This window comes from Phyllostomus discolor, chromosome X, assembly GCF_004126475.2.
Source record: "Phyllostomus discolor isolate MPI-MPIP mPhyDis1 chromosome X, mPhyDis1.pri.v3, whole genome shotgun sequence".
In the NCBI taxonomy this organism is placed as follows: domain Eukaryota; kingdom Metazoa; phylum Chordata; class Mammalia; order Chiroptera; family Phyllostomidae; genus Phyllostomus; species Phyllostomus discolor.
In genome coordinates, this window is record NC_050198.1 from 21,483,779 (window position 1) to 21,555,867 (window position 72,089).

General features: G+C 40.2%; 1 protein-coding gene, 1 long non-coding RNA gene and 1 pseudogene across 2 annotated transcripts in view; 2 read left to right on the plus strand and 1 right to left on the minus strand.

The window, feature by feature from the left end:
* Positions 1-37,821: 37,821 nt before the first annotated feature.
* On the minus strand, positions 37,822-39,876 carry LOC114504605 (putative protein FAM47D). The gene has a single exon (XM_028522327.2). It carries the CDS (start codon positions 39,874-39,876, stop codon positions 37,822-37,824), a length of 2,055 nt encoding a protein of 684 aa, XP_028378128.1.
* A 13,182-nt stretch (positions 39,877-53,058) lies between these two features.
* LOC114505665 lies at positions 53,059-54,017 on the plus strand (annotated as a pseudogene).
* A 17,262-nt stretch (positions 54,018-71,279) lies between these two features.
* The window catches only part of LOC118498410, a 10,008-nt gene continuing 9,198 nt past the window's right edge, over positions 71,280-72,089 (plus strand). Inside the window, exon 1 of the long non-coding RNA XR_004900897.1 lies at positions 71,280-71,318. This is a non-coding gene — a long non-coding RNA (uncharacterized LOC118498410). The remainder of the gene's footprint in view (positions 71,319-72,089) is intronic.

The window sequence follows — 72,089 nt, forward strand, 5'->3', positions numbered from 1 at the left end:
CAATATGTGCCAACTCAACCTGTTGTCTTTGAATGCTAACAAAAGAGACTAGAGACTGCAAGTTTAGTCCTGACTAAAAACTGATTGTTTATTTGGTGACTTCCCTAACTGGTGAAGGAGAGCAGACTTTTTCACCCCAATACGTGCCTCTTTGAGACATAGATTATTTTGAGATAAAAAAAGACTCAAGAAACACCTCCCACCTTCCTCCTACCTGCCTAAAAGAATTTAGGTAAAGAGCCTGCTCCAGGTAGGGAGTTGTCATCATGCAGTTTAACACGAACCAGTTGTGACAGGCAGAGAGGAACCTAGCAAGGCCTGTTTGATCTGAGTCCTCTCTGGGTCCCATTGTCAAAGTTGGCCCAGCAAGCACTTGCTTCCCGAACATTTGCTTTCCATCTTCTAGTGAATTGCTTTCAACACTTTGATGTCCCACCACTACTCTCCTTTCCCCTTAGGTCCAGAATGGCATATAAGCCTAAATGGCCCTATTTGTCCTTGGGCCCCATGTTCTCATGGAACCCCTGTAGTATTGAATACATGAATAATTAAATGTGATTGTTTTTCTCCTGTCAATCTGTCTCATGTCATTTGAATTATTCAACCAGACAGAAGAACTAAGAAGGGAAAGGGGAAATTTCCCCCTCCCCAACACTGGACTCAGCAGCATTTGTTACAAAGTCCTAATTAGTAAATGCAGAACCAGGAATCTATTATTAGTTTGTTAACAGTAGTATGATGTATGTCAGATATTGGTAAGCTTAGTTACTTTTTCTTAATCTGGACAAAGAAAAAGAACCAAGTTTTATAAATAACATGTTCCATAAATTCCCCATTCTATCATATGTGGATTTTCATGTTAAATTGAAATTATTCAAACTCTGTCTTTTTAAATTAATTTCCCAAAGTTGGAGTATAGTTTTTACACACTTAAGAGATGCATTAATTGAGATTGTCATTCTGTTTGCTTTACGCTGTCTAGTACACATTATTTCTTCTTCTCACATTTTTGTTCTCTGTAGTCACTTTGCCTCCCCCTCCCCACTGCCTAAAAATATGGTTATACTCCTAGGTGAAGTGCACACAGTGAGCGGTATTTCATGTAGCTGTGAATTTAGATTGAAATTGTCAGGCACAGATTCGGTCTTGTCATTTTGTTTACACCATGAAGAAAAATTCAGCCTATTAAACATTTCATAAAATGGCACCTAAGCTTTGCCAAGCAGGAAAGTTGGACCTTTTCTGTATAGAGTTTTTAATTCTAGTTTTCATAACCTAGAGATTAGTCTGTTGCTTTTATATGATGATATATTTCCTCATTGCAACACATTTTTAAAGCCAAAAAGAACAGAAGAGAGAGAGAGAGAGAGAGAGAGAGAGAGAGAGAGAGAGAGGAAGGAAGGAAGGAAGGAAGGAAGGAAGGAAACAGCAGTAACAACCAACACCAAGTTCACAAGTAAAAAAATCAAGAATGAAATAAGCTAAATGTTTAGTATTAAAGAATTGAAATTGTAAATTTATTTAACTTTATTTAATATTTCTAATTTTCTGTTATTTGAGTATATAACATTCCTAATGTTAAGAATATAAAATTATGGTAATAGCTGGAGCTGTTACCATATTTTTTGGACCATAAGACGCACGTAAGTTTTAGAGGAGGAAAATAGGAAAAATAATTTTGAAGCAAAAAATGTGGTAAAATATTTAATAGCATAAATAACATAATATTTCACCAGTGTAAATATAAGCAGAACTCAACAGCAGCATTAACAACCATTATTCCTCCCAAATTTGGGGGGGGGGTGCATCTTATAATTTGAAAAATATGGTAATTTGAAAAAAACATTAGAGAGCAAAGATTCATATTTTACTTTAAATGGTTACATAAATTTAATGATAGCTTTCACTGTCTATACATTTAGAAGTTATTTTGGGAAGTAATTTATAATATTTCCACTAGATATATTTTGATTTATACAATACATATGCATGGATATATAGATGTGTGTGTCTATATATATAGTGTGTATATGTGTCTATGTATAGGTCAAAAGTATTTACTGTCTATTTCATTGTATATAGTACTTTTAAATGTATAGTTACAAAGTGTAATAACAGATATAGAATCCTGCCTTCCTGGAGGCTGGAAAACTGTAAAGCAGTAAAGAGCTAAGAGAAATTTTCATACATGTTTTCCTGTGTTTTTTTTAATTAAAATATTTTATTTATTTATTTTTAGACAGAGGGGAAAGGAGGAACATAGAGAGGGAGAAACACACTGAGCTGCGACAGAAACATTGGTTGGTTGCCTCTTGTGTGCCACCAACTGGGGACCTGGCCTGCAACCCAGGCATGTGCCCTAACTGGGAATCTAACCCACGACTTTTCAGTGGCAGGCCGGTTCTCAATCCACTGACTCACACTAGTCCGGGCAAGTGGTTTAATAGGATTACAGGATATTTTGTGGCAGAGATGCCACAGTGTTAGCTAAATCATCAAATAATTTTTAGACAATATTACTAACATCAGTGTCTAGAGCTTATGTCTAAGAAGTTATACTTGTAATCCTGGGTTAACTCTGTGATTCCCTTAATCTTAACCACCCTAAACTCTTTGTTAGGTACAAGGTCTAGGGCCTTTACAAAATCTAGATAATATTGGTCTCAATCCCTTGTAGATAGTCCAGTTGAGGCAGGATGGTAAAAAGCTAGGAAGTTCCTGGGCAAGTGCACCGGGGAAACTGAGACACAAAAATCAAACAAGGCCAGTTTGAGCAGTTTATAGCCAGCTGTCGAATCACAAGAACTTATCTCCCCTAACCAAGGACACTCGAGAGCAAATGGTTTATACCTCTCCTCCCTAACCAGAGAATGAGTAGCTTAAATCTTCCTGGTCTGGGAGATGGAGAACAGAGACCCAATTAATGTCATTTGTGCCAGACAAACCAAGGACAGATGAAGTCAGGAACAAATAACACAACCCCATTAAAAGCCAGACAGACTCAAGATAAAAGCAAAACAACATAGCAGACCAAAGAATATTCCAAAACCCCTCTTATGTGCTCATTTTGACACATCAGCATATTAAAACTGAACCTGGAAGGTTGATGAATACTCTGCTAACCCCCACCCCCCCCCCAAGGTTCTCGCCCACAGAAAAAAGGTAAACAGCGCTCAGGACAAAGACTCAGTGTGGGCTCATTCTAGAGCTCACCCATGCCGCTTCCCTGGCGTGAACCTTTTATTTCCTCCTAAACTCTAAAGGTCCCTGAGAGAGTTGGAGCCAGCGAAGCAGTAGACAGCGGCAGCACTACCCAGGCTAACCCCTGGTCCTGTCTCCAGGGCCCCCTTTTTTTTTGACTTCCTAGTGAGCTGACAGCAGACCTTCCTTGGCTCACTCCTTTCTTATAACTGTTCTAGGGAGCCAAAGCAAAGCACTGCCTAGGCTCTCCTGTTACTTCTTCTACCCTAAGTCCTCCCTTTGTTTCACTGTTCCTCGCCTTAATAAACATACTGTCAAAAGCACCTGGACTCGTGTTGTGCAATCTTTCCTACATGAGGTCAAGAACCCACACTCACAGGCAGGCCTGAGGCAGACCCGCTCTGGGACCATGCCTGTCCAGTAACACAATGGCCCATCAATGATTATTGCAAATTCCTGGGAGAGGTGTCAAAGTAAAGAGGAATGCCGGGTCAGATTGCATGCCTTCAGTTAGTCCTTACTCTCTACTCTGTGTCTCAGTGTTGTTCCCTCCCCTCCACCCTAAGGGAAAACCTAATATGAGATTCATACCTCACTTCTTGAGGCCTCAAACCAAAAGTGAACAGGATATTATTTTAAGAATTATGTTGAGCCCTGGCTGGTGTGGCTCAGTAGTTTGGGTGTCATTCCGCAAAGCGAAGGGTCACCGGTTGACTCCTGGCCAGAGCACATGTGCGGGTTGCAGATTCAGTTTTCAGTCTGGGTGGGTACGAAAGGCAACCAATTGATGTTTCTCTCTTGCATTGCTGTTTTTCTCCCTCTCTTCCTCCGTTCCCTTCTCTCTAAAAATAAGTAAATAAAATTTAAAAAAAGAAATTATTGAATAATATATGAGCATGATATATCAAAGCAAATTGAAATTGCATATTCCATATGCTTATCCTTCAAATCCATTGATCATCTAGCTACAAGAGATTTCTTCTCAATTCCACTGTCCCAAATAGCACTCTCTCCTGTTGACATTTCCTGAATCCCTCTACTCATCAATTGAAACATATTCTCCCAATGATACTATAGAAGTTCCCTCTTATCCATGGAGGATATGTTGCAAGACCCCTTAGTGGATACCTGAAACCACAGATAACACAAAATCCTATATACATTATGTTTTTTCCTATACATATGGGAGTCTGTCCAAAAAAATCCAGCCATTATTAATATAATGAGAATGGTTTGCACATCAATGTAACCTGGCAGCCAAGGAGAGTGGACTGGAATGTGCATGTGTGAACAATGATAACTTCACTGTACTAGTCAGTGGAGGTGGTAGACATTGTTGGGTGAGCATGTGTACTGTGTGGCCATTACATTCAAAATGACTGAGCAAGTAGAGCAACAAATCTACATCAAATTTTGCATGAAGCTTGAACATTCCTCCATGGAAACTATTCAGATGATTCAGAAGGCCATAGCCTTGGGCAATTGGTGGTTGGCAGCTTCATCGCAACAATGTGCCCACTCATGCATCGCATCTCATGCAGATTTTTTGGCAAAACACCAAATCACCCAGTGATTCAGCCTCTCTACAGCCCAGATTTGGTGCCCTGCAAGTTCTGCCTTTCCCAAAACTCAAATCACCTTTGAAAGTAAAGAGATTTCAGACCATCAATAAGATTCAGGAAAACACAACAAGACAACTGATGACAATTGGGAGAACTGTGAGAGGTCTCATGGTGCCTACTTTGAAGGAGACTGAGGCGTCATTGTCCTATGTACAATGTATCTTGTATCTTCCTCAATAAATATCTCTATTTTTCATATTGCATGACTGAATACCTTCTGGAGAGACCTCATACATACCTATGATAAAGTTTAATTTATAATTTAAGCATAGTAGAAGATTAACAAGAATAATAAAACTGAACAGCTATAACAATAAAAGTTATAATAAATAAATAATGAAACTAAATAAAGGCTTGTCATAAAAATTATGTGCATGGCTTTGGGCCATTACTAAATAAAATAAAGGTGACTTGAACACAGGCCCTGCAATCCTGTGACAGGTGATCTGACAACCAAGATAACCACTAACTGACTAATAGGCAGGCAGCATGTACAGCACAGCTGTGTTGGACAAAGGGGTGGTCCATGAGATTCCATCAGACTACTCAGAATTGTGTATACTTTAAAAGTTCTGATTTGTTTATTTCTAAAGTATTCCATTTAATATTTTTAGACCATGGAACTGTAGGTAACTGAAACTGTGAAAAGCAAAACTGGATAGTGGGAGACTACTGTATTTTCTTACCCCATTTTTGAAAATAATTAAGAGCTTATTAGTATCTATTTCTATAACCACCACTTATAACCACCTAAATAAAAAATATCACAACAAAAGCCATATGAACAGGGGATCCTAGGAGGGGGACAAATTTATATTGATGTTTTATAGATCCATTGACTACATTTGTCCAGCCCATTTCAGGAGAGTTGAGGCAGCACTAATTCATGCGTTTTGAGAAATATTGGCAGTATGTGACCCTCCAAAGATACTATGTTGAATGAAACAGACAAAGCCTCTGCGCTTCCATAGCTTACTGTCTAGGGGAGACAGACAGACAAATTATCACACAACTAAGGCACAGTTCAGAACCATGATGAGTGCTGCATAAAGTGTAGGTTTGTTTTTGTTAAAGTGTGCAGGGAACCCAATTTCCACTGAAAACTCCAGGAGGGCCTCTCAGAGGTCGTCATGTACAGCATGCCCTCGGGGATGAGAACCAGGCATGGAAACCGCAAAGAGGAAGATGGACAAAAGCACTGTGGTAAGAACTTGGGTGTTGGAGGAAATGGCAGGAGTGAGTAGCATAGGGAGGGCATCAGCAGAGCTGTGGAGTGCAAAGATTTTGTAGAGAAAGGCAGAGGTCAGCTCTAAAAGATTCAAGATGTTATCGTTAGGTATAATGGGAAATCCTTGAAAAGGTTTTGGAAGGAAATGGCACAATCCAGTTGACATTTTAAGGTGATTACTCTGTAGTTTTGGAAGATTAGATCCAAGGACAATAATGGATGGCAATTATGTTTATAAATCTAGAAGAGGTTATAAAATTGAGGAGATATTAAACAAATTATATATAAGACAACACACTTTGTTTTTGGAAAGAGTTAGGTGTCAGGAAATACATCCAATTTGTCTAATGAGAGAAGAAGAGTCTATTAGGAGTGTTAGAATCCTAGAACAAAATTCCTGGTAGACACTACTTACAAAAACTTCCTCAGGTAGGTAAAAGTCTAAATTACTTGAAATGCTTTTTCCTATTTGATCATCAAATGGGACATCTGACTCTAATATTCCCCTGTATCAAAGCCATGTCAGAACATTCAGATACAGTTTCATGGGACAAAGCCAAAAATTGCAGGTCTAATTTCTATTGCCATTGCACTCACACGTCTCCATACAGCTAACTATGTGACTACTGCTACAGTGAAGAATGGGGCTCACTAAATTTAAAGCTATATCACTTAGAACACTTATTATTAATGTATGTCCTAGTCACTCTAGTAATTATATAAATCCATTGTACAAGGATTGCTGTGATGGCTGAGAGGCAATATACACAGCACTATCATCATGCAGTATAGGGTTGGTACCAAACACTTGGTGAATATGAGTAACAATATCATGGACTCAATAGGTGATTTTGTTAAAAAATATATTTTATTGATTATGCTATTACAGTTTTCCCATTCTGCCGCCCCCCTCTATTCCACTCTACCCTGCACAACCCCTCACATCCACATTTCCCAGCTTTATTTTTTTTGGAATTCTTGTTTCTTTATTCTGTTCTGGTTGAATGTTTCTTTCTTTATTCTGGCCTACACCATTGATTTGAATCCCAATTTCCCTCCTGTCACTGTTGGTTCCTTGTACATTTTCCTTTATTTCACTTAGCATAGCCTTCATTTTTTTTTTATCTAATTTGCGACCATACTCAACAAATTTTGTGAGCATCCTGATTACCGGTGTTCTGAACTGTGTATCTGACAGGTTGGCTATCTCTTCATTGCTTAGTTGTATTTTTCCTGGAGCTTTGATCTGTTCTTTCATTTGGGCCATTTTTTTGTCTTTTTTTTATTTTAATCATTGTTCAAATACAGTTTTCTCCTTTTTACTCCCAATCCAGTCCCCCCTTCCATCCTCCCCACTTCCCTCCCATTACCAACCTCCCCTTAGTTTATGACCATGTGTTCTTTAAGTTTGTTCCTGTGAACCCTTCCCAGTGTCTTCTTAAATTCCCTCTATTCTCCTCTCTGGTCACGGTCAGCCTGTCCTCTATTTCAGTGTCTTTGGTTATATTTTGCTTGTTTCTTTGTTTTGTTATTTAGGTTCCTGTTAAAGGTGAGATCATATGGTATTTGTCTTTCACTGCCTGGCTTGTTTCGCTAAGCATAAGGTTTTCCAGCTCCATCCATGCTGTTGCAAAGGGTAGGAGCTCCATCTTTCTTTCTGCTGCATAGAATTCCATTGTGTAAATGTACCATAGTTTTTTGATCCATTCACTTACTGATGGGCATCTTGGTTGCTTCCAGCACCTAGCTATTGTAAATTGTGCTGCTATGAACATTGGGATGCATAGGTTCTTTTGAATTGGTGTTTTAGTATTCTTAGGATAGAGTCCCAGCAGTGCAATTGCTGGGTCAAAAGGCAGATCCATTTTTAGTTTTCTGAGGAAGTTCCACACTGCTTTCCATAGTGATTGTACCAGACTGCAGTCCCACAAGCAATGCACTAGGGTCCCCTTTTCTCCACAACCTCTCCAACACTTGTTGTTTGTTGCTTTGTTTATGATGGCCATTCTGTCTGGTGTGAAGTGGTATCTCATTGTGGTTTTAATTTGCATCTCTCTGATAGCTAGCGATATTGAACATCGTTTCATGTGTCTTTGGGTTTTCTGTATGTCCTCTTGGAGAAGTGTCTGTTCAAGTCCTCTGACCATTTTTCAATTGGGTGCTTGTCTTCTTACAGTGGAGTTGTGTAAGTTCTTTATACATTTTGGAGATTAAACCCTTGTCTGAGGTATCATTGGCAAATATGTTTTCCCATACAGTTGGTTCTCTTTTAATTTTGGACTGTATTCTTTGGCTGTGCAGAAGCTTTTAGTTTTGATGAGGTCCCATTTGTTTATTCTTTCCTTTATGTCTCTTGCTCTAGGGGACACGTCAGTAAAGGAGTTTCTTCGTGAAATATCTGAGATTTTCCTCCATACGTTATCCTATAGGACTTTAATGGTGTCACATTTTATATTTAAGCTTTTTATCCACCTTGAAATTATTTTTGTGTATGGTGTAAGTTGGTGCTCAAGTTTCATTTTTTTGCACATAGCTGTCCAGTTCTCCCAACACCATTTGTTGAAGAGGCTATTTTTATTCCATTTAATGTTGCTGCTTCCTTTGTTACATATTAATTGACCATAGAGACTTGGGGTTATTTCTGGGCTCTCTGTTCTGTTCCATTGGTCTATGTGCCTGATTTTATGCCAGTACCAGGCTGTTTTGATTACAGTGGCCTTGTAGTATAGTTTAGTGTTGGGTAGTGTGATCCCTCCTACTTGACTCTTCTTTCTCAAAATTGCAGCAGCTGTTCGGGGTCGTTTATAATTCCATATAAATTTTTGAAGTGTTTGTTCTATGTCTGTGAAATAAGCCATTGGTACTTTAATAGGTATTGCATTGAATGTCTAAATTGCTTTGGGTAGTATGGACATTTTGATGATATTAATCCTTCCAATCCATGAACACGGTATATGTTTCCATTTGTTTGTGTCTTCTTTGATTTCTTTCTTCAGTGTTATGTAGTTTTCTGAATACAGGTCTTTTACCTCTTTGGTTAGGTTTATTCCTAGATATTTTATTTTTCTTTTTGCTGTTTCAAATGGGATATTTTCCTTGATTTCTGCTTCTGCTGTTTCATTGTTGGTGTACAGAAATGCCTTTGATTTTTGGATATTGACTTTGTATCCCGCTGTTTTGCCAAATTCATTTATTAGGTCAAGCAGTTTTTTGGTAGAGTCTATAGGATTTTCTATGTACACTATCATGTCATCTGCAAACAGTGACAGTTTTGTTTCCTCCTTTCCGATTTGAATGCCTTTTATTTCTTTTTCTTATCTGAGTGCTGTGGCTAAAACTTCCAGTACTATATTGAATAGAAGTGGTGAAAGTGGACAGCCTTGTCTTGGTCCTGATCTTAGTGGAAAAGATTTTAATTTTTGCCCATTGAGTATGATTTTGGCTGAGGGTCTCTCATACATGGCCTTTGTTATGTTGAGGAATGCTCCCTCTACTCCCACTTTGCTGAGTGTTTTTATCATAAATGGGTGTTGTACCTTATCACATGTTTTTTCTGTATCAATTGATATGATCATGTGGTTTTTGTCTTTGCTTTTGTTTATGTGATGTATTACATTTACTGACTTGCGAATATTGAACCATCCTTGCATCCCTGGAATGAATCCCACTTGGTCATGGTGTATGATCTTTTTAATGTATTGTTGGATGGTGTTTGCCAGTATTTTTGTTGAGGATTTTAGCATCAATGTTCATCAGCAATATTGGCCTGAAGTTTTCTTTCTTTCTTGTGTCTTTATCTGGTTTTGGAATTAGGATGGTGTTGGCCTCATAAAAAGAGTTTGGGAGACTCCCATTTTTTTGGATTTTTTGGAATAGTCTGTGAAGGACAGGAGTTAGCTCTTCCTTAAATGCTTTGTAGAATTCTCCTGTGAAACCATCTGGTCCCGGGCTTTTGTGTGTTGGGAGTTTTTTGATTACTGCTTCAATTTATGTTGTTTTTATTGATCGGTTCAGGCTTTCTGCTTCTTTTTCATTGAGTTTTGGAAGATTATATTTTTCTAGAAAGTTGTCCATTTCACCTAGGTTTTCAAATTTCTTGGCATACAGCTCTTTGTAGTAATTTCTTACAATCCTTCGTATTTTTGTGGTGTCAGTTGTAATCTCTCCTCTTTCATTTCTGATTGTGTTTATTTGGGTCTTCTCTCTTTTTTTCTTGATGAGTCTGTTTAAAGGCTTGTCGATTTTGTTTATGTTTTCAAAGAACCAGCTCTTGGATTCATTGACCCTTAGAATTGTGCTTTTAGTCTCTATGTCATTTAATTCTGCTATGATCTTGGTTATTTCCTTCCTTCTGCTTGCTCTGGACTGCTTTTGTTGTTGTTCCTCGAGTTCTTGTAGACGTAGGGTTAGGTTGTTTGTTTGGAATGTTTCTAACCTTTTTAGGTGGGCCTGTATCGCTATGAACTTCCCTCTCAGGACTGCCTTGGCTGTGTCCCATAAGTTTTGGGTTGTTGTGAGTTCGTTTTCATTTGTTTCTAGAAACCTTTTGAATTATTCCCTAATATCATTCTTGACCGATTCATTGTTTAATAGCATGCTATTTAATCTCCATGATTTTGAGTGTTTTTGTTTTTTTCCTTCGGGTTGGTTTCTAGCTTCAGTCCCTTGTGGTCTGAGAAAATGCTTGGTATGATTTCAATTTTCTTGAAATTGTTGAGGCTTGTTTTGTGTCCTATCATGTGGTCTACCTTTGAGAATGTTCCATGTACATTTGAAAAGAATGTATATTTAGCTTCTTTTGGGTGGAGGGCTCTGTATATATCAGCAAAGTCCATTTCATCAAGGGTATTGTTCAATGCCACAATATCTTTGTTGATATTTTGTTTAGAAGATCTGTCTATTTTTGAAAGTGGGGTGTTAAAATCTCCCACTATAATTGTGTTGCTGTCCATATCTTTCTTGAAGTCCTCTAAGATTTTCTTTATGTATTTTGGCACTCCTATGTTGGGTGCATATATATTTACAATATTTGTGTCTTCTTGATGTATTCTTCCCTTGAGTATTATGAAGTGACCTTCTAGGTCTCTCTTTATGGACCTTTTTTGGAAGTGTATTTTGTCTGATGTGAGTATTGCAACCCCAGCTTTTTTTTCCTGTCCATTTGCTTGGTAGATTTGTTTCCAGCCCTTCACTTTCAGCCTGTGTAAGTCTTTTATCCTGAGGTGGGTCTCTTGTAGACAGCAGGTATGTGGGTCATTTTTTCTTATCCAATCAGCTATTCTGTGTCTTTGATTGGAGCATTTAATCCATTTACGTTTAAGGTTATTATTGATAGGTACTTATTCATTGTCTTTTATGTACGTGTGTTCCTCTCTCTCTCTCTCTCTCTCTCTCTCTTCCCTCCCTTCCTTAAAGCAGTCCTTTTAGAATCTCTTGCAGAGCTGGTTTGGTGGAGGTATATTCTTTTAGACTTCTTTTGTCTGGGAAGCTTCTTATTTGGCCTTCTATCTTGATCGAGAGCCTTGCTGGATATAGTAGCCTTGGTTTCAGCCCTCTGGTTCTCATTACCTGGAGTATTTCTTGCCATTCTCTTCTGGCTTGGAATGTTTCCATTGAGAAGTCAGCTGTTAGCCTTATTGGGGCTCCCTTGTATGTTACTTCCTTTTTCTCCCTTGCTGCCTTTAAGATTTTCTCTTTGTCTTGAAATTTTGTCATTTTAATTACGATGTGCCTTGGGGTGGGTCTCTTTGGGTTCCTCTTTATTGGGACTCTCTGTGTTTCCTGGATTTGTGTGACTTTTTCTCTCATCAAATTAGGGAAGTTCTCCTTCATTATTTGTTCAACTAGGTTTTTGATCCCTTGCTTTTCTTCTTCTCCTTTTGGTATCCCTATTATATGGATATTATTACGTTTCATATTGTCTTGCATTTCTCTTAATCCCTCTTCATTCTTTATGAGCCTCTTTTCCTTTTCTTGCTCTTTCTGGATGCTATTTTCTACTTTGTCCTCCAGCTCGGTGATCCAATCTTCTGCTTCATCGATCCTGCTTTTCATTCCTTCTACTGTGTTCTTCAGTTCAGATATTGTATTCTTCATTTCCTCTTGACCTTTGTGAGAGTTTCTATTTCCTTTTTCATGTTTATATAGTTTGCAGTGAGATTGATGTAGTTCCCCTCTAATTTCTGAAAGCTCATTGTGAGTTCATTGAACTTCCTGGTAATCATTGTTTTGAACTCACTATCTAATAGTTGAGTTGCCTCTATTTCATTTAGCATTTTTCCTGAGGCTTCCTCGTTTCCCTTCAATTGGGAGTTGTTTCTTTGTTTTCTCATTGTTTGTGGGTTTCTTCTTTTTTCTTCTTGTTTGTTAATTTGATCTGTTCTATTTCCCTTTAATTATGGCGTGAACTTCTGTGGTAGAACATTTGTGAGATTCAGTGGTGCAATCTCCTTCATGTATCCTGGTGCTCACAGCTTCCCCCTATTCTTTTTTGTGATCAGTTGGAGGAGTAAGGCGAAATGGTTTAAAACAGCAAGACAGCATATTATGATATTTACTTTAGCAGCCAGTAGAGAAGAGATGGGTTATCCTTTGGCTTCTTATAGTGTGAACCGTGATCCTCCACCCCACTATCCACGTTTTAGAAAGGATGGAAAGAAGGTAAGACTTTTATTGGGGACGAGAGGATTGTTAGTTGGGTCTAGAAAGCTGTGAGGCTGTGGGAGGTCAGATTCTAAGGTTTGGTTGGACTAAAGATTAGTATATAGGAGTAGCGTGTAAAAGAATAGAGACAACCCCCACAATAGTATAGTTCAGAAAATTGCAAAGTGGGCTGAGATCAGGTAGGGGTATGGAGAAGCATTTACAACTGTATAGACTAGGTCTTACTAGCAGTAATAGTAAAGTGAGTCTTGTGGCAGAATCGATGAGGTCTAGATAACAAGAATAAAGAGTATAGAACCTTGAGAGGTGTATTAATGGAACACAGATGAAGGATAGTAACTTATCAACACCTTGTGACTGAGATACCAGGGGGAACCTATCAAATGACAGTATAACCAGCCAAGCAAAGAAGATTATACAGAAAGAAAAAGAATACCAAAATATTATTAAAAGAAAAAATGTTGGAAGCATGAGAAAAAGATAATACAAATTTACAGTAACTTGCAAGATTAAAAAAAAAGGAAAGAAAAGCAGAAGATGTAGTGCAGGAGAGATAAATTTGGAGTGGAAAGAATAATATTAGTATGAATGGAAGAGAAACATGAGAGATTGCGAGATAAAAATACTAAGAATTGAAAAATAAAATGTCACATAAAACACAAGATAAAAATCAATCAACCAACAACAGCCAGAGAAACCAAACAAAACCAAAAAAACAAACAAAAAAAAACCTCTTGTTGGTTTCTAACTGGCCAGACCAGTTTTTCTGATCTTGCTGGCTTCAGCTGGCTGAGGGACCTTTGAAATGCTTCTCTCTCTCCCAGCCAGACCTCAGCAGGTCTGTCATGTAGCCTGGGTGCTCCCGAACACACTGGCTCTTTGGATCTCACTTCCACGTTCTTCCAGACTCTGGGTTCCTGCAGGTTTCCAGCTCTATGATCTCAGGAGGCACCCGAGACATTTTGGGATTCACTGCGCCCTCCCTGGGGATCGTAAAAGGGAGTGCCCCTCCCCCAAACTTTTGTGATTCGGGGTCTAGGATCGCCCTAAGTGCCTCACCACGACCCTTCTGGGATCAAAACGTGCGAGAGAGAGTCAGTCATCCTTACGGTGCCTGAGCCAAGCCGTTTCCAGCTCCGTGTTCCCCACCGAACCACACTCTGTGTGGGCGTGGGCGCCTTTCCCTGCTCCCTGGGTCGGGCTGGCTGGAAATCTCTGAGCCACCACTGTAGGAACACACCAAGTGCCTCGTCCCTCCTGGGATGGCAGCGCACGATTCAGGCCTCCCTACAGGGCGCGAGCGGCCCGGTTCTGTACTCTCCACCGATCTGCACTTCCACCGGGCTTGGGGTGCAGGCGCCCTTCCAGGCTGCTCCTGGTCCTTCAGCTAGAGTCCCTCACTCCTCCCAGGCCTCTGGGCGGGTGTTCATAGTCCCTGGGCGATTTTTTTCCAGTCCAACTGGCCAATCTGTTCCTTTTAGCAACACGTTCTCCCCTGGAGTTGCTCACCCCCCCGTATTCAGGGGAGGGAGCAGCGACTTCTCTCTCCCGGGCGCCCTGGGGCAGACCCTGGAGCACCGGGCGGGCCTGGGGTCTGCACAGCCCTAGACCCCGCGCTGATCTCTGGGCTCCTTTTGTCCTGTAGCAGACTCCTTACTGTCTGATTTTCCAATGAGTGCAATAATTTTTGATGTCCTGCTTTCAAAAGTGATTCAGTAACCTAGCCCACTTGCTCTGTTTCTCCACTGATCCGCGAGTTTCCCCCCTCTTCACAGAAGCCGAGCAAAACGCTGCCTAGAGTAAAGCTGCCATCTTCCCTCCTCCCATTTTTTTGTCTTGGTGCACCTGTTACATAGTAAGGGGCAGAGCCTTAGGTGTTCACTAGAGTGGGGCAACCAATGTCGCCGGGTTGTGATGCTGTATGTGGGGCAGGGGTCTGAGAGGGAACAATGGTGCTTGCTCTGCTCTCTGCTGGTTTTCAGTCACTTCCCCCACTACCCACAATCAAATTGGGCCCTTGTGTTGCTGTTTCCTGGGTGGGTAGGCTTGTGTACGTTCTAGGACCCTGTTGGTCTCTCCAGTGAACTCTCCTGTGAGGCTGGGAGTTTCTCCTGCTGCTGTCTCAACCCCCACAGGTGTTTTCAATCAGTGGTTTGAGGCTTTATTTCCCCGCATTGAAACTCTGGGTTGTGATATCTGTCTCGCTCCCCAGTTGTTCCTCCCAGTTTATTTGCATACAAATGTGGGACCTGGTCCACCAGCTACCTTGCCGGCCCTGGTCCTCCAGTCATCACCTTGCTGTGAGCCCTCTCCACCCCAGCTGCCCATCTCCACCCCTCCCACCAGTCTGGAGGAATGCTTCTGCTTTAACTCTTTGGTTGTCAGACTCCCATACCATTTGATTTTCTGTCAGTTCTGGTTGGTTTTTTTTTGTTTTTAAATTTGTTGTTGTCCTTCTTTTGGTTGTTCAAGGAGGCACAGTGTGTCTACCTATGACTTCATCTTGGCCAGAAGTCCCCAATAGGTGATTTTTTAATTAAATGTATGCATATTAAGAAATTGGTTGCACACATATTATAATAAAGAGGCAATGATAGAGGCCACTATTAAACCCATTTTTTGTTAAAAATGGGTTCACACATTACAACAAAAGTACATCATACTAACCTCATGCTAATGTTCAGAAAATTCTCTACAGCCCTTGCTTCCCTTTTCCTACAGTTTTGCATTTTCCTATCAGTTTGGGAATGTATAAATTTAAATTTGGTGTAGGTTGGTCTATTCCCCCATATATTTCCTTCCTGAAAAACTGTCAGGGAACATTTTACATTTGAATTATCACAGTGATTCAGATGAAGTTTTGCTGCAACCAATCTCAGCTCTTAATAGCTTATTCACATGTGAAGATACATGAAGTAGGCTTTGTTTTGTATTTTAGGAAATTTAGCAGCACATTGTGTCCTTCTTTTCTGGAAGTGGAAAGTGTTAGCTACAAATGGCCCAAAGCATAAAAGAGATGAATGCAAAGCACAATTGGCCAGACCCCCTAGAGTTTTTCATAACGTCCATTTCTAATCTCCCTGGGGAAAAAAAAACCCTTCAACTTTGCTTTCTATGAAATAAAAAATTCTGCCCTTGATTATTAGCCATTTTCAACCATACTCTTAGTCCATTTAGACATACATTTAGTGAAACTTTCCCTGTAAATCAATAAAACAGGTCTCAATCTCAAAAGTGCTTCATGTTATTTGCGGAATTTCTTTTCAGAGGGTGCCACCAAGGGATTCCTATAATCCTAAACTGGTTCTTAGTTTTCTGTAATATATACAATTTGGGTTTTGCTTTCTACTGTCACATTGATGGAAATCTTAAATAAAAGGACTTAAAAGAGCCCAAGAAATCTTCTCTAATATCCAAAATAACAGAAAAAAAAAAGGAATTGTACCCTCTAAATTTGATTCACACTGAACATGTAGCTGAAGGGAAGAGAAATGGCCTGGGTTAGAGGGTGTAGTTAACTAGAAAGTATCACAATCTGCTCCCCTGTTCAACTCTGTCTGCAGTTCTGGGGCCTTTGCTTGGGAAAAACTGGAGAAACCGTGACAATAAAGGGTGAAATAAGATGGACACATTTTAATTACACTGCAACCAGCAGAGAGTAAGTGGTGAAGACAGAATGGATTTGACTATATGTAGGTTTGGGGTTTGGGGAGTTTGAAAGCATCTCAATAGAGAGAGGGAAAAGACTGTTTCTGCAGCCATGCATGTGATACTGTGACAGAGAGTAAAGAAGAAAGAGGATTTTAAGTTGTGTTGATTGTCAAAAAATATAAACATCCATGGCTATTTCTTTGGATGCTAAAAAAATTAAATGGCTCTCTAGTTGGTTTGGTCATTGTTTTTTTCTTTTCTTTCTTTCTTTTTTTTATCTAAGGCAGTGCTGTATACATTTTGTATACAATCTTTCTAATCCTGACAAAGTCATTACTATTGCACTCATTTTACAGATGATAGAACTGAGACTCAGAAATTGGTTTGTTCAAAGCCACACAGTTAATAAGTAGGCCTGCTGGACATTTGAACCCAATATGTATGAATCCAAGATCTATTTTCTATTTTATCATGCTGCTTTCCTATGCATTCATTCTTTTCAGCAGAGAAAATAAACCAAGCATTAGGAAGATAGAATTATTGAACTTTCCCTTTTATTATTCTGCTATCAACATAAATATTTCCTCCATGAACTTACTTTATTTTTAAGTATATTTTACTGATTGTGCTATTACAGTTGTCCCAATATTTCTCCCTTTGCCCTCCTCCACCTGACACCTCCATTCCCTCCAGCAATCCTCCCTTCTTAGTTCATGTCAATGGGCTATGTATATAGGTTCTTTGGTTTCTCCATTTTCTATAGTATTCTTAACATCCCTCTGTCTGCTTTATACCTAACAATTATGCTTCTTAATCCCTGCAACTTTTCTCTCATTGTCTTCCTTCCTTCTCCCAACTGATAACCCCCTGAATGACCTCCATATCTTTGATTCTGTTCCGGTTCTAGTTGTTTGCTTAGGTTGTTTTACTTTTTGTTTTTTAGATTTGGTTGTTGATAGTTGTGAGTTTGTTGTCATTTTATGTTCATGGTTTTTATCTTATTTTTCTTTTTTTTTTCTTGATGAAGCAGTAAAAATTATTAATTTTATTAAATCTTCATTGTTAGGTACAGATCTTTTTTTTTCCTTTTTCTTTTCTTTTCTTTTTTGAAATCAAGCTGTTTTTATTTTAATTATTGTTGCAGTACAATTTTCTATCTTTTACTCCCATCCCAGCCCACCGACCCAGCCCTCTCAGGCTCCCTCCCATTTCCACCCATGCCTAGTTTTTATCCATGTGTCCTTTATACTTGTACCTGTAAACCCTTCCCCTTTTCCCCTGAAATTCTCTCATGTCTCCCCTCCCCTCTGAACACTGTCAGTGTGTTCTCTATTTCAGTGTCTTTGGTTATATTTTGCTTGTTTCTTTGTTTTGTTGTTTAGGTTCCTGTTAAAGGTGAGATCATATGGTATTTGTGTCTCACTGCCTGGCTTATTTCACTTAGCATAATGCTTTCCAGTTGCATCCATGCTGTTACAAAGGGTAGGAGCTCCTTCTTTCTTTTTGCTGCATAGAATTCCATTGTGTAAATGTACCATAGTTTTTTGATCCATTCATTTACTGATGGGCATGTAGGTTGCTTCCAACACTTGGCTGTTGTAAATTGTGCTGCTATGAACATTGAGGTGCATACATTCTTTTGGATTGGTGTTTCAGGGTTCTTAGGATATAATCTTAGCGGTGGAATTGCTGGGTCAAAAGGCAGATTCATTTTTAGTTTTCTGAGGAAATTCCATACTGTTTTCCATAGTGGTTGTACCAGTCTGCAATCCCACCAACAATGCACTAGGGTCCCCTTTTCTCCACAACCTCTCCAGCATTTGTTTGTTGCTTTGTTTATGATGGCCATTCTGACTGGTGTGAAGTGGTATCTCATTGTGTTTTAATTTGCATCTCTCTGAGAGCTAGTGATATTGAGCATCTCTTCATGTGTCTCTGGATCCTCTGTATGTCCTCCTTGGAGAAGTGTCTGTTCAAGTCCTTTGTCCATTTTTTAATTGGGTTGCTTGTCTCCTTAGAGTGGAGCCGTGTGAGTTCTTTATATATTTTGGAGATTAAACCCTTGTCTGAGGGTTTAAGGCAAATATGTTTTCCCATACAGTTTTTCTCTTTTTATTTTAATACTGTTTTCTTTAGCTGTGCAGAAGCTTTTTATTTTGATGAGATCCCATTTGTTTATTCTTTCCTTTATGTCCCTTGTTCTGGGGGACATATCATTAAAAAAGTTTCTGCGTGAAATATCTGAGATTTTCCTACCTATGTTCTCCTCTAGGACTTTAGTGGTGACATGGCTTATATTTAAGTCTTTTATCCACCTTGAATTTATTTTTGTGTATGGTGTAAGTTGGTGTTCGAGTTTCATTTTTTTTTGCATGTAGCTGTCCAGTTCTCCCAACACCATTTGTTGAAGAGACTGTTTTTACTCCACTTTGTGTTGCTGCCTCCTTTGTCAAATATTAATTGACCATAGAGACTTGGGCTTATTTCTAGGCTCTCTGTTCTGTTCCATTGGTCCATGTGCCTGATTTTATGCCAGTACCAGGCTGTTTTGATTACAGTGGCCTTGTAATACAGTTTGGAATCAGCTATTGTGATCCCTCCTACTTTGCTTTTCTTTCTCAAAATTGCAGCAGCTATTCGGGGTTGTTTATGGTTCCATATAAATTTTTGAAGTGTTTGGCCCTGGCTGGCATACCTCAGTGGATTGAGCGTGGGCTGCAAACTAAAGCATCACAGGTTCAATTCCCAGCCAGGGTACATGCCTGGGTTGCAGGCCATGGCCCCCAGCAGCCACACATTGATGTTTCTCTCCCTCTCTCTCTCTCTCTCTCTCTCTCTCTCTCTCTCTCCTCCCTTCTCTCTCTAAAAATAAATAATTAATTTAAAAAAATTTGAAGTGTTTGTTCTATGTCTGTGAAATATGCCATTGGTACTTTAATAGGTATTGCACTGAATCTGTAAATTGCTTTCAGTAGTATGGACATATTGATGATGTTAATTCTTCTGATCCATGAACACAGTATGTGTCTCTGTTTGTTTGTGTCTTCCTTGATTTCTTTCCTCAGTGTTGTGTAGTTTTCTGTATACAGATCTTTTACTTCCTTGGTTAGATTTATTCCTAGGTATTTTATTTTTCTTTTTGCTATATGAAATGGGATTTTTTTCTTGATTTCTGCTTCTGCTGTTTCATTGGTGGTGTACAGAAATGCCTTTGATTTCTGGATATTGACTTTGTATCCCACTGTTTTGCCAAATTCATTTATTAGATCAAGCAGTTTTTTGGCAGAGTCTTTAGGATTTTCTATGTACACTATCATGTCATCTGCAAACAGTGACAGTTTTGTTTCCTCCTTTGCGATTTGAATGCCTTTTATTTACTTTTCTTGTCTGATCACTGTGGCTAAAACTTTCAATGTTATATTTAATAAATATGATGAAAGTAGACAGCCTTGTCTTGTTCCTGATCTTAGTGGAAAAGATTTTAGTTTTTGACCATTGAGTATGATGTTGGCTGTCAGTCTCTCATATATGGCCTTTATTATGTTGAGGAATGCTCCCTCTATTCCCACTTTGCTGAGTGTTTTTATCATAAACAGGTGCTGTACCTTATAAAATACTTTTTGCACATCTATTGATATGATCATGTGATTTCTGTCTTTGCTTTTGTTTATGTGATGTATTACATTTACTGATTTGCAAATAGTGAACCATCCTAGCATCCCTGGGATGAATCCCACTTGGTCATGGAGTATGATCTTTTTAATGTATTGTTGGATGCGGTTTGCCAATATTTTTGTTGAGGATTTTAGTGTCTATGTTCATCAGCAATATTGGCCTGAAGTTTTCTTTCTTTGTTGTGTGTTTATCCGGTTTTTGGATTAGGATGATGCTGGCTTCACAAAAAGAATATGGGAGTCTTCCATCATTTTGGACTTTTTGGAATAGTGTGTGAAGGATAGGGGTTAGCTCTTCCTTAAATGCTTTGTAGAATTCTCCTGTGAAACCATCCAGAACCAGACTTTTGTGTGTCGGGAGTTTTTTGATTACTGCTTCAATTTCTTTTGCTGTTATTGATCTGTTCAGGCTTTCTGCCTCTTTTTCATTGAGTATTGGAAGATTATATTTTTCTAGAAAGTTGTCCATATCACCTAGGTTTTCAAATTTCTTGGCATACAGTTCTTCGTAGTAATTTCTTACAATCCTTTGTATTTCTGTGGTGTCAGTTGTAATCTCTCCTCTTTTATTTCTGATTGTGTTTATTTTGATCTTTTCCCTTTTTTTCTTGATGAGCCTACTTAAAGGCTTGTCGATTTTGTTTATCTTTACAAAGAAGCAGCTCCTGGATTCATTGATCCTTAGAATTGTGCTTTTAGTCTCTATGTCATTTAATTCTGCTCTGATATTGGTTATTTCCTTCCTTCTGCTTGCTCTAGGCTGTCTTTGGTGTTGTTCCTCAAGGTCTTGTCGACATAGGGTTAGGTTGTTTGTTTGAAATGTTTCTAACTTTTTTAGGTAGGCCTGTATTGCTATGAACTTCCCCCTCAGGACTGCCTTGGCTGTGTCCCATAAGTTTTGGGTTGTTCTGAGTTAATTTTCGTTTGCTTCCAGAAACTTTTTGATTTCTTCCTTTATTTCCTTCTTGACCCATTCATTATGTAATAGCATGCTATTCAATCTCCATGATTTTGAATGTTTCAGGTTTCTTCCCTTGGGGTTGGTTTCTAGTTTCAGTCCTTTGTGGTCAGAAAAAATGCTTGGTATAATTTCAATTTTCTTGAATTTGTTGCAGCTTGCTTTGTGTCCTATCTTGTGGTCTATCTTTGGAATATTTTCAAATATTCAAAAATATTTCAAATATTCTTTTCAAATGAATGTATATTTTGCTTCTTTGGGATGAAGGGCTCTATATGTATATCAATTAAGTCCATTTCCTTTAGAGCATTGTTGAATTCCGCAATATCTTTGTTGATATTTTGTTTGGAAGATCTGTCCATTTTTGAAAGTGGGGTTTTAAAATCCCTTACTATAATTGTGTCACTGTCAATATCTTTCTTGAAGTCCTCTAAGATTTTCTTTATGTATTTGGGTGCTCCTATATTGGGTGCATATATCTTTACAATGTTTAAGTCTTCTTGGTAGGTTCTTCCCTTGAGTATTATGAAGTGACCTTCTGGGTCTCTTTTTATGGCCCTTTTTTGGAAGTCTATTTTGTCTGATATGAGTATTGCTATACCCTGGCTTTTTTTTCCTGTCCATTTGCTTGGAAATTTGTTTCCAGCCTTTCACTTTTAGTCTGTGTATATCTTTTGTCCTGAGGTGTGTCTCTTGTAGGCAACATATGTGTGGGTCATGCTCTCTTATCCATTCAGCTACTCTATGTCTTTTGATTGGAGTATTTAATCCATTTACATTTAAGGTTATTATTGATAGGCACTTATTCATTGCCATTTTCATACCTGTGTTTCTCTCTCTCTCTCTCTCTCTCTCTCTCTCTCTCTCTCTCTCTCTCTTCCTTCTTTTCTTTAAAGCAGGCCCTTTAGCATCTCTTGCAGAGCTGGTTTGGTGGAGGTGTATTCTTTTAGGCTTTTTTTTTTGTCTGGGAAGCTTCTTATTTGGCCTTCTATCTTGATTGAGAGCCTTGCTGGGTTAAAGTAGCCTTGGTTGCAGACCTTTGGTTCTCATTACTTGGAATATTTCTTGCCATTCTCTTCTGGCTTGGAGTGTTTCCATTGAGAAGTCAGCTGTTAGCCTTATTGGGGCTCCCTTGTATGTTATTTCTTTTTTCTCCCTTGCTGCCTTTAAGATTCTCTCTTTGTCTTGAAATTTTGCCATTTTAATTATGATGTGTCTTGAGGTGGGCCTCTTTGGGTTCCTCTTGATTGGGACTCTCTGTGTTTCCTGGATTTGTGTGACTTTTTCTCTCATCAAATTAGGGAAATTTTCCATCATTACTTTTTCAAATGGGTTTTCTATCCCTTGCTCTTCTTCTTCTCCTTTTGGTATCCCTATTATACGGATATTATTATGTTTCATATTGTCTTGCATTTCTCTTAATCCCTCTTCATTCTTTCTGAGCCTCTTTTCCTTTTCTTGCTCTTTCTGTGTGTTGTTTTCTACTTTGTCCTCTAGCTCGGTGATCCGATCTTCTGCTTCATCGATCCTGCTTTTCATTCCTTCCACTGTGTTCTTCAGTTCAGAAATTGTATTCTTCATTTCCTCTTGGCCCTTGTTGAGAGTTTCTATTTCCTTTTTCATGTTGACGTAGTTTTCAGTGAGTTCATTGTAGCTTCCCTGCAGTTTCTGGTAGCTCATTTTGAGCTCATTGAGCTTTCTGATGATCATTGCTTTGAACTCAATATCTGATAGGTGAATTGCCTCTATTTCATTTAGCATTCTTTCTGAGGTTTCTTCCTTTCCTTTCATTTGGGGATTGTTTCTTTGTTTTACCATTGTTTGTGAGACTCTTCTTGTTAACCTCAGCTTCTTATATTGATCTTTTCTAGCTCCCTGGGTTTGTGGTGTGAACCTCTGTGGTAGAATACCAGTGAGTTTCAGTGGTGCAGTTTCCTTGCTCTCCCAAGCTCACTGGTCTTGGGTTGTCATTTAAGTAGGCTCTGTGTTTGTCTTTGGGTTTTGATTGTTGTTGGGCTTTTCTTTGGTGGGTACTTCCCACCAGCTGGTTAAATAAGGGTCACTGTGTTCACCACATCTTGTATTTTTTTGTGCTGGTGAGGGCAGGTTGTGTGGAAGCTGATTCCTCCGTGTGTATAAGGTTTTGAGGATTCTCTCTTGCTCTTGTTCATTTGTGTGTATTGGGTACTGTCTCTATTATTTAGTTGTATTTCCAGATAGGTCCTGGATTGAGGTTTGTGTGGTTTCCACTCCCTCCTTCACCTTCTTCTGTTGTTATCTGTTAGTGGTTCCTTTGTTGTTGGGTTTCCTCTTCCAGTGGGTATCCTGGCATTCACCGCTTCCACCTACTCTTTTTTGTGATCCATTGGAGGGGGAAGGCAAAATAGTTTAAGACAGCAAGAAAGTATTCTATGATATTTATAGTAGCAACCAGTAGAGAAGAGATAGGAGATCCTTTGGCTATGTACAGTGTTAACCGTGATTGTCCACCCAGCTAGCTGATTTTTAGAAAGAATGGAAAGAAGATAAGACTCTTGTTGTGGAAGGAAGGATTGTGAGTTGGATCTAGAATGCAGTGGGTTTGTGGGAGGAAAGATTCTGAGGTAAGGTGAGAGTAAAGGATAGTAAATAGGTATAGTGTGTGAGAGAATACAATTAACCACTACAGTAATAGAGTTCAGGAAACTTTGAAGTGGGCTAATCTGGGGGTGGGGAGTTTTGGGCAGTCTGAGGGGTGATTGGTATGGCTTTTTTTCCTTCCAGATCTGTACTCGGTCAGCAGCGTGCACTGTCTGAGGAGCTATAGTGGCTCCTTGGCCCTGTGCCCTGGGTGTGGGAATCAGGTCTTTCCACAGGGTTATTGCTGTGGTACGGCTATCAGGTCCCATGCTCACACCCTCGGCCAGACTGCCTCACCCTTCCCAGTGCTATGGGGGTGGGCAGGGTCCTCCACACAAGCACAACCTTCTGTGCAAACTCAGAAGGCCCGAGCAATTGCTATAGGAGAATTCCCCAAACAGTCTCTGTCTTTTCATTCCTTCCACTTGAGAAATTCCTCCTATTCAAGCCTGCCGCTCCATACTGCAACCTGGCTTCTCCCAGCCCAACTCCAGCCAGACCAGTGACTGTGGAGTCAGGGCCCTTTGCGCAACCCAACCCCACGGGTGTCCACAGACTCTGAGGGTGCTCATAACCCTTGTGTGTTTGCTAGCAACTGGGTTCCTCCTGGTGCCGCTCAGACCTTGTTTGGCTCAGGAGGGAGCAGGTGTCCTGGCTTTCTCCCAAGGACTCTGTGGCAAACCCAGCAGTGGGTGCTGGGCCTGGGGCTTTAGCCTCCCAGACCCTGCACTGGTCCCTGGGACCCTACCATGTTGCAGCACTCCTCTCACCGACTGGTTTTTCGGTTCTGCCGCAATCCTTGGTCCCCTATTTTCACATATGCTGAGGTATGTTGGTTGCTTGCTCCTGTACTCTGTAGATCGGCCAGGGTTTTCTCCCATGTGCAGAGGGAAGCCGAATGTGTTCCTTCCTACTCAGATGCCATCTTCCTCTCCCTATCTTATTTTTCTTAAATACATAATACATCCCTTTAATATTTCATATTATAAGGGCTGGGTGACAATGAATTCCTTTAGCTTTACTTTATCTGAGAAGCACTTTATCTGCCCTTCCATTCTAAATGATAGCTTTGCTGGATTAAGTAATCTTGGTTGTAGGTCCTTCCTTTTCATCACTTTGAATACTTCTTTCCAGCCCTGTCTTGCCTGCAAGGTTTCTTTTGAGAAATAAGCTGACAGTCTTATGGGAACTCCTTTATAGATAACTGTCTCCTTTTCTCTTGCTGCTTTTGAGATTCTCTCTTTGTCTTTAATCTTGGGTAATTTAATGATGATGTGCCTTGGTGTGTTTCTCTTTGGATCCAACTTCTTTGGGACTCTCTGGACTTCCTGGATTTCCTAGAAGTCTATTTCCTTTCCCAGATTGGGGGATTTTTCCTTCATTATTTGTTCAAGTAAATTTTCAATTTCTTTTTCTTGTTCTTTTCCTTCTAGCAGCCCTATAATTTGGATATTGGAATGTTTCAAGTTGTCCCAGAGGTTCCTAAGCCTCTCTTCATTTTTTTGAATTCTTGTTTCTTCATTCTGTTCTGGTTGGATGTTTATTTCTTTCTTTTGTTCCAAATGGTTGCTTTGAGTCCTGGTTTCCTTCCCGTCACTGTTGGTTCCCTGAATATTTTGCTTTATTTCACTTTGGGTACCCTTCATTTGTTCTTCATTTTGTGACCAAGCTCAATCAGTTCTGTGAGCATTTTGATTACCAGGGCTTTGAACTCTCCATCAGATAGGTTGGCTATCTCCTTATCACTTAGCCCTCTTTCTGGAGTTTTGCTCTGTCCTTGTATTTGGGCCATATTTCTTTGTTTAGGCTCACCTGTTACATTGTAAGGGGCAGAGCCTTAGGTATTCACCAGGACAGGAAACTCTCTTTGCTGCATTGTGTCTCTGTCTGTGGTGGTTGGGTCAGAGAGGGAACAATGCAGTTCGCTTGCTGGGCTCTAGCCCCACTTTCCAACAAACTCTCATGTGAGTCTGGGAGTTTCACCCACCATTGCAACCCATGCCATAGCCCACAGTCAGCTCTGAATATTAGTTTCCCATTCAGCCAGCTGCATGCAGTCCTCCACCTCACCGCAGGTCCTTTCAGCCAGCCCCACTCACGCAGTCCACCACCTTGCCTTGGGTTCTCTTTCTGCCCATCTGCCCCACCTCCCTCATCTCCTTCCTACTGGTCTGGTTGGTCTGGTTGACTATTTCTTTAATTCCTTGGTTGTTGGAGTTCCACACAGTTTGATTTTCTGGCACTTCTGGTTGTTCATTGTTTTTAGATCGCTTGTTATCCTTCTTTTGGTTGTTCAAGGAAGCAAAGGGTTTCCTACCTATGCCTCCATCTTGGCTGGAACTTGATTTTCTTTTACTAATAAAATATGCCTGCATATGTTAATGTGAGAGGCAAGGAAGAAAGTCTCTTTTGGAAAAATTTACTTAGAAACTATGCCCTGCAGGTACCAAAGAGTGAAGAACTACTGTTTCATAAACTGCAAAAAATGACCAACATTGTATTTTATTCCCTCTATGGGGAAAACTCATATAAAATTAGTTTTCTACTATTACATAAAAACTGTATTTTATTTCAGAATTAATTAAACTTCCTAAGAAAGCCATTTTTATTCAGTAAACCTGGCCCTTCATATTTTCTTACTGCAATGACCTTTGGCCCTGTTATTAAGTTTTATATTCCTGAGATGCTCAGTCCCCTACAAATGTGAGATAATTGTCATATTCATGAATCACTGCAGTGAGTGACTGCACCAAAATGACAGTGGGCAAACAGAGAACATTGAATCAGGGGAACTGGTATCCATCTTTAGCACAGAAGTTTTTAGAATTGTGGCCTTAATATCACCAGGCCTCAGTCTCTTTATCTGTGGAATGACAGTATTAATTGCATTTTAAGCCACAGAGCTGTTAGAATATAATGAGATCATTTATTTATGCAGTAATTTATAGAATAATAATTTGTGGAATGCTTAGTGTGTGCTGGTCTTACACTAGTTACTTTGAAGGTAAAAAAGACTCAGTCTTTGCCAAAGTTCACAGCTTAATAGAAAATACATATATTACAGATAGATATGAAATATTTTATATAAGCAAGGGTACATATATTCCAAGGGTATTACAGAAATATAGAAAAAGGGATATGTAGACACATGGATGTTAGGGAAGACATTTTCTTGAAGGTGATGGCTAGGCTGAGTAAAAAAAGATTTTTAAAAAAGGAAAGAAAAAAGGTGGAAAAGGAAGGAACACTCCATCCTTCTGGGGAACCAGCAAGGGCAAAGGCAAGGAGATAAGAAACCAAAAGGGCGTGGTCTTCATTATGTGCCATTCAATTTTGTTGCACTCTAAAATGTGAAGAATGTTGGTGGAATGGGATGAAATTACAAAGGCAGTTGGGAGTGAGGCCATGGAGAGTTTGCATGAGACGGCCCCTTATATGCTATCAGCTAAGATGATGAGAGTAAAAGCATGAAAAAAAATCCAAACCAGTTCTATGAACACCAAAAATAATCCTTAAGACACAGGACCATTAATCATAATCTGTGCTAGAAAAACATTTTTGAAGAATACTATTTACTTCAGGGCACTGGTGAATATGTTAATTGAAGATCCTCTTCACTTAGGTGACCCAGAAAATATAAGTTTAGGGATAGAGAGAAATAGTAAAGTTGATAACAGTTTAAAAATATGCACAGTAAAGGAATATAAAGGGATATGAGTTTATTTCACTTAAAGAGAGGACTATTAAGTGATATGGAAGAGCTATTAGGGTCAGTTCATTTTCTGCTTCCACCAAAAAATGAGGAGACAGGAAATGAGAAATAGGGAAGATGAATGGTAAACATTAGATAAGGTAATGTGATACCCCAGAGCATTAGAAAGAAAGGTCCCAAATTTGGGACTTATTTACAAAATGGATTTACCATGTTACTAATGCTACAAAATGGCAATGCAAAGTAGAGGAGAGCAGAAAGGAAAATGGCATGAAAAATGCTTTCCATTAAATCTGAGTAATAGCTTTTGATCATAGGATTATAGAATTCTAGGGCCAAAGGTGACATTTGTGGTCATTTTATAATGAGGAGCTCTAAAATAATTAAATTATGAGACAAAAGAAATGAAAAACAGTTAGTGGCAAAGATGTTTCTTTATTTCCTACTCACTCTGCAATCAATGTGATGTGATTTTCACTGCTCATCATCCTACAATCATTTTTTTCTTAATAACGTCACCTGTATCCTTTCTCATTTCCAAGACAGTGACTGGATTGTAAGTGTGTTCCCAGCCCTTAGCATAGAACGTGTTACATAGCACTGCTCAATTCAGGCAGTTTAAGTTAATGAAGACAAAATTTCCTTTTCAGGCCTCTTATCATTTTCCTCCTCTGCAGACATTAATTCCATTAACCTGTGGTAGATAGAATAATGGTTCTTCAAAGACATTCATGTCCCCATCACCAGAATGATAAAAACTTATTCTGTGAATAAGTTTTGTTGAAACTTATTTGTTTTAAAATAGTTACATTTAAATTGTTTTTAAAACTTTCCGTGATGGTAAAGAGAATTAAGGTTGCAGATGGAATTAGATTTGCTAATCAGCTAACTTGTGACAGGGAGATTATTCTGAGTTATTCCAGGGGTCCAGTGTAATCAAAAGGGTCCCAACAAGGGGAAGAGGGTAGCATAAGAGGGAAATCCAAAGAGATAGCAGCATAAGAAGGAATTGGCCCAATGTTGCTGGTGTTGGAGATGGAGGAAGAGGGCCATGAGCCAAACAATGGGGGCAACCTGTACAAAATGGAAAAGACAAGAAAACTGATTCTGCCCTGAAGCCTCCGCGGAAGGTACATGGCTCTGTTGGCTCCTTAATTTTACCCCACTGGGGCCAATTTCAGACTCATGACCTGAAGAACTGTTACATGATAAATCTGTGTCATTTTAAGCTGCTAAACTTGTGGTCATTTTCATAGCATCAATAAGAAGCTAATACATAAACTTTACTATTTAAGACTATTAAGTCAAGAGATAAATACATATAGTTACTTACTAGATGGTAGAAATAAAACTCTGTAAAATATGAAGTTCCTACCCTTTTGTTCTTGTAGCATAGTGAGAGAAATGTATGTACAAAAAGAATAGATGGTAGATCTACAGATAAGTTTCTTGATAAAGAAAAATGTAGGGTGTTTTCTCATCAGCATAGAGGAAGGAAACTAACTTGGAAAATCCAGTGCTTCCCTTGATGAAGTGACAACTCAGTTGTATTCTGAAATTTAATTAAGAGTATAGAGGCAGACAAGGTGGAAGAGAACTCCAGAAAGAAAGCAGGTCCAACTATCAGGATGAGGGGAAAAGAACATGGTCTTTTGAAGGTACTAGAGAAGGAGGAGGGGGACTAAAAGTGGCAGAAATGACTCTAGAAGACAGAGAAATCCTCATTAGCCAAATGATGAAGAGCCTTAAACTTTGGCCAGAAGGCAGGTAGAAACCACAGCAGAATTTTAAGTAGGGCAATGGCCATAGATGTAACTATTTTAGAAATGAATTTCACAGTATGGAGAACATAGGGGGAGTTAAGACTAGAAAGAAGACCAATTAGCTGGTTGTAAACTCTAATCCATGTAAGAAGTGATGATAGCCTGTATTGGTGAATCACAGTGGGACTGGAGAGAGGTATATACAAGCAAGATATATTCAATAGGTATTGCTGTTAAGAATGAGTTTTTCATTAAATATGGAAGTAGGGGATTGGGAAGAGGTACAGCCAATGATCCTACTCAAACTGGAGTCTAGAGATCCCAGGAAGAAGAATGACTGAGTTTATACATATAAGGACAGTATGGGAAGGACTGGGAAATAATGAGTTTGGAGTGTTTTGAGACAAGAAGAAGGATTTGTGTAGTAGGGAGTTGGATGTAGGCACCCAAAAAACCAAGAGACAGATCTTAGTTGAAAATAAAGATTTAAGGGATACAAGCCAGCTGGCATGTAGTAACAGAAACTCCCAGAGTGAATGATATTACTAGAAAGTGTACACCAGCTTTCTGATCTGAAATATCACTGCATCCTGGTTACCCTTCAGACACAAAGCCTGCTCCTAATATGTATCACTGACTTATCTGCCATTCACCCTGGAAATATTGGCATTTTCCCAGGGTCCTATCTATTCTTCATCTCTTTTTGTCTTGGTCTACAATGTTTATTCTCCCTAAGCAAAGTGACTCCTTCCTCCACTGTAACCACCACTATATACTGATACTGATGACACCTGAATCTATATTTTTCATCTTGATCAATGTCCTGAGTTGCACAGTGACACAGCTGACTCTGGTTAATACCTCCACCTAGATGTCCTCCAGGTACCTTAACAATATCATTCATCTTCCCAAATAAACCCAGGTATTCTACTCCTCCTGTCAATTAATGGCATCATCATTCATCTGGTAAGTAAATAAGTAACTCTGGAGTCATTATTCAAGTTTGAGAAATGCTTGTCCTGAGGTTAAAGCCAGATTATTTGGAATGGCATATGAGGAGCTTCACAATTTGACCTCAAATGCTTTTGTGAATGGAATATCACCCCTGACCCCTCTGCACACACACCTACCAGGTCCACCCTAGACACCCAAGTCAAATGTCGTCCTGAATAAGCCACACCCTCTCTTTAGTCCTTTGTTCCTGCAGTCCCTGAAATGTGATTTAACTTTCACTTTCAAGATCAGGTTCAAATATCAGATTTGCACAATCACCCTTCCATCCTTCGGAGAACTCAGCAATTCTTCTGATATATCCATCCATTTTAGCATTTTTCAAACCATATCATTATTATATGGGAGTGTGTACACACACATGCACACAAACACATTACTCTTTTACATAATATGCAGTCTTCATACCACCCATCACCCCTATGTGGGACCACAGGAAGACCACTATGACTTTGAAAGTTCTGTATACCCAATGTGGTACATTCAAGCAGAAAGAGGTAGTTAATAAGAGTTGGTTGAGTAAATCAAATGATTAATCAATACCACAGTTAAATCTGAGACCTAATGAGTTCCAGGCTAATGTCTTTTCTCTCCACTTCACCATACAGTTCAGACTGCTCTGTTAATTATAAACCTTCTGTCTTTATTATCAATTCATTTCTTTAAAAATTCATTGAGTACCCACCAGATATTAAATCACTTTTTAATATTTTCTCTCATAATTTGGCCATGGGACAGAGGTATTTATTTTCATCACTACATGGACCAAAAAAAATAGAGATGATTTCTTGCAAAAAACCTGCCTTGCTTTTTCTGAGTAAATTACATTCTAGAATGTGATGAAATTGCCCTTCCTTCATCTTTCATGACTGCCATGGCTCCTAACAAGTGTACAATAAAATGCTACAGTGACCCGTCTGACTCTGTACATCCCCTGTACATGTTGCTTCTTTCTCATGTGAGTCGACTGCTTGTTATTATAGGAAGTTGATGGGCCCAGAAAATAATTTGAGCAGCTATGTCAGCTCATATTGGATAAAAGCTCTCTCCCATCCCCTGCCACTTAATCATAGAATCTATGATAGCACATTGAAGTTGTGGCTGGAAGCTTACGTAATCACATGATTGCGTATTCATAAACTAAAACCATATGTATTGAAAATATAATGCAAGAATTATAGAAATATTTTTATGTATGTTATAGAAGTTAGCATGAAATGAAGCATCACAACAATGAGATAGAAGTATCATGATAGAAGAGAAGTCAGATCTGCCAGAGTATATCGAAAAGGCAGTGGTGAGTTGGAAAGCAGTGTGCTATGTGGTAGATGGCATAAATGGTTCATTCTTGTTCCCTGCAGATTCCATTCAGACATCAAGAATATGTATAAGATATAGTATGTGTCTGTGGCTAAGCACATTTCCTCCAGCATCAAATAGCTTGGGTTCAAACCCCAGCTCTACTTCTCACTAGCTCTATAACTATAGGCAAGTGGCTTAACCTTTCTGTGTCTCATTGTGTCCATCTGTATCATGGGACTGAAAAGAACAGTACAGAACCATGAATACTAAAAATGACAGACTTATGATACATGTTAATACTGAAAAACTTAAGGAGAAAAGTAGAGAGAGAAAAGCTGTAAACATTTATTCCTGGATATACCACTACTTCCTATGAGCCATCTATATCAATTGAGTTATCTTATAAAATAGACACAGTTTCTAGGTGGCAGTCATATTAACAATTAGTAAGATTTTAGATAGTTTTTATAAATGTGCAGCAATTAGACTTTTCTTGATTTGAAATATAAAGGAAAAATATGAAAGGGTATTAGAATAAATTATACCTCCTCATGCCAAGAAGAATGAAATCTGTGCATAGCAATGATGGGAATAATGAATATTTCTGTGGTGCATTATAATTTACAAAGTGATTTTAAATATATCATTTTGTTTAAACATGAATATGTGGGTGTATACTTGTTATGGGTAAAAATAAGTTACTATTAATTAGCATGCAGACTTGAAATATACTTTAGTAGTGCATCATGAAAAAGATCACTTATTTTAGTTAAAAATAATAGACATGGACTGATTATGGCAAAATAAATCAAAATAAGATCATGGCATGTGGTGTAATTTGGAGGTGAAATTAAATACTGGACACTGGCAGAACTGCTAACTAGATATGTTTCCATACCTCAACCTAGGCAATTTTATTTTTGAGATATTCAATTTCTCCACTAAAAAAATTAAAAGGATTATTCTGTGGCATATAATTACCTATTTTAATGGATTATAAACTAGTTCTTTTCAAATAAAAGGAAAGCAATCAGCCAAAGTGTGCAACAGCCACTTCCAAATGTTTGTGCTAGTGAGATCCTTTATAAACAGACAACTAAAACACAGTCCCTTTTGCGTGCATTCTAAAGGGATATTTAAATCATGAGATATATTTGTTAAATTTGCATGTTGGAGTAAATGTTGAAAAAAATGGTACAGAAGATACAGCTGATGCCTCATGCCTTATTTTCTTGACCTAGCCTGAGTTTACCTGTAACTATGAACAAATTCTGTGGTTGCTGAAGATTTCCAACCTCAAACATGTGCATCTCTCTGCTTCTTTGCATGCGAGTTCCAGTTCTAGAAGAATTTAGTAAGCCCATCTGCAGGGCCAGCCCAAAAGTGACAGATTTAGGTCTCCCAAGGTGCAATCCTCAGTTAAAGAGACAGGCTCCCCAAGGGTCACAAGAGATATGGATCTCAGAATGACCCACAACAGCACCTCTATTGCTTGTTCTCCCTTCCCTACTCATTTCCCCTATCCCCCACCCCACGCCTCTGGGAGTCACTTCCCAAAAGAACTACCTGCACCAGTGCTTGCTTGAGTCAGCTTTCTGAGGAATTCAAACTAACCCATATGGGTACTAGGCCAAGTTACTTGACTTGATCTTGTATTAGTTAACCTTAGGTGTCTCTTAAGTAACACCAAGCCTCAGTTTTCTAGTCATGTAAAGTGGAAATAATCACAGGAACAAACTCCTAGTTTTGTTTTGGTGAGGCATCCTGTAAAGCATCAGATGTGGTCTTAAGCAATGACTTAGACAAAATAAAAAGAGTCAATATATATTGAATTGCATTAAAAATTCTGGGCAGGTTGGTAAATTGCATTATTTGCTCATGATTCATTCATCTCTCTCCCCGTTTGCCCTGGATCACCCTAAGTGGATTTTACTTCCCACCTCATTGATGTGGGCTTCATTGTGTGACTTGCCTTGATCCATGAAGTACGAGTAGTCATCGCTGTCTCACTTCTGAGCTAGGGACTTAAAAATTGTGATGTGTTTTCACCCCTATTGGTTCTTCTTCCCTTTGCCAGTGGAAGATCATGCCTCAAGTAGAGAAGGTTCCCCCAAAAGGAAACACATGTCTCCTTTACAATACACAGATTGAAGCAGAATACAAAGATTGAAGCAGACACAGGAATAAGAAATAAATGTTGTTGTATGTCATGGAGATTTAGATTTTTTTTTACAGAGCATCAGCCTAGAATAAAGTTAATATAGCAGGTAAATAATAAATGTGTCCTATAGAATAAAATACAATGAGAGTTGACTTTATGTAGTATCTTCATTTAAAATTCAATTGTTTAAACTTAAATTTAATATAATTGATATATAGCTTTAAGCTAAGGTATTCAAAATTCTCTGAAAGTCTTCCATTTAGAATATATTATTTTTTCTATATTGGTATTTCTCCTTGCCATGCCATTCACAATTTAAATATTAAAGCAAGCATATTTTTTCTCTTAGACAACCAAGTTATTAGCCTAGACTGAAATCAATCTACAAGGTGCTTTCAGGGGAGAGTATGTTCTAAGGAAATCAGTGAATTATTGTAACAGCAATAGTCAGTCCTGAGACTGCTCATTTATACCTCGTGCTAAATACAGAAAGCACTTCAAACAGAAATAAAGTTTGGGAGTGATCATTCACTCCCTCTTCACCCAATAAGGAAGTTTTAAGCCAGTGTTTGCTCAAGATCAGGCCAAAGAGTATAAATAGAATAAAGGCAAACATCCTCCAGCATAAACAGGGGAAATTTTGCAGTCAGCAAAAAAGGAACATTAGAATCTGTCTTTTAGGACATATTTCAGAAAATTATTACTAATAATCCGAAAGAAGTCCCAGGAGCTAATCAAAGGAGTCGACAGTTTGGAGAGTTAATCAAGTGGCAATGCTAATAGATGATCCAAGTGACAGAGCAGAGTAGAGAGTCCCACAATTTTTATTCAGCTCGAGTTTGCTAATGCTGATGATAAGTGGTTACCAACAGCATCTTCCAAGATTCCTAATGAAAGATTTCTCTTTTTTTTGAGTTTATTATGCCACTGGATGAAAAATGTGTTTATTTCTTTTCTAAGATCTGTGACAGGACTACACTAAAAATACTTTCTTAGGTGCACAAGGGCAATGAAGAAGTTTGACCTCCATTGTGACTAATAACTTAAACCAATGTGAATTTAAGTTAGCATGTAAATTAAGTAATTGTGAAAAGTTCCCCAACTGACGTCTTTGTTTGCACTAGAGCACAACTGTGTTGAACTTGTAATGGGAAGTATAACTTAGAATTACAAAAGATTGAAAAGCTGGATTCTCACAAATGACAACATATTTAGCAAACAGTACACAAATTTGAGGTTTTAAAGGAATTTGCTGTGTCAAAAAAGCACTTTTCTTAACTAGAGTTTTCTTCATCTTATGTTTACAAATACTGAATTCTAGTCGTTACAAAAGAAATGAAATTAGTAAACAGCTTTCCCCTAGGACCAATGCATGAACTTTGAATAGTTTTATATCTATGTGTGTGATTTTGTATGTTCATATTTAGATTTTCACAAATGGTAGCATGCTGCAAATACTGCTTTCTGATTGTAGAACATTAAGTGATTATAAAGTAGAACCTCCAAATGTTCCAAAGTTTCTAAATTGAGAACATTAGCATTCCCCAATTTTAAGGTTACTTTTATTATGCTGTTTCTACTAAACATTTGTAAAGGAATGGCACTTCTGAGTTACAATAATCTAGCAGTTTTAGCTGTGAATCAGACTATCTCAATGCGAGTGGTGACACTGCTACTCATCAGGAATGCACCTCAGTTTTCTTGCCTTAAATAATAACAATAGTGCTGATGCAGCACCGGTGCGAGCCTTGAGTGCATGTTCCCACTTGAACCCCAGCACTACTAGCTCTGTGGACTTTAGTAAAGTTCATTTAATTATGTGGAACTCAATTTCCTCAACTTTAAAACAAATAAGAGTTTGAAATAGATAATCTCTATGTGTTTCTCCAGACCTAAAATCCTATCATCTGATTCTTTAAACTGGTGTTTTTCTCAGGAGGCACATAGCTCTGTAGCCATATGACCTGGACTTGAAGGGGAGCCCCGCTACTTCCCAGCTCGGTTTCCTTGAGTGACTTACATAACTTCTCCCTTAAGTTTCCTCATCTGTAAAAGAGCTATAAAAATAATAGATATCTCATAGCATTGTTGTTAGGAGTAAATGAGCCATTAGCTTTAAAGAGCATAAAAATCCACTGGCCCAAAATAAGTAAACATTGTTATTGTTATCCTGAGATCCAAGGACTTTGAATATTACTACAGGGTGAATTCTTAAAATTGTGAGCAAAATTTTATGAGTGTATACAAAGGAAAGTCGCAGTCTTCAGTAGATTCCCAAAGGGATTCATGGTTTGAAAAATGTCCTCTGGCTCTTATTCCCATTAATAATCCAATGTATATTCTTTTTCCTGAACACAAAGATTAATAGCAATAGGCTGACTTGTATTATTCTTCCTCATCTTGGCTTTGTCCATGCTTATTTAAGGGATGTTCTGCTCTTTTTTCCTCTTCCTAATATGTCATTCTTTTTATGATCTACACACATAGTCACTGGGTTGAAATGTAGCAGGCTTCTACTACACTCCTTAACCAGCTTAAGAAAGAGTGAGCTTTCTTCATATTCCCTTAGATAGTTACTCTTCAATTATCTAGGTTTAAGCACTTATTATTTTTTTTTTACTTTTTTACTCATAACTATACATAAATGCGATTTTTCTTACAACTCATTTTGTTGCAAAGTCCTTTCTGAGAGGAGCACAGCTTCTTTTGTAATATTTCATGATGCTAAGTATTGACATAATGCAGTACAGCAATTGAGACAGCAAGATGTGCTTGTTAACTGTTTCAGACATTTATGCTTAATTTGCCACATATCTTTATTGCACACTTCTCTTTAGTTAAAACAGCCCATGTCAATGAAGGAATCATTTAACTGATCATTTTCACAGCACATAAAAAGGTGCCATGACATACAAAATACAAATCACTCCTCTCTGCACAGATAGATACCGTGCATTCACAGCTTGGGAACCAGTACTTGCAAAGTACAGTATGAAACTGCAAATGAACTTGCAGCAGAGATTGGTAGAAAAAAACAACAACAATGGCTAAAACAAAAGCATTACTGACTGGTAAATATAATAATAAAAAGAGAAAAGGTATATGCTAATTTAAACATGAAATTTGGACAGATCTTCATAGACTGGGAAAAGTGCAAGACCAAGAAATGTCTTCAAAACTAAAAAGCAGTCTGAACAAAGTACTTTTAATTTTCTGTATAAGTTAACTAAGGAGTCAAAGTTTTAAAAAAGATTAAAATTAACATGATATTTTAGGATAAAGTTGACTAAAAAGGGAGAGAGGAGGGAGGGATGGGCATGATTGACCCTGATGTTTAATGCAATACCAAGGTCAATTAATTTATAAACTCAATTTGTTTTGTTATTGAAATTTTAGAAACCAGAAGAAAAAAAGGGTATGAAAAGCTCTATGACTGCTCAGTGAAATAAGCCAGGTGGTGAGAGACAAATATCATATGATCCCACCTATATGTGGAACCTAATCAACAAAGCAAACATGAGCAAAATAGAACCAGAGACGTTGAAATAAAGAACAAACTGACTGATCAGAGGGTAGTGGGAGGAGGATATCTGAGGAAAGTAGGGGAAGGGTCAAGGAAAGGAATATGTATAAAGGTGTAAAAAGGACACATGGACAAAGGCAATGGTGGGGGAGATTGAAAGTGGAAGGTGGGATGCGGGTAGGGCAGGGGAGAGTAATGGGGAAAATTGGAACAACTGTAATTGAACAACAATAAAAAAATTTTTAAAAGAAAGAACTAACATTTCTGCTATAATTTTGATAAATAGTTTCCAATCTGGTTTTGGGTCTTGGTGCAATCCCAATAAAGGGAATAACAATTTCATTATTGAATGAGACTAAATTTCTTTTATTCCACACAATTATTTTGAGATTCATCCCGTGTTGTAGCTGACATAACAAGATGTTTTAGTCAGTAAGTCTTTTAGTTGTGGCCTTATTTTTTAAAAAATAATTGATGTAAGAATATAATATTCACAATGTTATAAAAATGTGAGACTCTATGTGAGTATTGATTTCATAGTTGGTAAAATACATTAAATATTGATGAGCCCAAACAGAAGCTCGTTTATAATTTTTATTAGCATTAGGTGTTACATTTACAGATGTTGTAGAATCAAAGTTGTACATACACCATGAGACATTCATCATGAATTCTGATGGCTGTTAACATGAGACAGAGAAAATAGCCAAGTAAATAGTAAATAAGAAATTGTCTAATTATCATCAGATGTATCATCAGGTGTATCATCAGGTGTATCATCAGGTACTTTTGAGATGAGTTTCATGACTCGGTCTATAGGAGTCTTAACAGAATCATAAGTCCACTTCTTCCTCAAAAACAACTTCTCAATGACACCTGGCATCCTGTAGCCCTTGCTTACAATGAAATCTTTGAAGGCAATTGGTCCATAAAGATCATCAAGAATGTCTGGTTCAAGATCCCTTCCATGATGCTGATATTCCTGTTCTTTTAAAACTCTAGGGTCAATCCAAGGTTCATCATTTATTAGCTTTTTCCAGGTCTTGGGGTTCAGATACCATGCTCCATACCTTATCTTCACCTGCTTTGGTTTATAAGGATCAGGTGGTTTCCTGAGTTTCCTCTCCCAGTCACTTTCCTGTAGGCCAAATTCTATCTTTTTATCATCATCTAGCTCTTTGCTGTAGTATAGTTCCACAGGGATCTGGGTTACTTTCTTTATTTTGCCTGCATTGTGGGTAGGTGTGCACGTGTAGTCAACTTCAAACTGTTTCATGATGAAACTTTCATCAATGCCCATGTCTCCAAAAGTATCAAGCCATCTGCAGAATCCATGAACTTCTCTCCGTACATTTCTGTATGGATCAGGAGGTTTGAGAATACCCTTTCTGCTTGACTTCTTTTTTTTCTTTTCCTCAGGAAGCAACTTCTTTACACATGACACCAAAGACTCCTTGCGAGGTCCCTGGTTAACTTGGTCTGGAGGTTCTCCATTGACTTGGTCAGGAGGTCCCGGTTGACTTGCTTGGGAGGTCCCAGTTGACTCAGGTGGGAGGTCTTGGTTGACCTGTCCATGTGGTTCCAGGATGCCTTGACTAGGAGGTCCCTGGTTGACTTGGTCTGGAGGTCCTCCATTGACTTGGCCAGGAGGTCCTGATTGACTTGCCCAGGAGGTCCTGGTTGACTTGGATGGGAGGTCCTGGTTGATTTGCATGGGAGGCCCCAGTTGACTTGCCCAGGAAGTCCTAAGTGGCCTGTCCATGTGGTGCTGGAACGATTTGATCAGGAGATCCCAGGATGACTTGGCCAGGAGGTCTTGGTTGACTTGGCCAGGAGGTCCTGGTTGACTTGGCCGGGGGGTCCCGGCTCGACTTGGCCGGGGGGTCCCGGCTCGACTTGGCCGGGGGGTCCCGGCTCGACTTGGCCGGGGCGTCCCGGTTTGACTTGGCCGGGGAGTCCCGGGTCGACTTGGCTGGGAGGTCCCGGCTTGACTTGGCCGGGGGGTCCCGGGTCGACTTGGCCGGGGGGTCCCGGGTCGACTTGGCTGAGGGGTCCCGGGTCGACTTGGCCGGGGGGTCCCAGGTCGATTTGGCTGGGGGGTCCGCAGTCGATTTGGCCGGGGGGTCCGCGGTCGACTTGGCTGGGAGGTCCCAGGTTGTCTTGGTTTGGGAGGTCCGGGGTGGACTTCCTTAAGGCGTTTTTCACTAAGCTTTGCACGGGACTTCTTTCTGTCCTTCATGACCTCACAATAAGCCCAGGTGTCCTCCAGCATCCTGTTAGGATCGAGCTCTTCCAGCACCATTAATAAGAGGTCTGGAGGTATAATTTCCTTCAAATCCGGGTATCGAGCCAAGGGATGAGGGGTCAGACTGGCTTTGGTTTCCTCTACAAAAGCCTTCTGTGCTTGCTGGGCTGGTGGGAGCTTGGAAAGCAGTTCTGCTCCTTTGGGCAGCTTGTTCTGAGTCTTTCTGGGGGGAGGTTGGGGAACTCTATGAGCAGTCGTGGAGAGAAAGCCCTCCCTAGGGCCACGAATGATCAGATTATCAGCAGGTGGGCAGCCCGTTCTGAAATTGTCCAGCCCCTCTCTCACAGATACCCACCGCGGGGTGTCCATGGAGTACTTCATAAGCCTGTTCCTGTGCTTTCCCAAAGAGTTGGGAGGTAACTTGTCTCTTGTCTTGTACCAGCGCTTATAATGTGGGCCCTCAGGTACGGGCTCCAGAGGCTCCGTCCCGTGCAGCCACTTCCCCTTGAGTTGTGGCTGAAACAGCCTCTTCTTGTCTGCCATGGTGCCGCTGGCCTCAAGGTGACTGGCAGCTTCAGCGCTTTGTTGTCCCAACTGCTCCGGTTGCTAGGTGACTGTTACTAAGTGCTGCTGGAATCTTTCTGGTAGCTGGGCAACGTAGGCTCTCAGCGCATCCGGAATACTCCCAGGATGGGCCAGAAAGATACATTATTTGTTGCGGTAGAGAACTGTTCAAGTGTATGGACACCCCACAGTATGTTTATCCACTCACCTTTTTATAAGTTTTGTGTTGTTTCTAGTTTTAGGCTCTTGCAAATCAAGCTGCCACAAATATTTCACATATTCATGTCTTTGTACACATACTTTCATTTCTCTTGGGTGAATTTTAGCTAGGAATTGAATGGTGGGAGCATCTGATATATGTTTTCTTCCATACATATAGACATCAAGCTTTTTTAAAAAGATTTTATTTGTTCATTTTTAGAGAGAAGGGAAGGGAGAAAGAGAGAAAGAGAAACATCAGTGTGTGGTTGCCTCTCATGCATCCCCCACTAGGGACCTGGCCCTCAACCTAGGCATATGCCCTGAATGGGAATGGAACCAGTGACCCTTTGGTTCAGAGGCCTGCACTCCATCCACTGAGCTACACCAGCCAGGGCTCACAGCCATCAAGTTTTAATATTTGCCCATATATGGAGATTTAAGGAGGCACCAAAAAAACTCAGCAGTCAAGATCTATTATGTTTTACAAATGAACAAAATAGAACCAGAGACATAGAAATAAAGAACAAACTGACAGTGACCAGAAGGGGGGCAGGTGGATAATGGGGAAAGAAGGGGAAGGGGCAAGCCAAGGAACATGATTAGAAGACTCGTGGCCACAGACAATGCAGTGGGGAGGATTGACTACGGGAGTGCAGGAAGGGATGGGGCAGGGGAGAACAATGGAGGAAAAAGCAGGACAACTGTAACTGAACAGCAATAAAAAAGATCGATTATGTTTTCAAGTAATATTTGCAAAAATAATCAGAAAAACAGTGGCATGCTGAACCATAGTAAAGCCTGAAGACAAAGGATAGACCAGTAATACTACTGATCTATCTTTATTTGAAATCAATATTTTGTTCACCATGGATTTTTGGAAGTAATTTTTTGTTTAAATTTTTATTGAATTTATTGGTGTGACATTGGTTAATAAAATTATGTAGGTTTCAAGTGTACAATTCTGTAATACATCTGTATATTGTATTGTGTGTTGACACCTAAAGTTGGTAGGTGTTTAACATTTTAAGAAACTACCAAACTTTTTCAAAACAGTTATACTATTTAAAATTCTTCCCAGTAGTGCATGAGAATTGCACTTTCAGCACATACTCCCTAACACGTGGCATGGTTCATTTGTCATTTTAATTTCAGCTATTCTAATAGGTGTTTAGTCGTATCTCATGGATTTAATTTGTTTTCCTAATTCTATTGTTTTTAAGAATATTTTTATTGATTATGCTATTAAAGTTTTCCCAATTCCCCCCCTTTATCCACCCCCTACCCTGCACCCCCCAACCGTCCTGCATCCACTCCCCTTAGATCATGTCCATGGGTTGTACATATAAGTTCTTTGAAGTCTGTTTCCTATACCATTCTTGACCTCTTCCCATCTATTTTATGCCTACCAGTTATGCTTATTATTCCCTGTACCTTTTCCCCCTATTTCTCCCCTCCCCCTCCCCACTGAAAACACTCTCTGTGATGTCCATTTCTCTGATTGTATTCCTGTTCCAGTTGTTTGCTTGGTTTGTTTTCATTGTTCTTCTTTTCTTTTAGGTTCATTTGTTGGTAGTTGTGAGTTTGTTGTCATTTTACTGTTCATAGTTTTTGATCTTTTTTAATTTCTTAGATAAGTCCCTTTAACCATATAATAAGGGCTTGGTGATGATTAGCTCCTTTAACTTGACCTTATGTGGTAAGCACTTTATCTTCTCTTCCATTCTAAATGATAACTTTTTTGGATAGAGTAATCTTGGATGTAGGTCCTTGCCTTTCATGACTTCAAATACTTCTTTCCAACCCCTTCTTGCCTGTAAGGTTTCTTTTGACAAATCAGCTGATAGTCTTATGGGCACTCCTTTGTAGGTAACTGTTTCCTTTCCTCTTGGTGCTTTTAAGATTCTCTCTTTACCTTTAATCTTGGGTAACTTAATGATGATATGCCTTGCTGTGTTCCTCTTTGGGTCCAGCTTCTTTGGGACTCTCTGAGCTTTCTGGATTTCCTGGAAGTCTATTTCCTTCACCAGATTGGGGAAGTTTCACAAACTGAAAGACTTAATGGGAAATTGCAAAATCTGTATCACATTTGGTGATTTTAACACATCTATAGTGACTCATGGGTCAAACAGATAAAAACTTAGCAAGAATATAGAACATTTGAATACCACAATGAATCAGTTTGAGCTAAAGAATGCATATGTAACATTGCATACAATGATTAAAGAATTTTTTTCTGCAAGAACTTGAGGAACATTATGAAAATTGATTACATCCTAATCCACAAAGTAAATGGCAATACATTGTCTTCTGTCTTTGCTTCCCCTTGGTCCCTATTCAGTCTGTTTTCAAGTTCACAACCAGAGTGATGCTGGGAAAACCTAACCTGGGTAAGTCATACCTCTCTTCAGATTTCTCCAATGGCTTCACATCATACTACAAGTGAAAGTCTAAAGCCATACCATTACAGTAGCCCACAAAGCCCACCCACCTAGCCCTCCAACCAACTTTGTCTCTCTAATCCCATCTCTTCCCCACTCCCTCACTTAGTATGTGCCATGTACATTTTTCTCTACTGTCCCATCAACACACTCAGAGTGATTCAGCCTCTGAACTAATTAACTTGCTGTTTCTTCTGCCAGGATCCTTCACACAGATAATCAAACACTCAGTGACTCCTTCATCTCCTGTAGGTCATTTTACTAAAATCTTCAACACCCTATCCACAACTCATTCTTTATCACTTGTTCTGACTTCATTTTTTTCTAAATCATTTCACACTGTCTAAAATGTTACTGACTTTATCATCTGTCTCCCTTCACTATAATGTAAACTCCTAGAGCCTATGGTTTTTATTCTACTTTATTTATTGTTACATTTCTAGTAACTAGAGCAGTTCCTAGAATCTTGTCCACATGTAATAAGAATGAATGAATTTGGAAATTTAAAAGCACTTTTTATATAACTCTTGAGTTAGAGAAAAAAGTCATAATAAAATTATAAAATATTTCAAGCTAAATGACCAAATTTATACATATCAAAACTGTAGAATATAACTAAAGTAGTAGTTGTAGGAACTTTTATAGCATTCAGTATGCTTATTAGAAAAAAAAACAATCATTTTAAAATAATTAACCCAACATCCAACCTAAGAATTAAAAAAGCACATGATAATACACATCCTCAAAATATTGGGAAGTAAATAATAAAGATAATAAATATAAGCAAAAGGTAAGAGGCCAACAAAGCCCCACCCCAAAACAATTACTTGTAAGTACTAATAACTTGGACAAATTTCTGGTCATAAATAGAGAAAGCAAAGTAGACACTATTAGGAGTAAAATAAATGCTGTAACTACAAACAGTACAGTAATTAAAAAGATAAAATGATGTTATAAATAATCTTGGTAATAAAATAAAAACATAAGATGAAATGGGAAAAATTCTGGAAGAATGCAACCTGCATAAACTGGTTCTATTAAAAAGAATAGAAAGCCATTAAAATTCAGAATCAGTAGTTTAAATTATTCTACCAAACACACGCATGCGTGCACACACACACACACACACATTAAAATCAGATGGCTTTGCAGGAAAGTTCCAGGAAACATGAAATAACAAAGAATTCCAATAATAAACCAACTTTTCCAGTAGCTAAAAAGAAGGGATACTTCCTCCAACTTATTTGATGATGACAATAACTTTAATAGCAAAAGTTTTTAAAATAGTGTATGAAAAGTTACAGGACTGGACTTCTTGGAGAACTGGCTGATTCTAGGACTGGCGCTGAAAATGTACACAGTGAGCCTGGGGCATGTCGTAGTGCCAGAAAGGAAGGAAGTGTTTGGAAAAAACAAAACAAAATAGCACAAAGATTTGGGTACGTCAAAGGAACACAGAAAACAACACTTGAGTAACAAAAGAAATAACAATATTGAATTTTAACCCAGAGTAGAGAATAAATATCCATGAGTTCACAGTGATGTAAATAAGTGACTAAATAAACAAATAATTAAGGGAGAAGAAGCAAGTCTCTTGTGCAGAAGAATTCCAAATAATGTATGTAAATTCCCCTCCCTTAGGAGGGGGAGCATAAATCTCCAGTCCTTGTTGGGGACCGCCCTGCCTGGTCTCAGGAAGCTGTAACCCCCTGTAACTAAGGCTGAGTGAGAGACCTCCGGACCAGGAGCCACTAAGGAGACAAAACTTATTTCCCTGGCATGAACGCTGCCTGTTCTGTGCCTGACCTCCTAAGCTTGATCAGTTAGCCAATGACGGGTAAGATTTCCCACACAGGGAATCACCTAAGACAGGCATGATCACAAGGATGCCTCGGGGAAGAGACTCGGAGTGTGGAAATGAAGGGGTGATCAACATCAACCCCTGTCCCCTTGGCTTTGTCAAAGCCTGAGTCATTGTTCTGAGAAGTGAGAAATCCATGTCTTCTGGCTGCCTTTGTCTCCTCTGTCGACTCAGGCCTGTGGAAATAGCAGGGGCAGTGCAGCCCAGACCAGAAATGGCGGACCCCCGGGGTAATCAGGCCTGGGACATAGAATATGCAAGATCCTGTGAGATCTGTTTGCTGGAGGATGCTATTAGATTAGAATTTGAAGGCACAGACAGGAAATCTAAATTAGCCCTTTAGCCAAATGTTAAATCTCCAAGCTCTGCCCAGAATCACGGCAGGGGTTCTGTCTGCACCTTTGAAAGTCACCTACTTCTTTTGATCTTTTCTGCCAGACTGTGAATCCACAAACTAAGTCTGTATTCTCAATAAAAATCTGCTTGGGAATGGATACGGGATGCTCTCCACTAGAGAGAATGGCCGTTCTGTCCCTATTTCCCCACAGGACCTGGTTGTCTCTGTGTATGTTTTTCTCATGTTTCAACGAGCATCCATAGCAGAGATGGATATGGCTGGCCTGTATCTGCCACAAGTCCTTAATTGTGGACTGTGTATAGTGACCTCCTTCCAAAGAGTATAGGATGTCAAGTTCTAGGCACATTTCATGAATACAGATGCGATACTCACAAACAACCAACAACCTGAGTTTAGTCTTGTTGAAAAAAATCATCATTACCAAATTGTATCAACCCAGAAAATATTTCAACATCAACACAAATTTTAATAAAATTCACTAGATTAAGAGACTATAAAAGGGAAAATATAAACAGATCAATAAAACATTTGGTACAGAGGCTCTGAGGTACTAATATCCTATTCTGAATTTGGTGTTGGGTACATGATTGCTCATTTCATTGTTACTGGTTAACTTGATATACCTCCCTTTTGTAAACATGCCATATTTCATAGTAAAAATGTGACTGTGAAGAAAAATGGTTTGGGGGTTGGCAGGTGGTTTGCTTGGAGATGTACTTGCTTCTCTGCAGTGGAGGAACTTATTTGTAGTATTTATGCATTTGGACATAATCCCCTCTCAGGACCCACCTACCCATGCTTAGATGCCCATTTCCACCTCACCCATGCCCAGTGGTGTTTCCAGCAAGGTGTGAATCAGGTACACAAACCCAGTGGAAACTGAAAAGTATGTTTTTAGCTGGGAAATGACCCACAGCCTTTCAGGCCAGTGGGGAGCGTGTGGAAGCGCCTCCTAAACAGTGGGATACCTTGGACGCCTTAGAGAGATCTATGGCATCCACCACTTCTTCTCAGAGAATTTTTCTCCATTTCACCTCTCCCGGCTCCACTGTGAACTTCTCAGCTATCATCTCATTCCCGCAGCCATATACCTGGATTTTACTTCTTGGTCTGGTACCTTTGGCTTGAAAATCAGTTTACATGGTTCACCTGGCTGCTCCCCAGGGTGTAGCTTTTATATTCTTCCCTTATCTGCATTCAGTGCACTTCCCATGGACAAATAATGCCCTGGCCTGAGTTCACTGTCTTGAGGGAGAAAGGCATATGCAACTGCTGTAGCTTAGCTCTTTTAACTGCATATTGGCATGATTTTTGTGATGTAAAACAACTAACCTGCATGGAGCGAATATTTGTCCAATTGTGATATGAAAATGATAAATTTAATATTAAAACTATAAATAATTTTTCTAGGATAGTTACATAAGTGAAGTTACTTGATGAATGATGAGCAAGAAAATAACCTTAAATGAATTGCAGATATTATGATGACTTTTTATACAAATCATAGTTTCTCTAAAGCCATAGCTTTTTTGTATTTGCATAAATAGATATTAAATAACTCTATTTCTGCTCTTGGAAAGATAACTAGATCATTTTATATTCAATCTAACATTGGCATCACACTCACATTCTCAGCTCTTGTTCTTCAAGGTAAAATGGGACCTCCTCAGAGACTGACCTATTTACCAATCTTGAGATACAGGCCCATGACAATTCCTTTAATAAGAGCTCACTGATGGAAGTGCCCTAAAAACTGTCATGAGTAATTATCCAGTTGGTGGGGGTGTTTGATTTTTTTTTAATTTAAAGCATTTTACTCTGCAATTAGATTTTCTTTTTTTATTCTTTTTTTAAGATTTTATTTATTTATTTTTAGAGAGGGAAGGGAGGGAGAAAGAGAGAGAGAGAGAGAAACATCAACATGCGGTTGCTGGGGGCCGTGGCCTGGAGCCCAGGCATGTGCCCTGACTGGGAATTGAACCTGCGATGCTTTGGTTCACAGCCTGCGCTCAATCCACTGAGCTATGCCAGCCAGGGCTGGGGTGTTTGATTTTAAGTACAAAGAGAACTTACATACTTCAGAGTCATTCTGGGTTTGGACTGCATCCAGATTTTTGTGTGATTATTTCCCATTTTTTTACCATTGCTTTTCCTACATTTATTTGACAATTATCAGAATATGTTCAAGCACTTTAAACAGGTACCACAACAAACACAAATAGTTCTTGGTGGGACACAGAAGTGGGCCTACAGTTGAGTAGCCTACTAGCCCTCAGTTGGCCTGCTTTATACACACAGTGCAAAGTGTTAGTTAAATTGGTTAGTTCCTTGAATTGACATAGGTTTCTTACATGAGATGATGATATGTTAAAATGACATATAAAATATGATGGTACAGCCCTGGCTGGTATGTCTCAGTGGATTGAGCACCAGCCCGTGAACCAAAGGGTTGCCAGTTCGATTCCCAGTCAGGGGACGTGTATGGTTGCAGGCCAGGTCCCCAGTGAGGGGTGAATGAGAGGCAACCACACATTGATGTTTCTCTCCCTCTCTTGCTCCCTCCCTTCCCCTCTCTAAAAAGAAATAAATAAAATATTTTAAAAATATGAGGGTACAAAGAAATCTGAACTAGGAGACAGAGGTGTCCCTATGTTTACTATCTTTCAGTTAAGATGCCTTCACTCATCCCTGGTTAATACAGTAGCCTTACAAATTTTTGGTTTGTATTACTATGTAGACTGTGCTCTACACAAAGTAAGCTTGGTGTTGGGGGTGGGGTGTTATAAATAATGCTTAGTCTGAAACACTAAGTCTCCAGGTGGAGAGAAAGGCAATTAGCAATGCAGGGGTGGGGCGAGGAATGGTGAATGGGGGATCAGTCCTGGGTTGAAGTCTACTAGGAGGAATAAAACAAAAGGCACTTAGCTATGCTTGTCATCTGATTCCGAGTATAACACAGCTTTAGACCCTCTTGTAAAAAACACATTAGTTGGCAACAGTAAAATGATCTTGATGCTGTATCAGTTTCAGGTGGCATAAGACAGAAATCTCAGCCCTTTTACTTAATTGTGTGGCCTTAGGTAAGTGACTCAAACTTCATACAACTCAGTTACCTCACGTGGAAAGTAGTGCTGGCACCTACCTCTTTTGTGTGGTTGTATTCATTTAATGAATTTTTTTTAAAGATTTTATTTATTTATTTTTAGAGAGGGAAGGGAGGGAGGAAGGGAGGGAGGGGGAGAGAGAGAGAGAGAGAGAGGGAGGGAGAGAAACATCAATGTGCGGTTGCTGGGGGTTATGGCCTGCAACCCAGGAATGTACCCTGGCTGGGAATTGAACCTGGGACACTCTGGTTCCCAGCCCGCGCTCAATCCACTGAGCTATGCCAGCCAGGGCCATTTAATAAATTTTAAAAGCATGTGTTAAACAGGAACAGCTAGCAGTTGGTAGGCACTCAATAAATTATAACTAATAAAAACATTAAGAAAATTATGTGCAATAAAATTTGATTTAGAGCTACTTACATCTCCCTCACACTCGGTTATTAATACACGTGTTTCACGACAGTTGGGTCTCAGACAGGCTTTGACCAGTCATCTGAGTGATGGCCACAGGATTCTCTCTTTCCCAATCTTCTGGCCATACTTAACAGCACATTGTAACATGGTCTTATAATCAAAGTCCTTGCCTCAAATTTAAATAAAGTACCAAATAAGACAGATATGGGGATGCTAGAGTGAGGGTGACAGAGACTCCCTCTTCCAATTACTACATTTTCAAAGAATACAAAGTAGGACCAGTTCAGTATCTCTTGACCCCTCTGCCTGATCAACAACAGAAATAGAGACCTACAATGGAAGCACTACCTTTAAAAAAAGAGCGATTTTATATGTCCAACCTGAATCAAGCCTGAGCTACAAAGAGGTTTTAATGCTAAGTGAAGTTTGGAGATTTAATATATTGCATCCGGGCATTCTAATCGCTGAATTGAGCTTGTATTTGCCACCTAAAGTGACCATGGGGCTGCCTATTACCTGAAAGTGAATGAACAGACACCCATGACCTCTGTAAGAGATTTCATTGAAGAGTGGAGGAAGTTTACCCCCGTACTAAAAATGTTTAAAGGGACCCTGGGAGAAAGACAAAATATTAAGTGGCCTTTTCTTTCTTCCATTTTTATTGTAGTAAAATGCACATGAAATTTATCATTTTAACCATTTCTAAGTGAACGTTTCGGGGAATTAAATGCCTTCGTAATACTGGCTACCATCACCCACTATCAATTACCAGAACTCTCTCATCTTGTAAAACTGAAACTCTAAACCTGTTAAACAGCAATTCTCCATTCCCTTCTTCCTCCAAGCCCCTCAGAATCACCATTCTACTTTCCATAAGTTGCCTTTTGAATACGTTTTTTTTTTCAAATAGATAGATTACCCATAAATGGTGGCATCATTTCCAACTCTTCACTCTTTAGTATCCACATATCTTGGTTATTTCCAAACAGGTTTTACATTTTTTTCTATATAATGCTTTTCCGAACTTTTTCTTCTTATAAAGTCACTGTCAAATAAATTATTCAGAATGTAATCAACTCTAACTTAATCTAGACTAATTTCTCTACTTCTGATCTCTTTCAAGATCAAGCAAAAAGGTGAAAAATGAAGAGAAGGAACTGAGGCATGTGGACAGCAGCATAGTAATTAAGAGGGAGCAGGGAGTGGGTGGAGGTGGAAGAGGGTATGGGGAGATAAATGGTGATGGGAAAAATGAAATAAAATAACAAATAAACTACTATTAATGATTACCACCAAAGTATCCTCACTTATGTACATAATCTACTGTTTTACATTTGTTCTGACACTTTGCAGAAGGGATGATCACAAGGCAAGAAACACCATACAAACTAAATAGTGAAGCATTAGCAGATATACTGAGAACTCAGACATCGTTGGAAAATTTTTTGGAAGAGTGAAAGAACAAAGCCACTTAAATACTTAGCTTCAATAGTAAAGAAGCCTGGCTGAGAACAGAGATCAAAGACAGAGAGAAAGGTTTTCACTACAGATTCAGAAATGTCATATCTGGATTTTGCAGGACACTCCAGAGTTTTAATAATTGATCTAGTTGTTCCCTTAGTACACTTAGTTGGTCAGAAGTTGTGTCCTAAATTTGGGGTTGATGACATGCTGGTTGGCATGGACCTGGCTTGGTAATGGCAAAACCAACCTCACATTCAGTAAAGTGACAGTGGAGACATTGTCTCAAAATATACAGAGACTTTTCAGTTTGGTGAAATTGCTCACATCCAGGGAAAAATATTTCCACATATTTCTTAAGGACAGACCAGATATTCATGAAGACTGTATGCCATACAAAAAATACAGTATGAGCTCTGCATGTGTCTGTGTGTGTTTTCAGACAATTTGATCCACTGCTCGCTTATTCCAAAAAATAAAAAGTCAGAATGTGGATCCTGTGAGAGAATGAATATGACAACAGCATAAAAGGAACAAAAATAGGATTTATTTAAAAAATGGGCAAGTGTATATACATTCTTTAGAAATGCCTTTTAATTGTTTTTATCTCTGTTTCTGTTTCTCTCCCTGGAACTAGGGAACAGGAGTAAACATTGAAAATCATCAGGAAAAGACCAAGTCTTTAAAAGAATTTGATAAATGAAAGTTGAGTTAAGAAGCATGGAATAACTGAAAGTATTTTGCAGCAGGTCTATCAATAATTAAAACCACACCCTTTAAGATAATTTCTGTTTTAATTTTGCTGATTGCAAAGCACAAATTTAATGTGTGTATTTTTCTTACATTATTTCATCCTGCACTCAGAAACTTGAGCAAAGAATGAAAACCAGATTTAGTTTTTTTCTGAAAAGGAAGCTTGCCTCTAAGAGAGAAATTTACTACAGGAAAAGGCATGAGCAACAGCAGTGCAAATCCATTCAGGCAGTGAAAAAATATATTAAGAACACAGAAAGACCCAAAGCATATAACATACACACAAAATATGTGCTCTCCAACATGGGTACACACAAAGTATTAAGATGTATGACCAAAGAAGTGTCCAGAGATCATAATGAAAGTGATAGTGAATGGTAATATGATTTGAAACATTTTGAGAAAATTGCAATATTAAATATAAGGCTCTGTTGGAAAAAAAGGTACTTCTCTGAATGTGTTTGGGAATCTGCTTTATCTGTCTTCCTTTATCAAAACTGGTGATATCTTATTAAGAAATAATAAAGAGTTTTCAGAAAACACAGCTTCACTCAGTGCACTGTAGAGCTATGTTGGGAACCACCCTGACTGGTATCAGAAGCTGAAACCCCCACTAGGCTAAGGCTAAGGGAACGCCCTTGGAACTGTAAGCCAGCAAGGAGACAAAAGCTTGTCTCCCTGGCAGGAATGCTGTTTCTGCTGCTGAACCCCAAAAAGCTTGGTCGGTTAGCCAAAGACGGGTAAGATTCCCCACAGGGGGAACGACCTAAGGCAGGCACGATCACTTTGGGAGGCCCCCCAAAAGAAGGACTTTGGGGGCTGCAGCAAAAGAGGGTGACGGACCCTCGCTCCTCGGCTTTGACATAGCCTGAGTTCTCTTCCTCCCGGAGAAAAACTCCTTATCTCCTTATTGCCTTAGTTCCCGTGCTAAGCCTGAAACAATGACAGGGTGGTGCACCTCTGGGCTGAAAAGGGCAGATTCCTTGGGTGATCAGGCCTAAGAAAGAACATGTAAATTACTGTGAAACCTTCTTTGTTTAAGAATGCTCTCAGTTGAATGAGAGGGGTCCAAGGAGGAAGTTTGTTCCTCAAAGCCTTACAGCTCTTTGACCCTGACTCAATAGACCAGCAGAGTTCCTTGTTTTCTGTGGTTCCTTACATCCCCCTGATAAGTACTGTACTTTACCTGAATTATTATGCAAAATGAGCCCAATAAAAGCAAGTGTGGATGGTAAATCAGGGCGCCCCCCACTAGGGGGGGTGGCCATTTCATTCCTACTTCCCCACAGAAACTAGTTTGTCTCTGTGCATGTGTGTTTTGTTTCTCACGTGTTTTTCGGCGAGCCATCCACAGCGTTCCGTGGTCACTGCTGGCTGGTGACCCACGCGCAGCAGAGCTATGGTGTCAAAACACAGAATGGTGGTGTCAGTCACCCTGATTCTATGCCAGCTATGAAAAATTGGGCACTGCAAGGGTGACAAGCATGTTCTTCAGTCTTAATTGTCAACTGTAGTAATCAATAACTTTTATTTATCTGTCATTTTTGTCCTGACCTGCCAAGTATTCATATATAATTGAGCTTTCATAATTTTAATTAAATATTTTATTCTATTACAGCTGTCCCAATTTTTCCCCTTTGTCCTCCTCTGCCCAGCCCCACCCCACTCCCACAATCAATCCCCACACCATTGTCCATGTCTATGGGTCACTCATACATTTCCTTCTCATAATTTTAAAGTAAATTTTAGTTGTCTTCCTCTTTAGTTTTTTTCTTCATCATATGGAAGATTCTGCCTATACTTTGTCTATACATCATGTCCCCTGGATCAACTTTCTCAAATGCCATATTTAGCTTTCTTTTGCTTCCACAGGCAGTTTCTGTTCTCAGCACTGTTCACTGGCACACCACTTGTTGGCTCAAGATAAGGCATTTATAAAGAGTCCATAGAGTAAATGTCAAAGTGGCCAGAGTTTGAAACCACAATAATGCAGCTTCATCATCTTACTTTATCTAGAGATATCATTTCCAGGCGTGTGACTCTTGGTATTTAATGCTCTGTATCAATGGGGATTCGCTGCCCTTTTGTGCTTTGCTCCATGATGCTCTTTCAGATGGCTTGGATAATTAAACTTCTTTCTGCCTTTTACTTCTAGATCCCTAGTAGTTTATTTATGTATTCTGAAGCTGAATAAAATGTCTCAGAGTTAATTTTCGAGAAGCCAGGGGTCACTCTTAGTGTTCCTCAGTCTTAAAGGTTGGTTTTTAAGGTGCACTTGGAGAGGCATCATCATTTACCTTCATCAGTCAATTAACACATTGTCAGAATCTTCATACTGCACTGCGATTCATAGCCCTCGTAGTGGAAGCCAAACAAAACAAGGTGGTTTAGAACTATTGTGTCAAGAATATACCAATGCTGGCGAGGCCAGGCAGAGTGGAGCCAAGAGGTCCGGAGCAGTGTAAAGGTCATTGGAGTCACTTGCCCATATGCAGCTCCTTCTTTGTTAGAGCCGGCCCCGCCCACCCCAGCATGCTCTCACCCTCACCAGGTTGGCTCCCCTGTGCTCAGCTTCAGCACCTAGGCCCAGAACAATGCTAAAATTAACTGGGCCCTGGGCTTCTGGAGTGATTGGGCAGCCCCTTTCGCTTCTTCTGAAGAACAGCTCTATGGTGAGCCACCTGATCCTCTATGATATTGCTCATACACCCTGAGTGGCTGCAGATCTGAGCCACATTCAGACCAGAGTGACTGTGAAAGGCTATCCGAGACATGAGCAGCTGCCAGACTTCCTGAAAGGTTGTGATTTGGTGGGTATCCTGACAAAACCAGGCAGGACACAGGATGACCTGCTCAACAGCAATGCCACAATCGTGGCCACCCTGACTGCTGCCTGAGCACAGCATTGCTCTGAGACCATGAGCTGCATCATTTCAAATCCCGTTAATTCCACCATCCTGATCACAGCTGAAGTTTTCAAGAAACATGACATCTACGACCCCAATAAGATCTCTGGGGTGACAACCCTGGACGTTGTCAGAATCAACACCTTTGTCCCTTTGTCGCAGAACTGAAGGGTTTGGATGCAGCTGGAGTCAATGTTTCTGTCACTGGCAGCTGTGCTGGGAAGACCATCATTCCCCTGATTTCTCAGTGCACTCCCAAGCTGGACTTTCCCCAGGATCCGACGGCAACCCTCCCTGGGAAAAACCAGGAGGCCAGCACAGAGGTGGTCAAGGCTAAAGCTGGAGAAGGCTCTGCCACCCTGTCCATGGCATATGCTAGGGCCCAGTTTGTCTTTTCCCTTGTGCAAGCAATCGACAGAAAGGAAGGAGTCGTTGAGTACTCCTTTAAGTCCCAAGAAACGGACTGTCCCTATTTTTCCACACCATTGCTGATGGAGGAAAGGAGCATCAAGAAGAATGTTGGCGTTGGCAAATTGCCCCCTTTCAGGCAAGGTGATCGCTGAGGCCATTTAAGAGCTGAAAGCCTCAATCAAGAAAGAAGACTGTAAAAAGAAGATGAAATGAGAAAGCAGTTACTGAACAATCCTTTTCCTTAACATACGAGCACATCATGTCACTATCAAGTCATTTCAGATATGTTTGTATTTTAGTTTGCTTTGATGAGTGTTGTATCCACATTACCATCCCTTCCAAATCGTAGGTCAGTCTACTAGTGCCTCAATAAAAAAACAGGCCTTGATATTTTTTTTTTAAAAAGAATATGCTGATACTAGTTAAGGTAGACAATGCTGACTAATCATTGCTGATGGGACCAAAACTAGTGACAACTTGATTCTGATGTGACAACCTGAGTGGTCATGAAAGAAATACCATTTTCTTGGTCACCATGTAATGTGCTGAAGGATAAGGAAGAAGCTTGGGATTTTAAAAAATCTCTCAGCAGCTGCTTTGATACAGCTACTTGCAGTAGAGGTGAGTCCTGAGAGGCCTGAGAAGATGCACATGCAATGCTTCCTCAACTTTAACTTATACATGAATCACTATGGGTCCATTAAATGAAGATTCTGATTCAATAGGTCTGGATGAAAGAGGCCAGTGATCTGGACTTCTAGCGAACTCTCAGGTAAATCCAGTGCTGCTGGCATCGTTGGACCACACTTCGTGTAACAAGAATTGAGAGCACTAGGGATGGAATCTAGTGAATGAGCAGGTGGGGAGAGGAGGGAGGGACGGGGCTGGCAGAGGATAGGGGGTAAATATGGTTCTGATGAGGCAAGCAAGACCTGGAAGGCTTTACTCTTCATCGTGCTGTACCCCTTCCTCATGACTTCTCAAGTACTTAGAAAGTTTAGTAATCCAAACTATATAGTGCTATTTGATGTTTTTTTGCTGAAAATTGGTGAAGGGGCTGACATTTGTACATAGGGTGTTTAAGGGTAGAATTAAGCATTTGACTTGTTGTGGAACCACTTAAAGAGAAGAACAGAAGAAGCAAGGGTTTGGGAAAGGAATTTAGACTCTGAAGAATCATGAAATTAGATTCGAATGAAGTTTACCTTAAACTCCCAGGGATGAGAAGGCCCTAGATGACATCTGGATTATAATGATATAATAATTATAATGAGTGCTTACCACATGCCAGACATTACACATTATATAAATTACCTCATTAATGCTCACAACTCGAAGATGTAGGTATCACCCCATTTTATAAAGGAATGAATGGAGGCTAATGGCATGCCCAAACCCATACAGTCAGTAGGTTCCAGAGTGAGTATCTTAACCTTGGTCTGGCTGAATCAAAACCAGTTCCTATTCTTGTTCACCAAAGAGTACTTAGCACCAAAACTTTCTCAAGTAATAAACCAGGCAAAACCAAGTATAACTTATTTCAAGATCTTCACGATGATTTTCTTCCAATGTCTCCTAAGATTTTCAAGTTCTCTAGATTGATTTTTACAAAGGACATTTTAACTTGTGAGCAGATATAATTTCTCTTTTGTCCACATTTATAGAATTATTGTAATCTCCATGGGAGGGGCAGGGGATGTGAAACAGTAGGTTATGGAAAAGTTGAAAAAAAGATTCAGGGAATGACAAGAAGCACTGGTCTTCATATCAGCCTGATAGTTCTACCTATATTTGTTTGGATCTGAATTAGCTGACATTTGAATTGTGACAGACTGCTGACAAATCATGCTGCACTACTAACTCACTTTACAGACACATTTTAAAAGGTGAAATATAGAGGTGAGAGCTACACTGAAATACAATTCCTAAGAGGATCATTTCTCCACTAGCCCCAGTTCCCTAGCATTGCTGACATTTAAGACCTCCTTTTGGAAATTCCAGAGAGAAATCGCTTAACTGCACTCTTGTACTTGGAAGTGTGAGTATAAATTGCTCCACGGACCCTTTCTACTTAATCCTTTTTTAATTTCAGCCTTTCCTTCAATTAACTTTGAGCCATCACTATACTTGAGATGTATACATTTGGGGTTCACTTCTTTTCCCATTAATAATGTGAATCCTTCAGACCACAAAGGAGAGGAGGGACCCACACTTTCTAATGAAAGAGAACTGCCTTATACCACAGATATAGTCCCTATGAGGAGAGCACTTGAGAAGGGCTTCCAGCCACAACTCTGAGACTGTGTATACTACAAAAAATGAACCCATGGGAGAGAATACAACAGTGCCAATCATCACGGATGAAACTGGTTTTCAGAAGAGAAACTGACCCTGTTGCCGTCTAATTTGGGAACAGGGCGTGTTCTAGGCAGGCATTTCTTTGAATTTTTCTACCTAGTCACAAGTGTTTTCATTCAAATATCCAAGGATTAAAGATCTCATTAAAAACTCACCAAGGAGTGCGCACAGATGGCTGTAGGGTAAAATCTAGTCACATAGGAGGCTTAGCTAATGAACTCCAAAGAGAGCAATGGAAAGGGTGAACAATTGCCCACTGTAATTCCTGATGATGATGATTTCATCTCTGCTCTAACTTCCCTTGGCTTGTGTTGAAGTCAAGGGCTAAGTGATGGTTCAACACTAATCCCCTTCATGCTCCATCAAGTATAAACTAAACCTGTTCATCCCACCAAAGTACTCAGCTATTTGGGGTAACCATTTCTCAGGCTTCCAGTGGTCCATTTCAGTTCAGTCCTCAACCATGGTGCACACCAGGAGAGGTGGAGAAGTGATGTGTCAGGCTGATGGTGGCCAAGCATTATCGAAATGCTACCAGGATGATAATATGTTAGTAGGTGAGCACCTGCTTCAGAGTAACCAAAAACTTCAATTTATTGTTGTAGCAACAAGAAGACAAAAAGTTTTAAAATGCAATCATGAGGTGCTTGAAGTGCTTATACCTGGTCATTTCTCCACAAAGCTGTGACTACAACAAATAAAATATGAATATGAAGGAAGATCTGTGCTGATAAGTGCTTGTTATTAAGGAAAGAGAGGCTTGAAAACATGGAGAAAACATTTAGATTTAGTCCCACTGGAAATATTCCAATTTTCCCTGTATTCCTACCTCCTGGGCATCCAATTCACACTTCTTTCATTACAATAAACATATTTATTTAAAACTAATCACCCTTCAACTCCAGTGGCCTCCTGTGTTTTTGCTTTCAGGATTTATTTCCTTTCTTTGTGGGTGAGTAAATTATTATGGTCATAGCTACTACTGCAAAACAATTAACTTGAAATCAAAACATCAACACATAGTGTGAGTGTGCTGTTACTGACTTGAATCAAACTGATTTAACAATATACATTTTCAATTGGAAAACACATTAGAAAATGACGGAATTTCATTTTCTGAAGGTGAAATTTATGTTCTTATTTTTTAAAAAAGAATAGCAATTATTACTCACAATGGTTGCGATAACTATAAGCCAAGAACAATGCAACAAGAAATCTCATAATGCACTTCAAAGAGCAGAGCAAAATGGCTTGTCCCTGATTGGTGGAGCTGACTCCATTCGGATGGTGACCTGGATTCAGAATAACTGGAGGACAGCTGTCCACTGCCTGCCTAAAGAAGGAGTTGAAGGGGCTGCTTGACAATGACAAGACTGGTTGGTGACTTGAACTGTTACAGGGTGCAGCCAAGAGGAGGGACCCCAAATGGGCATTTGAAATGAGGTCCAGAACTCAAGGTGTCCAGGAGATTTTAAGATGTCTTCATCCCTTCCCCCACAGGTGTGAGTTGGGGGAAGGGGCACACAGAGCAAGAACATGCAGGGCAGCTTTGCAGCTAATCCATGGCATGGTCATTTAACATACCTATAGCCTTTGGCTGGTCACTTAGATATGCTAAATAGGTATGGCCATGCTCTGGGCCAGGGGGATGAAAAGGGACCTCCCCCCCAAGACGGGACTGGGGGGCAGGTCCCCCGAGTTACTGCGCCTGTGTGGGAGTTCGGAGAAGATTGGCTCCATGACATGGGGTGACACCTGCCCAGACCCACGATGGCGACCAGAGAAGCTGGAGAAGACAGCAGATTGAGGGCAAGTGTGGCCCAGTGTGGGAAGAGTCGGAAATGGGGCTGCAGAGGAAGATTAGCACGGGGATTTAAACCCAGACACGGCAGCCATTGAGGGAGAACCACGCGGCTTTGGCAGAGTGGGGACTCTCCTTTCCCACAGCTTTGTAAGGAGGGAGAACCACACGGTTTTGGCTGAGTGGGGACTCCCGTGGCCCTGGGAGAGAGGACCACGTGCCTTTGCCAGAGTGGGGACCCCCACAGCTTTAGAAGGGAGAACCACCACCTGGTTTTACCAGAGATCCCGGTGACTCAGCTGAGGGTGTCAGGAACCCAGGGAGGTCTCCCAGTCAAGACAGTACTAACTGGCAAGAACCAGAGGACTGCCTGAGCCATGGACGTCTATTTCCTTTCCTGAGATACGGTCTCTGGACTGGGCAAAGGGGGAAGGAAGGAAGGACTGTGTCTGTTTGTGGGTGTTTTAAGGGACTTTAGGATTTTTGATAAAGACATTAGGTCACTACTTTAACTTTGTATAGCATTAAATAAACATTTCCTTTCCTTTTCGTGAATCTCTGGCATTGAGATACGTCTTTCCTCTGGCGGTGGACATAACGGACCTGGGGGCTTCTTTATATCGTCTCAGGCCCCCCCTTGTTTGTTCTGTAACAGAACCATGTATGAGATTCTTGGGCTCATTCCTGAAAACAGTCAATTATTTCTGCTTAGTCCCTAATGGATTAAGTCCCCTTTGGCTTATCCCAAACCACGAACTTTAGTAGATGGACATTTCAATTGCTAAGCAAATGTAGAGAGGGTGCCCTTGCTGACAGACTATGAACAGACAACATGGCATTTACTCCTCTTTATTTTCTTAGGAGACATTCAAAGTCTGGAACATGCTCCTCCTCCCCATTTCCTCCACACCCTCTACCTCCGGCCAGGACACATTTCTACTTTTCTGATGAATTTCCCAATCTATGCATCCAACCTCACCCCTCACACTGTTGCCCCATTTTTCTGGCCTGACTGATTCGAGCATGGGGCTGATCTCTTCCTTTACTTCAGGGTCTACAGAATGACTCCTTTCTGCCTTCCCCTGGCTGCACAGCTCAGACAGAGTCATGCATCAGAGTTCTGTGATTCCAATTTTCAACAAGCTCCTTTAAAAAAAAAGTCATCTCTTTATTTTTAGAGAGGGTAAGGGAGAGAGATAGAGAGGGAAAGAAACATCAGTGTGTGGTTGCCCCGTGAGCGCCCCCTACTGGGGACCTGGCCCACAGCCCAGACATCTGCCCCGACTGGGTATTGAATCAGTGACCCTCTGGTTCTCAGGCTGGCACTCAATCCACTGAGTCACACCAGCCAGGGCAATTTTGATGGACCTCTTACACTGCAAGAGAGAGTTAAGGCCCTTAGACTTTGGCCCACTGAGGTCCAGGGATAAGGGTGACTATTGTGACATGGTGTCCTAGGGTAAGCTCACATGAAAAAGGGGGCATCTGGCCTTTGTGTGACACTATAGTGCAGGGTCAACACAGTCAGTGCTTCTAAGAGGTCTGAGCAAATTCTTTTGAGCTAAAGACTTTTTTTCATATACTTCTCAGATTCCACTTATTTATTATTTTACTCATACTTCACTTATTTCTCAGATAAGGTTCTATTTCAATCCTTGTTTCTACCTTTCTCTCTCTCTCACACACACACAGACACACACACATCCCTTAGTATCACCTCTGATTCCACTTCTACCCAGATAACCTTTTTTGTAGGTTTCATTCCATGTTTACTAATTGCTGAAATCCCCCCACTCCACTTTTTCCATCTTTAAGGTAAATGCAGGTCCACCATCTCTCATCTGAAACCTTTGGGGCTAGTTGTATTAAGGAATTCAGGCTTTTCCAGATTTTCGAAGGATACTATGGTGCACATTCTGTGAACTAGACAATACCCAACAGGGAATGTAGCTACCTATCTATTCACACTAAATGGGACAAATAAAAAATAAATAGCCTCAGATCAATTGGAAACTAGGTTTCCAACCAAATAATTTTCCAACAAACTTACAAAAAATAAAACCCTTTGTCTTGAGAGCTTTTCATTTTTTGAAAGTCGAGATTAAGGATGGTTGATCTGTATTATATAGTACACATTCTACAAATGATTAACAGAAGAACAGAGCATTTTAGGAGAACTGGCTTTTTGTTGTTAAAATGGCTTATTTTCCTAATTTTGGAGACAGTGCAGAGACAAGTTCGTAGGTAGTACAAAGAAGGATGGAGTCATTCCAGTAAGCAGTTGAGAACAAGCCAGAAAAATGAAGCAAAAGGAGGGTGGGGGTGGTAAGAGTCGGGGTGGAGGAGGAAGAAAGCTAAATTTAGAAGGAATAAAGAGGAAGAAAAATATCAGCTGACTAGAAGTGGAACCTATTAAAGGGCAGGTGATAGAACTTGAAGAAAAAACATTTCTTTAGAACTTCAAGGGCATGGTCAAGAAATTTTCTTAAATATTATTTTCAAAAGTACATTACAAGCCCATGAACATAAAACCAGGTAATAGAAATCTATCACAAGCCTGGCCATCCCTATTAATCATCCTGGTTTTTAACTTTTCAGTGTTCCATTAGGAACCATTTTCAAGGAGAAGCACTTAGGCTTCTTCCTCCGTGGGAGGTTGGAAGGCCAAGAAGCCTGTTAGAGGTTAGAGATTAAGGAGCTCAGAGGGCTCTAGGTATTCTTTATTAATGGCAATACATACTGTAATTGAGGGGAAAGTTACCAGTTCTCTAATTTCCAAATACAAGAAAACTATCGTTTTAATGTCACATTGGATTGGTTGTCTTCTCAAGTCATTTGGCACTAACTGATTGTTTCTTACATTCAAAATGCTGCCTGGGGCCCTGGCCAGGTGCCTGGGTTGGTTGGAACATGATCCTATACACCAAAAGGTTGTGGGTTCGATTCCACATACATAGGTTGCCAATTTAATCCCTGGTTAGGGCAGTCCAGGAGGTCACGATCTGTTTCTTTCTCACATGGATGTCTCTCTCTCTGTCTCTGTCTCTCTCAACCCCTCTCCTTTCCTTTCTCTCTAAAATCAATAAGCATATCCTCTGGCGAGGATTAAAAAAATGTTGCTTGGGTCAAAATGTAGTTAGCCCCAAGGAAAGATGTGGTGAGAAGGAAATGGTTATTAACAAATCTATGAAATCCTGAAGTGTCAAGTGCTGTGCTTTCATTAAAAGATAGGAGGCATTTCTTCCATTCTTCTGATCTTAACCACTATTTTGAGTTTCTCATCAAATTTTCCAGATGATCCACCAATCACAAGCTGACCTAGTTAATTACAAAACTGCAAATTCGATTTCAAGGGGTGCTTATTTCTCAGGTATAGATTTTTTAAAATAGAGCATCTCCTTCAGAACAGGAGCAAGGTCATATTTGGTTGAATCCTTAGCCCCCAGCGTACTATAGGTTTTCACTACAAATGTGCAGATTGATTACTTAAAGATATGCCACTTTTCCTATGCCAGGCCCTGGGCTAGGTCTTGCGGGGCACAGGAACAGGTTAATGCCCCCAGAGGAATTCAGATCCAACTTGGCATAAGACAAAGCAAAAGAAAAACGGTTTTAGTCAACACCCAATCAAAGAAGAGAGCAGCGGGGAAGCAAGTAAGGCTTACTACACGTTTTGCAGGAGCTTTCAATACCATTTTAGCGCCTGCATTCCCCCGAGCAATCGCCTTTCACAGGGGGCGTGAAAGGAGGCAAATCCAGAGAATAAAAGCAGTTTCAGAGGGAAAGTTAGGAAATAGGGAAAACTGAGGGATTCTTGGGTCCGAGACTGGGTCCATCCTGGGTTTGAAAAGAGAGGACAAAATACCTACTGTCACGTTTCTTCTCCTTTCTCCAAATCCGCCAGCGTAAGAAGCTAACGGGGAGGTAGTGCGGGGCGGATGGTGTTACATCACTTTTTACTCCAATGGCTACAGCCCTGGAAACCTAGGAATCCACAGCTGACGCCTTCTAGATAAGGTCCCACTGCAGCTTGCTAAGAAAACGAAACCTACTTGGTGGCTGGGGGTGGGGACAAGAAGTGAGGCGACCCCGGAGCCGATGCCGCCAGGGGAAGGGTTGGGGACTGAACAATTTCGAGGATTTGCCCCGAGGGGCTGGTTGGTGGCTGGGGACTCATACCGGGTTTGTCTCGAGGAGCACCAGGGAAGAGGATTCGCTCTGCGCACGCTGAGCACGAGCGTCAGAGAGTAGGGACCGGAGCGGAAAGCTTCGGACAGGGGCTGGGCCGTCACAGGAATCTTTCCCAGGGAGTCCGGAGACAAAGCCCCCGGCAGCCGGGCGCCGACCGCCGCCCCGCCTCCCTCCGCACCGCCACCGGTTGCCCAGGGAGGGGTCGGGGCGGAGCAAGTCGCCCAGGCGGGCTGATCGCGGCGTGGAGCAGTGAAGAAGGTCAGTGGAGGGATAGGCGTCCCTGCGGCTACCGACGACCTCGCCCCAGCCGGCCACCTCTGCAGACCAGTTTCGCTGCTTCGGCCAGAGGCGCGGAACCCCGAGGGAGCGATCCCTGCGTGTGGCTGCGCGGTTGCTTGCTTGCGAGAGGGGTCGGGCTCCCAGCTCTCCGGACTCGCCTGGCGTCCTCGCCTCCCGAGGGCCGGCCGACTGCGGCGCCCCGGGAATGGCTTCGGCGGGCAGCGGCATGGAGGAAGTGCGCGTGTCGGTGCTGACCCCGCAGAAGCCGGTCAGACTGGTGTGCATCTTCCTGGCGCTGTGTCTGGACCTGGGTGCCGTGCTGAGCCCGGCTTGGGTCACGGCCGACCACCAGTACTACCTGTCCCTGTGGGAGTCCTGCGGGAAACCCGCCAGCTGGGACATCTGGCACTGCGAGTCCACGCTCAGCAGCGGTGAGGGCCCGGCACACCGCGACCCCTGCCTCCCGCCTGGGACTGCCCCGCGCCCCACTGCCAGGACTGAGACTACCTCTTCCCCGCACCTTCTGTGTCCCCTACCCTTGTCTGCCCCGCTCCGTCCTGGCCTTTCCGGGATCCTTGGGCTCCAGCCACCTCCCTGATGCCCACCTCTCCCCTCTCCCTGGTTCTACTCCCCATTCAAACGCTCCCTTTCCCTCCTCCCGTGGCCTTTCCTCGGGCCCTAGAGTAACACGGATGCTCTTTTGGGTAATTGTTTTATCATTTAAGGTGAGAACCATGTGGCTGTGTTAAAAATGCAATGGCTTCCCCATCTCCTTTAAAGGAGAAAACAAAAACGCCCCAACTCCACCAGGATGCCAGGGGCTCTCGGTCTTCCGCGCCTTCTCCCTCATCTCTCCGCGGGAATCCGCCCGAGTTTACCTCTTAGTGCCCCCGTTCCTGCCTCTTCTGCTCCACTTTACCTGGCTTCCCCCGCAAGGAGTTTAGGTTCGGACTTTATTTTCTAACATTTTTGAGAGATATGGAGAGTTGGGAGAGGGACAGGCTTAATTTCTTTCCCCCTTTTTTGGTGACACCATCGTTGCTTGTGAGTTGCCTTTCTCTCCCAGCACAAGTACCTTCTCTGTCCTTCAGACCTTTCTTTCTCTTCACGAATTACTCACAGAAGCCTGGAACCTCATACCTTTTTCAGCCAGCACTGAAAGCTGCAAATGGGTAGGGTGGGGGTGGGGAAGAAGGTAGTCACTGAGGCCACCAGACTGCCTTACTTTCCTTGAGCCCCATTTGCCTTCCCCTGCGCCCGAGTTATGCCCGTAGCAGAAATGCCAACTTCCGAGTTCCTGCTGGAAACCCTTGCTAATATTGATTCTTTAGTTGCTGTCAGTACAGAGAAAGGGGAATAAAGGGAGAGGAGCTGCCCGTGATTTTACACACTTACACACACCCCTGAGAAACTCATTAAATTCCTTCGTGCAGTTTCGTGGCCTTGGGACTATTTATAAAGTTTACCAGAAACGTTTCCAATTCCAGGAAAGTTGAAATAGCATAAAATTCACAAGAGTCTAATTGACTTTTGTCTTCGGTTTCTTGGTATAAGAGAGATTAGTTCACTTGATTAAGTTTCTTCCATAAATTTGATTTTTCTGTTTACAAAAGGCTTTTTCTTTGATATTTCCTCAAAATTCCCATTGAAGGGTTTCGGCTTTGTTGCTTAATTCACTGTGGAGGGGACTGCTTGGCAGGAGGAGGTCAACACTTAGGTCTTTTAATTCTTTAAGGGTTGCTTGTTTACAACTAAAGATGAAATAACTTCGGTAAAATGCCTTTCTTCAGTAACCAGGGAATCCAAATAAACTTTGGGGAAAATATCTTTTCTTTCCCCCATCCAATAGAAATGGAAATTTATGTAGGAATGCCAGCTTCAGCATGTCTCCTTAGCAACGTGAGTCTTTTGCCCCTTTCCCACTGCCTCCTGAAATAATAGCCCCTGATTGCATAAAGACTTTCCAGCTAGGTTAGAGAAACCAGCTTCAACTCCCAGTTTCTTTTCAGGCCTGGATCCTGTTCTCTTGGCCAGGAATGTGGGGTATGGGGATAAGCCAGCTTGGGTTTGTTGAGCAGTATGCAGTGTTTGCTAATCTCTCCTTAATTGCCTCCATACCCAATTATCTCGGCTCCCCACCCCCACCCCGCATCTTCTCTAGGCCAGGAAGTAGGGAGACACCGAGCTGAATGCAAAAGTGTTGGTAATGGGACTGGGCAAGGTACAAGTCTGAGGGAAGCACAGTTGCTGATGTTTTCCCTCAACCTGTTATTCTGCCCTCTTGCTGAAACTCGTACCCCTGCATTGACTTCTATTTGGGTTCTTGAAAATCAGCTTTAGTTTCCTTTTGCTTCCAAAATAGTTTATATGCTAGAAAAAGTATACTTCCTAAACAAATGGGGGTGGGGTGGGAAGTAGAGATGGTATTTTTGAGAGTATCTGGGACAAGTTGTTGGCTTTCTTAATTTAGCAGCAGTTCACTTTTGCCTCCCCAGGGTGGTATGTGGTGGGGTTGGGAGGGGAACGCTATGGGAAATTGCTAATGCTCCCCACTTTCAAAATCAGTTTTCTTCAAATGCTCTGTGGACTTGAAGCTTCTGTCCACCAGTGTTTTGAAACGAAGGGGTCAGCTTGAATTGAAAACAAGTGGTGCTTTTCTTGCCTGTTCCAAAGGGCCAGCAGCTTTTCTCAGTCTGTTTGCTGTGTATAGTAGCAGAAAGCAGGGAAAGAAATGTATTCTTGCAAATTTTAAGAGACCCACTCCATTGTTTCTCAAAACAAATTATCTCTGGAGGAACCAGCAAGGACAGTTTTGCAGAAGGCCATTCACCAGGATTTTCAGGGCATAATTAAAAACCTTTGTCTTAATTAGAATTAAACTGCCCAGAAGCGGCCAGCTTGTATTTACAGAAAGGAAATTTCAGGAATGTTTCTACTAATGCGAATGACAATCTGTCCTACTTAGGCCCAGTTCCTACAGAAACTTTCCCCATAGCCATTATTTTTAAAGCTGCATTTTAATGTTGGTAGCACACATGCATCGTGCGCTGCTTATAACCTGCTTTATGCTTCTAAGCCAAAGCAGAACCATGCCTTTTGTGTCCTGGTGCACTGAAGGCTGCGTCAGCACTTCTTAGTAGGAACCAGTAATCCGGGTGTCAGTCAGCCTTAATTGCTTTCTCCCATGTCCCAATTCAGTATATGCAGGGACGGGCAGTCCAGGCATTCATCTTAAAATTTTAGTTTTCCAAATGAGACAAATGAGAAAATGACTGATTGACTGCCATTTGCAGTGGAAACAAACAAACAAACAAAAACTAAGAATATGCTTGTTAGGAAGTTTAGAGGCCATAGTACTTGTATGGCTGCTGGCCATAGAATTTCTAAGGATAGTTTTCCCCACTACTGACTCTGGCTTTTAGTAAATCCTTTTAATTCATGTTCAGTCTTATTTTTTTAAATGATAGTAATGTTTTAGACTTTTGTTTAGTGACATTTAGTTGTGATAACTTTTTAAAAGAATATGTTTGTTAGGGTTTCACAGCCATAGCAATTATAGGAGAACCCTTTATGCAAATAGGATTGCTCAAGTGTATACAGTCTGCTGCCCTGAACTTGACATCAAATGCTCTGTATAACCTCTAGGGTGATTTTACATTTATTCTTTAAGATTTATAAATATGGAGCTATTTCATATAAAACAGATTGCTTTTTTTAATGTTTGTGTGACTTACTGACTAAGCAAAAAGCAAGGACATGCAGATGGCCAAATGAAACAAATTTTACTGAGTAATTTTGGGTTGGGATGTAACAAGTGTGTTTATCCAGTTTTCCATCCACAAAATACTTGATCAAGTAGTTAGTGCCTTTTCCAGGAATGTTGTTAACATCATCCCTGCACTGTCCTAAAAAATAGCTGCATTTATAACATGAGTCACTGGCAGTTTTGAAATGGAAGTGTGCCGTATGCTAATAACAGGTGAATATTACTATTTTCAGTTGACAAGAGTTTCTTTTAAGAGTGATTTATATGTAGCTCCTTTTTTATGTGGTAGTATAAAATCCACTTTAAGAGACATAAGAAAACCTGTCTTGGGTGGTAGTTTAAAATAAACCTAACTGCCTAAACACCTGAAAATCTTAGGAAATTTGAGATACAGTAATTCTGAGTTCGTCTGTGCGTATTTTAAACCCATACCTTAATTGAGAAATGGCATTTAATTGGGAAAAACCACAGCACAGTTTGCTCCAGCGATGGTTCAGCCTGTTGCTTAAAATGAGTTGATACTGATGCAAGTTTACAAATAGCTCAGCAAGCCTGGAAGTCACAACAGTTATACCCTCTTCTGGCTTCCTGTGAAAGAACACAAGTAGAACAAATGTTGTGTGTGTGTGTGTGTGTGTGTGTTTTTAACCTACACAGCTTAGATGGGTGGGAAAATTACACAAAGAGTAGCACTTAGCACCAAAACTTGATCTCAAGTAATAAACCAGAGAAAACCAAGTATAACTTAGTTCAAGATCTTCATGATGATTTTCTTTTCACAGCTTCTAAGATTGTCAAGTTCCCTAAATTGACTTCTACAAAGGACATTTTAATTTGTGGGCAGATATGATTCCTCTTTAGCTCCCATTTATAGAATGATTATAATCTCCAGGGCGCCATTTAGATCAATCTTTGTCAGCTAAGGGATTTGAAGGGTGTGTGAGAAACCCAGCCTTTCGTAAAACATTTCAAAACAAACAAAAACATGCCTTAAGCAACAGATTTTGCCTGCTGTCAGGAATACATTTTAGGAATTTCTTTCAAGTTTCTGTTTAATAGTAAGGCCACTTAGCAAGACCCTAGATACACATCTGGTGCTACTAGATATATAAGCAAAAAGGGTTATCATGGTTCAAAATAAATCCCTGGAATACATTACCAAAATAGCGCAGTAAATTTCTTTGTGAACTATGCTAAATTATAACATAGTCCTCTAGGAGGGTAGAGGAGTCTTGTAAATGCATGAGGCTTTGGATTCAAAATGCCCTGCAACTGGCCACTTATACCAATCATGTGATCTCACACAACTTAACTCTTCAAATGGTTTCTTATGAAGATTAAATATACAAAAGTACATGCTCATTAAGGTTGTATCTCTTCCTCATTATATATTCAGAAAACAAACCCAAAGTGATTTTTTTCAATAATCGAGGACCCTTCCCCCCTTAAATGGCACAGTTTCTTTGCATTGAACAATGAAATACACTGTTAGTTTCAAATTCAACTTTTGATACGCGTTACTTAGCATTTAACAGTGCTCTTGGCATTGACAGATCATGACCACAGATAAAAGCTACCTTTTATTCACTACTGTATGGGCCAGGCATGTCGAGTATTCCCAATGTCACAATAAAGTTGCAAAGCAGCAACTGTTATCCCTACATACTTTTGAATAGATCAGGGGTTTTTGTAAGTTTACTAAGTTCTTGATCAGTGGTAAAGACAGGATTTATCCAACAGTTCCAGTTATTAATGCTGGGAAACAAACCACCGCAAAAGTTAGTAGCATAAAATAACAATTATTTCATTGTGCTCATGTCTTCTGTGGGTCAGGAATTCAGAGAGGGCGTAAGGGCTTGTCTCTGCTCCAGGACTTGTGGGGCCATAGCCAAGGGTGACTTGAATGTCTAGCGACTGGAACATCTGGAAGTACAGGATCCTCTTCCAAATGGTTTGACTGGGTTTGGCACCTTGGTAGGAATGGCTGGGAGACTGGATAAGCTGGGACTGGCCCTTCTAGCATGGTGGTCTCAGGGTAGTTGGATTTCTTACAGAATGAGTGGTTTTGTCCAGAGCCAGGGTCCTAAGAGAAGCAGGCTGTGTCTGAACTAGTCTGGAAAATCACAGAGGAGCCGTATAGCCAACCCAGATTCCAGAGGACAGACAGTTGGACTCCACCTCTTGATGGATCGGTGACATTGCCACATTGTAGATGAGCATGCATGATAGGAGATGCTTTTGGGCCATGTTTACAGCATATATTTTGACACTGGAACCTCGCTGCAAGTCTGCTTTCTTACCCTGTACTCCAAAGAACAAAGACAACTAACTGCATAGCTTCTTTCTTTAAGGGCTTTGAATAGATTATATAAATAATGTTTGGCTAGGGCAAAAACTACCCTCAAACAACACATGGCTTTGATGATTGCTCACTTATAAGCAGTTACTTTGGATTTGGAATCAAATAAACTCAAAAACCTAATCTGTCCACAAATAACTTTCTTCTCTCATCCTTGACTGACAGACTCAAATGACCAAGGACCAAACTGATTAAGAATCCGGACTGTAATCTGCTGCTTCATAGTCCTTGATAAAATTTTAGTATTTTTTTAAAGTTTTGTGAGTCTGGTGAGATGCTTTGTACACAAATACTGAAACATTAAAATTCTAGACAGGAGCCAAGTCTTGTAGCTCTAGAGAGAATTGGAGTTACAGAGTAGTTTTTTGTTCTCTTTAAAAAAAAAAAAACATAATTCTTCACCTGATAACTGCCCATATACTGAATTGCAGAAGCATAGCACATTTAGAATAGGAAAGATTTTAAAAATCAGCCTGCCCTATCTAATTTATTGCATGGATTAAGAAAACTGAGGCAAGGCACAATGTTGGTAAATTGTATTTAGCCACAGTATTTTTGCAGGGCGTGTTTTCAAAAATTTCCTGTAATGTTTCAGAAATTATCTCTTAGTGTTTGAAGGATTATTGAATACTGTCATACATGGAATTTTATTTTATAAATTTATTTTTTCGAAGGTTTTATTCATTTATTTTAAGAGAGGAGAAAAGAGGGAGAGAACCATCAATGTGTGGTTGCCTCTCACATGTCCCCAACTGGGGACCTGGCCCACAACCCAGGCATGTGCCCTGACTGGGAATCAAACTGGCAGCTCTTTGGCTCGCAGTCTGGCACTCAATCCTCTGAACCAGGGCTGATATATGGCATTTTAGATGAGGAGGTTAAGGCCTACACATAAAATAGATGTCCACTTTTTATAAGATTATCATCCAAAGTTTGATTTCACATAGAATTGTGAGTCTTCGAATAGACTCAAATGTTGATAAGCTAGTTAAGTTTTAGATATTTATTATCAAATTTACATTGTTACCATTGCTGGTCTTTAAAAATCAACAAAGGTTTGTATATTTAGTTTTCTCTATGATAAGAGTATTTTAAAGCAATTGCTTAATTATAACTTGAAAAATAATTCCAAAAATTTGTGGGAGCCAGCCATGTAAGCTTCTTACATGGATAAAATGAATATAAATTTTATTAGATCAACTTATTGTTGCATTCTGGCTTTATTTTTTAAAAGATATTTATTGATCTACTCATTTACTAATGGGCACTTAGGTTGCTTCCAGCACTTGGCTATTATAAATTGTGCTTCTATGAACATTGGGGTGCATAGGTTCTTTTGAATTGGTACTTCAGGATTCTTAGGGTATAATCCCAGCAGTGGAATTGCTGGGTCAAAAGGCGGTTCCATTTTTAGTCTTCTGAGGAAATTCCATACTGCTTTCCACAGTGGCTGCACCTATCTGCAGTCCCACCAACAGTGCACTAGGGTTCCCTTTTCTCCACATGCTCTCCAACACTTGTTTGTTGCTTTGTTTATGATACACATTCTGACTGGTGTGAAGTGGTATCTCATTGTGGTTTTAATTTTCATCTCTCTAATGGCTAGTGATGCTGAGCATCCTTTCAAATGTCTCTGGGCCCCCTGTGTTTCCTCCTTAGAGAAGTGTCTGTTTAAGTCCTTGTCCATTTTTCAATTGGGTTGTTTTCCTGGCATGGAGTCGTGTTGTGAGTTCTTTATATATTTTGGAGATCAGACCCTTGTCCGAGGTATCATTTACAAATATATTTTCCCATTCGGTTGGTTCCCTTTTCATTTTGCTGTTATTTTCTTTAGCCATACAGAAGCTTTTTATTTTGATGAAGTCCAATTTGTTTATTCTTTCCTTTATGTCACTTGCTCTAGGGGACATATCAGTGAAAATATTGCTGTGTGGAATATCTGGGATTTTCCTCCCTATGTTCTCCTCTAGGACTTTTATGGTGTCGCAACTAATATTTAAGTCTTTTATCCATGTTGAGTTTATTTTTTGTATATGATGTAAGCTGGTGGTCAAGTTTCATTCTTTTTGCATGTAGCTGCCCAGATCTCTCAATACCATTTGTTGAAGAGGCTATTTTTACTCCATGTTATGTTTCTGCCCCCTTTGTCGGGTCTTAATTGACCATAGAAACACAGGTTTATTTTTGGGCTCTCTATTGTGTTCCATTGACCTATGTGCCTGTTCTTACGCCAGTACCAGACTGTTTTGATTACAGTGGACTTGTAATATAGTTTGATATCAGTTATTGTGATCCCTCCTATTTTGTTCTTCTTTCTCAAAACGGCTGCAGCTATTCAGAGTCGTTTATGTTTCCATATAAATTTTTGAAATGTTTGTTCTATGTTTGTGAAATATGCCATTGGTATTTTGATAAGGATCACATTGAATCTATAAATTGCTTTGGGTAGTATGGACGTTTTGATGATGTTAATTCTTTCAATCTGTGAACACAGTACATGCTTCCATTTGTTTGTTTCTTCTTTAATAGCCAAGTGCTGGAAGCCACCTAAGTGCCCAGCAGTAAATTAATGGATCAAAAAATTATGGTACATTTACACGATGGAATACTACACAGCAGAAAGAAAGAAGGAGCTCCTACCTTTTGTGACAGCATGGATGGAGCTGGAGAGCATTATGCTAAGTGAAATAAGCCAGGCAGTGAAAGACAAATACCATATGATCTCATCTGTAAGTGGAACCTAATCAACAAAACAAACAAGTAAGCAAAATATAACCAGAGACATTGAAATTAAGAACAAACTGTCAGTAACCAGAGGGGAGGTGGGAGGAGATAATCAGGGGAAAAGGGGGGAGGGTCATCAAGGAACATGTATAAAGGACACATGGACAAAACCAAAGGGGGGTAGGATCAAGGGTGGGAGGTGGTGGTATCCAGGGTGGGTGAGTGGTGCAGGGAAAATGGAGACAACTGTACTTAAACAATTATAAATAAATAGGCAAACAAACAAATAAATAAATAAAATCTTGTAAAAATGTATTTATCAAGAGACCGATTTTTTCCTAAGCAGAATTTCATCCTCACATGTCAAAACCACTGACATTTAAATCTTGACCAGTCTTGACAAAGTACCAGATCATCTCCCTTGAGTATTAGACAAGGACACTTTTCTTATCCCTATTGTTCCTGTATTTGTGTGAGATTTTGAGATACTTGTGAGTGATCAATTTTTTCTTCTATTACAATCTTGCCTTTGGCACCAAAAACTCCCATTAAGAAAACAAAACAAAGCATCCTACAAAAATGTGGAGTCATGTTTCCCACAGAACAAGGGGAAAGTACCCAGGAGACTATTTTTGTCTCTACCAGGTTAAGAGGTTTAAAATGATCGTTTAATGAGTCATATTTTAAGATGATGTCACGAATACTGATTCTGTCTTTTTGAAATATGTTTATTAGGCAAAAAGATGTTAAAAAATAGAAGTTGGGGCCTCTGGGTCCTATCTATGCATAGAAAGGAACACTCAGAAA

Coding starts and splice junctions, on each gene's coding strand:
- LOC114504605 (XM_028522327.2), bottom strand. CDS start 39,876: ATGGCAGACAAGAAGAGGCTGTTTCAGCCACAACTCAAGGGGAAGTGG.